This window comes from Sinohyriopsis cumingii, chromosome 1, assembly GCF_028554795.1.
Source record: "Sinohyriopsis cumingii isolate HCF-2022 chromosome 1, ASM2855479v2, whole genome shotgun sequence".
Taxonomy (NCBI): domain Eukaryota; kingdom Metazoa; phylum Mollusca; class Bivalvia; order Unionida; family Unionidae; genus Sinohyriopsis; species Sinohyriopsis cumingii.
This window is the reverse complement of record NC_142961.1, coordinates 8,974,856-9,046,944: the sequence shown is the minus strand read 5'-3', so window position 1 is coordinate 9,046,944 and position 72,089 is coordinate 8,974,856. Positions and strand designations below refer to the sequence as shown.

At 39.2% G+C, this 72,089-nt stretch overlaps 2 protein-coding genes across 2 annotated transcripts; one reads left to right on the top strand and one right to left on the bottom strand.

Annotated features, from left to right (window-relative positions):
* Window positions 1-26,109: 26,109 nt before the first annotated feature.
* LOC149806394 (uncharacterized) lies at window positions 26,110-30,365 on the top strand. The gene is made up of 3 exons (XM_089973607.1): window positions 26,110-26,363; window positions 27,781-27,905; window positions 28,416-30,365. The coding sequence occupies exons 1-3, from the start codon at window positions 26,336-26,338 to the stop codon at window positions 29,166-29,168; spliced, it is 906 nt and encodes a 301-aa protein (XP_089829733.1). The 5' UTR covers window positions 26,110-26,335; the 3' UTR covers window positions 29,169-30,365.
* Window positions 30,366-38,881: 8,516 nt separating this feature from the next.
* Window positions 38,882-42,338, bottom strand: LOC149806393 (uncharacterized). The gene is made up of 3 exons (XM_089973520.1): window positions 42,085-42,338; window positions 41,384-41,508; window positions 38,882-40,877 (listed from the first exon to the last, which is right to left on the bottom strand). The coding sequence occupies exons 1-3, from the start codon at window positions 42,110-42,112 to the stop codon at window positions 40,080-40,082; spliced, it is 951 nt and encodes a 316-aa protein (XP_089829646.1). The 5' UTR covers window positions 42,113-42,338; the 3' UTR covers window positions 38,882-40,079.
* Between the last annotated feature and the right edge of the window lie 29,751 nt (window positions 42,339-72,089).

Genomic DNA, 72,089 nt, shown 5'->3' with positions numbered 1-72,089 from the left:
CGACATGGATATAAATAAATTCAAAAATTTCTTTGGACGAGCTCAGACTACACCGTATGGATTTGTTACAGTCAATCTATGTGATCCACGAACCAGATATCGAGTCGGCCTAGATAGAATCTTTTAACGGTGAAATCTTAAAAATCCCATTTAAACACGACAGCAGCAGGGAGGGCGCCCACCTTAGGTCGGTCGACAAAAAACATAATCAATAAATAAAAAAAAATCATGAACATATTATTATGCAGCTATATCTTCGAACGAAATGTTTATTTTCGGATTGGGGGTCAATAACGATGTAACTCTTTCAGGAAGCCTCTATTCGGTAAATAGAAGCCTTCTCCGGATTAGATTTCTGTGGAAAGTTTATTTTTTGTCGGCACCCCTAGGTCTGTTCGCCCTCCCTGCTGCTGAAGAAAAGAAAGAAAAGAAGAGAAAGAGTGTAGGACAGAAAATAAGAAGTTGGTGGAGAAATAGAAGAAATTAGAAGAAGAAACCCAAGGGCCCTTTTCAGGGCCACCCACATTTCTCGAAAAAAGATTGACTTTCCATTGCCTACCCCATTTTTTTTTTTTTTTTAAAATAGAGTGACCCAAGACTTTTTTTCCATTGTTCAATTCCCCTTGAGGCTAAACAGTCCCGCCCTGTTTGTTCCCATATTCCCATGTTCAATTCCCTTGAGACTAAACAGTCCCACGATTTTTCGTCCATGTTAAATTTCCCTTGAGGCTAAACAGTCCCAGGGTGGTTAATATTAAATTTCCATTGAGACTAAACAGTCCCGGGGGGGGTGTGTGTGTCAGTAATGCTAATTCCCATTGAGGCTGAATCGTCCCCTTTCACTACTTATGAGTGTAATATAGTAATAGATCAAATGCATTTAGTTTATATAGTGAATTTGTAATTGTTTTAAACGCATTTCTATTTTTGAGGCAGATGCAAACAAGTTATTGATATATGACGACATTGGAACTCCTATATGTAATATATTGGTACCTTCGAAGCAAAAAATATAGTTAACACGAATTTAGAGTATCTTAAACCAGGGTAAGTTTACATTGTCATCATTCTGTGTTTCTGTCCATGCGTAACAAGGGTCATTAAGAGAAAAGAGTTTATAAACAATAAACCAATATATAGATCATGTTTAGTCGTGAATTTTAATCAACTAAAAAAATGAGTAGGTTAAAATTTTATTTACTTTTCTTATTATAACAAAATATCCAAAAATTATGACTGTTTCAGCTTTTGATTATACATATATGTTTGGTCACAAACAATTATTTGAATTCGATGTGAAATTTGGCTTGAAATCTATGTTACCTTAATAAAGTCCAGAATCCAGATAAAGATCACTTTGTTCAAACTGGTTACATATTTTTGTATTTTATTTTGTAATAATTGATATATTGTGAGAGTTGTAGAATGAAAGACTTTATGATGGTTTGTACCTCGCATCTCGAAGCAAGTTAGTTTTTAGATAATGTTTGTACTTATCACTGCTCTAGATTCCGTATGTGTTCAATAGAGTCGCTAAACATTTCCATCACAGACCCTAGCTTAGCATTAGAATAAAAAATAATAAAAGAGATAAAAACAACAGTGTGGTAATAACAAAAATGCGAAATCGAAACTTTTGAAAATTAAATTTGCACAAACTCCGCTTGATTAATATTAATATATTGCAGTCATTATATGTAAAATAATGTTGTACTGTGTGATTGTGTGATGTTAAACAGATGTTCATCTAAAACTTGGGTGGTCCTTAGTTCTGTAACCCAGTTTCGTCACGTTCGAGACATCAACGCGAACTAAATGCTCCACTTGTATCCGTCAATACGTTACGTTTGTGCCTGTAGACTACTTACACGTAGGCATGTTAATGGTGTACATGGCTAAAACATTAATCATTCGTACATTTCCCTTTCAGTCAGCCATTTAGTTTTAATTTGTCGGTATGACACTAATATTTCTGACAAGATTTTACGATCGTAAATTTGATTTAAAACTTTTTATAAGATACACTATCCTTTTTAATTGGATTTTTTAAAAAAATGTATTTTTATTTTAAAGACACTTCATTTAAAAATAAATTCCATTCCCAATTTCGCATTATCCCGAAGTTGTTGTGTACAGTAATAAGAGCTATAACTGAGATTAAATTACAGGTAACTACTAATAAGGTCCCAAACGAAATTAATTATTTGACCCAGACTTGACATTGGTCATGATCTTATGATCGGACCAAAATGTAACACACCAATTATATAGGCACCATAGTCATTATCAGTGTGTTAGTATTCAAAATTTACAGAGAAAAGAAAACCAAAGCATATATGCCTTTTGTTAAGATTGTATGGACATCATGCACTTGCGACTTTTTTCGGTCCTCTAAAGGCAATAGCTGGCAGAACGATTGTACATTTACACGTTTTGTTCTCGTTTTACATAGATCAATAATTTATTACTAATATTTGAATATTGGAAATCACAGTCAACATATAGCGCTGCCGCGAAATTATTCCATTTTTATTTGTGTATGTAACAACGTGTCTTCTAGATTGCATGGTTCTTGAATGTCCTGTTACACGCACACGGGTATTTACTTGACCGAGCGGTTGTCAAACCCTGGCGCGATTCTCGCTAGAAGTCATAAATTTCCCCGACTTTCCAAAGACTTCCATACAACTTCAGTTGTAAATCAGAAAGCCCGACGTGTCCATTCTATACCTAAATTTTCCTCTAATTAATGCACGACCACAGATAAACCAAACTGCCAACTATCTATCAACCGTACATCTGCGTGTTTTGGCTTCATTATGTTTCCGTACCACCAACCGTTCACGCCTTAGAACATATATGAGTACTCCCTAACAATGGGAACTATTTTAACTCCGCCACCTTAGGCCAGTCAATGTATGCTTTCGAGGCACATTTCGCCGATATAACTGCACCATATTCGCCCACATGGCGACATAACGGTGTCTGTCAAGTCCCTTTTTATTTATGCCCTTGTGTAATTTACCGGTTTAATACCGTAAGTACTGTCCTTGCAGTCACGCTACCAATGTATACCACTAGATTTTAATATGTACTATTTTACGACAGGGACATTCATTCGGTTTTGGTCGGAATTCACTACTAGTGAACCAGGACATCATGGAAACACACTAACACTTCACCCCGTGACGTTTGCTCCTATTAATTAGCTCATTAGTTCGGGCCAGGAATATGTCCATGGCGCCGAATTCCAATAATCAAACAAGTAATCACACAAATCTAAGAATTACTTAAAACGGGGCACTACAACCAAGTGCACATACTCTAAATTTACTACAGTCCTTTTAGCAATGTTGTTAAGAAATGATTTCAAGAAATGAATAATTTCTTCCTATTGATAATTTCGACAACAAACTTCACGCCCGGCTACGGTAGGGAAAACATTTGGTTTACTCACGTCTTATCCTTCATCATGCCGTACAAGTGTCTAATTTCATCATCATAGAATTACTCAAAAACATTTCGGGACATCATGTTATTTCGCTTTGTGCACATTTAACAGTAGATCGTTTATAATCCAAGTCCCGACATTAATCTGAAATGACATAAACATAAAAGATTTGAATAATCTGGACAAAGTTTAAATAAAACTCATTAGTTTAATGCCGTAGTTGCCAGAAGTGTAACTAACACACTTACACTGAAGGAGCCGAGCATGCCCTGTTCGCGCAAACTTTATTAAGTCCAACGAGTAGTTAATATGGAGCAAATGTCAATATTTTATTTTATGTAAAGAAGAATCTATATCCTCTTGAAATTGCCATACTGTAACAAATCGATTAACCAGTTTGTCGTCTGATAATGTCAAATGATGTTATGCAAGAGTGAGATCACATGATTACTGTATTTGTCAACGAGCGAGAGTTCCAAAATATGTGGTGTCTGTGTGTGGTTGTGATTTGGATTTTTAACACAGCTTTAAAAACAATTCGGTCATATCGCTACGATGTCTGCAGTGTCGCATTTTATAGTGATGTCTAGCACTGGGGCATCATGCTGCGGACATGTAGCATGATGTCCCACCCAGACACATTATCCTGACATCAGGTCGACCAGTCTTAGCACTAACCTCTTAATGCTGAGCGCCAAGCGAGGCAGCTGCATGTACCATTTTTATAAGTCTTTGGTATGACTCGGCTGGGGGATCGAACCCACGACCTCCCGCATCTGAAGCAGACGCTGTAACAACCTAGGCCACCGGATTTTTTTTTAAAGCTAATTTACACTTTGTGCAACATATACATCAAGTTCCCAACATTAGGACAAGTATATAGCATCGTCAAAATTTTTTTTCAGTATTACCACACTATCAGAGAAACTCCCCTTGCATAACCTAAAATCTACATGGCCTCTGTTTATCGGTCGTTTTCCGTAGCCATCTGATTTGAACTGGAAATTAAGTGCATTTTAATATAGGACACAGAACAACAAATAGATGTATATAATATCTTGAAGGGCGGTTCTTTTAAATTGAAACATACTGTACTGCAGCACTCCGTTATGCGTGTTTGTGTGTGTCTGTATATATATTTCGCCTATAACCCATTCGGCAGCTCAAGTCTTCCGTCTCTTCTTCAGCCTTGGTATGGAATGGGCGGATAACGGTAATTAAAAAGGCAAACACCAGACAAGGATTCGCTGCAAAATTGTAACTAATATTGTTATAGTGGGGATGGGTAAGACATTTGTACATGTCCTTCACATGGTCTTTATCACTAGTAATAACTCATACTAGCCAGCGAAACAGTATATGGAAGAACCGGAAGTGGAGCTTTGTTTACAATCCAGCCTCTCAAAAAATGCTGGAAAACCTACGACAATCACTTTACCTTGAGTTCTTCTTTGAAGATACTTAGATTAACTTATGATTTATCAGGATTTGGGCACAGTAGAAAGTTCAGTACTGAGAAACAATCGTAGAGACGATGTAGGGTAAAATAGCTGTGATGCATGCATAAATACGTAAACCAAATTGTTTGTTTGTAGCCTTAGATAAACATTTGACCACCAAAGGCATCCGACGACGACGGACAGTTCTCAAAGAAGATAACCCATGTTCAAGCCTAACTCAAAATAAACGTAAACTAAATTGCAGATTCAGTTTATTTGTGAATTTATAAACACAAGGCTCGAGCTCATAGGCTCGTGTCTTTTTCTTTGAAAATGGCAGGTTGTTTGTGTGTCAAAATAGGAAATTATCCAGTAATATCAGAAGTTATGTTGCACATTTTACCGACACATGGTATAGGATTCAGGATACTAATTCAGCTCCCATTATATGCCTATTTAAACATCATGATGTTAAAAATTCAATAACTTAATATTTCTGAATGTTCGTAATCTAACTCATATTTAGCATTATATACATATTCTTGATGCAAGCATTTTTGTAGAGAAAGTCATGTGAGCAGAGTCATTTTATGGATCTACATGTGTTTCAAATTAAGTATCAAGAAATCGGATGCTAATTTCAGTAATGAATCTTACAACCTCAAGTCTGTAATAGTAGTGAAATTCTATCAATAAAATATTGTCTCTATTTTTGCAGTTACAGCTAGGATAAACTCTGAAAAGATTCTTTTCACTAACATTTTACTATTATTATTATCATTATTATTATAATTAACCAATCCTTGCCGCCTAACGCATATATACTATATTTTATGTTTACTTATTTCTAGACTGGTTCCTATTATTCCATGTCATTAGCATTTCAGTCCTATAAACGTCTCCGAGTGTCCAATGTGTTACCTCCCTTACACCATGGGGTTGAAAAATGTCGTACATGTAAGTTGAGGCGTTCTCCAGATCTAAAAATATTTATTGTGTCTATTGTGCTAAATGCAGTTAGCACTGATACGAGAAGTTTTAATAAAATTAGAACTAGCACAAGCCTACTACCAGTACTTTACGTGGTGCGGCAAACTGGCTGCAGCTCAAGGAAAACCTGCTTAACACTATGGGCCTACACTAAGATAACAGGGAATGATACCGCATTTAATACTCAACTATGGTATTTCTTCTATATTCTGGCTATGGCACAACCGTTTATTTTGAATCCAAAATTTGAAATTTTGAAATAATATTTTACAATTTTCATAGCGTCCAATAACTGCGCACTGATAAGCAAACGAATCTCATATCTTCCTCACAATAATATGTACGGCAAGACGTTTAAAGTTATTTAAAAAGCAAAACTGTATCAAATACATACACGTATCTCTCTATGACCGCCTATTTTTCAATGAGATCATGCTACAATTAAAAAAGTTTCACTCGGTTGCAATATTAAAGACATCATCAGTTAAACACATTGCTGTGGTAATAACGAATTGTCTTTCACTGCACGAATTAGCAGCCTAGTTGGCTTAGACCCAGTACAAGCGGGACAAAAGTTATATTACCAAACCGGAACACCAAACAGTAACCATCTCATGATAAACCAGTAGCAAAAATGTATGATTTTCTTTCTATCTGAGGTATATTGTTTGGATTTAATATGTTTACAGCAATGTTACATCTGAATTACTCAATAATATCTACTGAACTTAATTTAATGATAGTGAACGGTGATACCATTCGGAAATCTGCTAAATCTAATGTTATAAAAAGCCGCATATATTATGTAATTTTCTCATTCTTGCAACAGTTAGCACCGACTATGGAAACTTTTCATGGCATTTAAAAACATATTTCACCACCAAGGAAATCGTGTTCTTTGTTAATTTTTCCACTGAATATGTTTACTTTTCTTGAATGCATTTTGTAGTGCGAAAACGGTAAGGCCGAAGTGAGAAGTTGGTAAAACATTTATATTAGGGAACCATTCAAAGTATAGGTTTGAGCAGATGAAAGTTATATAAAAAAAGATCTGCTTGTAGGGTGGAAGGGGTAGCGGAAGAAAGTGGTAGAGCAGCAGGGGGGGCGAACAGACCAACCTTTTTTTTAAAAATAACACTTCCATGGAATAATAAATAAAATAAACCCTTATTGTGATAAAATAACCCTTATTTTTAGTAAATAAAGACCCGCTGACGGGTTCACCGGAGAAACGCTCTGCGTTTCCAGAGGAATCTTCGATTGAGAAACGCTCTGCGTTTCCCCGAGCGCGTTAACGCGCCAAGAAAACATTTCCCGGAAACTCGGAGAGTTTCTCACGTTAACTATACAATGTATCAAGGCCGATACGGTATCGTGTTCTGGGATCGTGTAAATTTATTGTCACAAATCCGTGCGGGATTCTTTGAGCGCGACTAAAGAAATTCTTAAACTTATTAATATCCATATCACCGCTACACCAGGTTTGATGAATATTTCTCAGCGTGTGAACATCAACTCCATTAAACACAGCAAGAAGATTACAGTTATCCCTAATTACCTTTGGTATTTGTGTGTAACGCTGCGTAACATATATCACATCAGTGTTTTTATGACGACCCCGGGAAAATATTCTTGCAGGATTTTTTTGCTTGTCCAGCATCACATCATCGTACACCACTAGGTTATTTATTTCCCCGTCGAGGTCTTCAACGCTGGGAGCTTCTTCGATATCAGTGATAAATTCAACTACGCCGTCGCCGTCTTCACTCAGCGCGCTTGCACTCTCATTAAAATCTTTTATAACATCATAGCATCGCTGATCATCTACAGATGGTGCTACCAAATACAGCTTATCCCACTTCATCCACTTCATTATTAAGTTCAACAACAGCTGTGTTTTACCTGATCCAGATGGTCCAATGATAATCATCCGGATAGAATTTGGTAGCACTGAATTATGCTTAACTGGCTCCTTTCTTCGCGTCGCAGAAAAATCTGTAATTTCCATTTGTATATAAGGAATAATAATTATGGATCTATATTGTGTGAAGTGTAAGGCACGAACCTCCACAAACGATATAACAACCATTACAACAAAAAATAACAGGCAAGCACTTTCTGGTACTTGCGCGAAATGTGGCACAAAAAAATTTAGATTTCAAAAAAAAAGCCTGACAAAGTCAGCGGAGGTGACATCGCAGCCACCCTCGGACGACTTCCAGGTACCCCTTGGAGTAAATATCCCGGAGAAAAACATCTCCCAGGATACAATTACTGTGGCCCAGGGACCCGACTAGATATTAGACTTGACAGTCAAGATCAACCAAAACCTGGAGAGTATCCGATAAACGCTATTGACGCAGCGTGTCACATGCATGATATTGCTTATCGAAGTAAAGATCTGCAAGACAGGCATATCGCGGATGTGAAATTAATTCACGCATTAAGCGCCATAAAAAATAAATCATTTAAGGAGTCACTCGCTAATTGGTTAATAAGATCAGCGATGAAATCTAAATTAGTAATCGGGGCTGGATAATTAAATAAAAATGCAAGCGATTTATTATTCCCCAATCGGATACTGGAGAGGTAACTCAGCAATTAATAAACTCGCCAACGCGGCATCAGTAACACGCGAGGTTGCCAAAAATTGGCTGTCAAAACAAGCAGTATGGCAAATCTACCTACCGCCACCTCGACAAATCAACTTTGCACATTTTGATGTTAGTACTCCCAATGAAGTTCATCAGGCTGACATACTATTCCTGCCTCATGATACTGTCCGCGGAAAAACATACAAATATGCGCTAACAGTAGTTGATGTTGCTAGTAGATACAAGGAAGCAGAACCGTTAGCGACTAAAACAGCGTCCGAAGTCGCCTCTGCGTTTAAACGAATTTATCAACGAGGACCTCTAGGCTGGCCACGATTATTACAAGTTGATCCTGGCAAGGAATTTCAGGGCGCGGTGTCATCGTTGACAAAGCAGCATAACGTTACCGTGCGACGAGGACACACTGAAATTCATCGGGATCAGGCAATTGTTGAGCGATTTAATAGAACACTCGCTGAGAGATTATTCGGATACCAGTACGCGAGGGAATTCATTTACGATACGAGATCTCGTGAATGGGTTGCAAGACTGCCAAACGTGATAGCTGCACTGAATAATGAAATTACCAGAGCAATCAATATGAAACCTGTAAATGCAATTACAAAAAAATATGTAACTCAGCAGCAGCAGAATGTTTCAGTTCAGCCACTTCTGGGTAATGTTACCGTTAGGTATTTATACGAACCCGGTGAACTAGAAGGAGGAAAAAAAAGAGCAACCGATCCCACGTGGAGTGTTACTACACATAAGATATCCAGCGTGACCAGATCAACTGGGAGAAACGCAATCTACAGATTAGATTCGACAGCTCCTCAGCGTGGGTTTACACGCGAGCAACTTCAGGTGATTCCCGCGGATACACAATTACCACCCCGATCACTAAAGTGATCCGCGAAAGTGATCCGCGAAAGTGATTCGCACTTAAATAACTGCAGCAGCACCTCTGCGTCGGTTACACTCAAGACAGGTCAACATTACATTTTTACGTGTGTGACCACGACTGCTATCTATTCTATCTACAGTAAATTGTCTTGGGTCGTTTTTCGGATACTGCCATAATAATAAACAATTACAACTCGCGCAGTGATTATTCTGACGCTCACGTAACGACAACACAAATTCAACATCTAAGTTAAATTCTCTATTATTTTTTTTGTCGCTTTGTCGGTAACTGTCTAATTTTTTTCTTATTTGATCTTTTTGCGTCAACTTAACAACGGCTGACTTCGTTGACGTATCTAATACAATTCTTCGCAACTGAGCCGTCTTTCTTACCCTGGACACAGCCAAGTAAACTAAATTTGACCATTCGATGCGGTCATCAACGATCCAAACAGTTGTATCGGAAATAGTTAATCCTTGTGCAGAATGAATCGTCATAGCATATCCTAATACCCACGGTGATTTGTTCATCGCTAATGCATCTTCGACCGCATCAACGTTAACTGTTACTATATCATTCAATACTAAATTTTGTTTCTCTGGCTGTGACTGAGTCCCACGTGTTGGAATATTAACTTCGATATTTTGCAATCGTGTGTCATCTGGTCTATAACACAACGGCACTTCCCGCGTTGGAAATTTCTGCCGATGTAACTGAAATAGTCGCCGCTGAATCGTATCCCTGACTGATTTTCTACTTGCGACAATTAAATCATCTGGTTTCCACTCGGTTAAAAATTTATTGAACGAAGTCCTAGGAATTACTTTGCGCATTATTCCACACTGGACTTCATTGGTTTGCAGTCTAATCAACTTTTTAAATTTTTTTAACGTGTCATCAATCGCTCTAATGTCATCACACATTTCCTCGTAATAATCAACAAACGTTCTCAACCATTCATGAGGAGATTCGCCGACAAATGGTGGTGGTTGACCGTGATCGCCGCACATAATCACTGCGGTATTTTTCGTTAACAGCCACGTTAAGAATGGTTGTAATATATCCAATGACACAGTGTCTATTTCATCCCATATGACCACTCCGGGGATATACTTCGTTCCCATTCGCGTAGGAGTCCACGCGCCGCCACTGTATTTGAAAAAACCGTGATACGTACAAGCCTTTACACCGCGCTGTGTCATTTCTCTGGCAAGTCTGTGTGTTGGTGTTAGCACAATCATGTCAACGCCGCGAAATAATTCGATTGCACGAGTTGTTTTACCGCAGCCTCCCGGCCCGTTTAGATAAACTATTCTGTGTCTAGCAATTGGATCATACACAGAAGGCAACGATAAAGGTAACAAAGATACGGGTAAAGATTTACGATATTCATCTTTGATTTCAACATCAGCTGATTCACAGTACTCGTGTAATTCTTCCTTTTTTACTCGCCAAGTTGCCCACTCATACGATATTGGTAAATCTAACGCGATTAATTCTTCCCGGGTAATATAAAACGAATCAGTCGCAACCCTTACCGCGTTAGGAACTCTGTTGACCATCGACAATAAATTTATGGAAACATAAGCTAACATAGAAGATCTCAAATGGGTGTATTGGGCTGAATCACCGTCAAGGTAAGTAACAACTGTCCCCAATCGTTTTCCTGACATCTCTCCGGATAGTATTATATCTTCGCGAAAACAGAACGTATCTTTCGCAGTAGTATCAGCGATAATGAACTTTAATTCTTCCTCGTCCATAATCAAGCGGCTGTGATGTCGTTTGTGATCAAACGCTCCTCCCTGAGTAAATTTACCTATTAATCTTCGGCCGAGATCTTTACAGATGCGCTCATCGCGTTTCCACGCTAGTTCGTGCAATTCTTCTTCGGACGCATCTTCGTAAGTTAATTTTAAGTCATCGGGAATCGGGCCGCGTTGTGGAGTTGGTAGCCAAACCGAAGTTTGTTTTACGTAGCAAATAATGGCTTCACTGACAACAACGGATATTAAGATTTTTTTGTCAACCATAAACCGCAACAACGGGAACGGCGCCCATTTCTTTTCAGAAAAATGTCTGCCAAACCAAGCGTAATTAATAGGATGTAGCCGCGCCGCAAATTCGAATGTTTCCACGCGAGCAAATCCGGTCAAGTCGAAGTCAGGTAATGGTCCGTTAATAGCTACCCGTGTCATTAAATTTGTGGGGTGTCCAAATCGCTTAAAGTATTCAGCGCATTCACCACCACCAAGAAAACTTCCGGGATAACACGCGATCATATCCACTGATACCATATCGTCGACGTTAAACGGCTTATTCCATAAACCTCCGTGTCCGTATTCAACGCAACTCAGTTGGACATCTTCACGGAACGAGTTTGGAGTTGGTTTCCAATTATTTTTTTGTCGTGCCGTGTGTGCGACAACACTTGGAATAGTAAAACAGCAAGTTAGCAATTTTTTGTCGGCGTCATCAGTTGGATATCTTTCCGCGAGCGCGCTCATCTCCGCGTGTAACTCCGCGGTTCTATATATTTCTCCGTTTGGTTTCACGAACTGGTCATAATCACCAACTTCAGAACTTTTAAATAACCACATAGAAACAGGATCGGTTTTACTCATTTGATAAATACAATCAAACATATCTCCGGAATAATACCTTACGACGCGATCTCGCGGAAATATTTTAACTGAGTCCGTCCAGGCGTGGCTGTTATGGTCAATAATTGTTATCGAAGCTCCGCGGGAATTGTATTTACTTTTATATAATTGTTCACCGGTTAGTGATAATACCGTTATAGGAAATTTTAATGATTTTTCCAACTCGGCAACGTCATTAATTGACGCGCCTGTATCTTTGACTCGATTACCCCATTCGGTTATTTTTTTTTGTCTGATCGTTGTTAGACCATTTCCCCGTGCTGCGTTTTTAAAATGTTCCGTTACCCGCTCGGCCACACAATTTAATACCGTTGATGTTCTCATCGGGGTAGTCTGTTTATATCTCCGGCTGTGACGGGATATATTCCGTAAACGACCGCCGACGCCGGGTAAGACCGAGCGTAATACGGCGTATCGATTCCTGTTAATATTCCCGGTCTAGAATTCCCGCCTAGCACCACAGTTCTTCCCCTGGCGTCAAGTACAGGCTCCCTCTTGTCGCGAATAATCCACTGGGTTTCACCGGATTCATCAATAATCTTGGTGATAAATTTTATTTGTATGATATACCGCACCGTACCGAGACGCCCAATGATAATTCTCGCAATAGCATCTGTCATAACGCCGTTAACAACACCCCGAGCAGAGATAAATCGGTGCGTAGACCAAACGTGGGATGCCCCTTCTTCACGAAACTCTCTCTTAGCTGTTCTAATTTGGTTATTTAACACCCGATTGGGTCTTGGTCGCATACGAATTAATGTCCGCAACCAGTCAAAATCAAAAAGTCGCTGTGCGTTATTCATTCTATATATTTAAGGCCAAAATAGCATCTAATTAAAAATTATCGTAATTGTATAATGCCTGAAAACTATTGTAGTTGGAGAATACTAAAAACAAATCAAATCTGTAAAAAAAAGTGCCGCGGAGAGTTTTGTGCGAATCACAATCAAAGCATCAAAAGAGGATCTTCCGGTTGCGTATCTTGCGTGATTTGCGGTGTTGCAGTCAGAGGAAAAACGGAATTGTGTTTGAGTCACGGAGGGAGAAGTTTTCGAGAACTTGCAAGATATTACTTGCGTAAACACAATCGCGTACTCACAGTACAACAATATATAGCAAACAGACAAATCAATCATTTAGACAAACAAATTACCTTTTATATAGCATGGAATTCAGAAAACATCCCTTGTACGACAACTACGAATCCTCCGCCGATGGAACAATCAGAAACTGCGTCCGAGGCAAGCCACTTGGGACTGTGTCCAACACCGGGTATTGTAAGTTAACAGTCTGCAAAGACGGTAAACAAAAAACTTATTACGCCCACAGGTTTGTTGTTGAGTGTCATCACGGATTAATTCCTGCGGGAAAGGTTATAGATCATATTAACCGAAATAAAACAGATAACCGTGTAACAAACTTGCGAATTGTTACTCAGCAAGAAAATAATATTAATAAACCATCATCGCGACAAACCCCTCCTCGACGGGTCATCGCTGTCACCGACGATGATGAAATAGAATTTCCATCAATGAATTCCGCGGCTAAATATTTTGATATAAACCGTGCGTCGATTCACAGAAATATTACCGGGGTGGTAAAAACTGTTTACGTACCGAAATATCGCACACGAGTAACTTTTCGTGAACCTGAGTCTGAAGACTTCAAGTCCGACTCCGACTCCGACGAAGACTCAAAATAAGATTTTAAGGATTATACTTCAGTGATATACTTAATTTAAACAAAAAAAATACTAGTATATAATGAATGATAATCGCGTTGATGAACTTTGCGTCGAACTTGACGCAGTTGCTAAACTTCACTCAAATGAAATTTTCAACTCGGTTTGGTTGCGCGAACAGTACGATGATGTAGTAGATTCCCGCGCACAAGGATTTAAAACTCATAAAAATGAGTACCGAATAATAAAAACACTTGATACGCAGTTGCGATCTGATATTATTATTGGTCGCGATTTAAAATTGTTTATCGCGGTAGCAAAAAAAATTAAATTTATTCTCGCGGAAATAGGAAAAGTGTTCGACAAGGAGAAGACCGGAAAGGGTCTTTCATCGCAACTTGATAAACTACTCGAAGAATCCACTTTGTAAATTTATCCTTGGAAATCTCCGATTGAGGAATCAAAGATTCCCGAGGAGTTTCTGACTGTCGGGGGATAATTACTGGTAATTGTCACCGTAATCGTTATCATAATTACCAAATAATTGTTACCGTAACTGCGATAACAATTTCCGAAATAAAAAATCTGAGATAAAAATCAAAGATTTTCATTTTATTTTTTTTTGCCGGATTTTTTCTGCGGGGTTATTATTATTATGGTAAAAATTACTCTCTCTGAGGACCAAATACAAAAAATAAAACTCGCGCGAGAAATAACCCCGATTCGCGATATTGCACGGCAGTATCATATTGGGTATGGCAGAATTTATGATATTTGGCGACAGGACAATCCTGCCTCGGTTCGAAACAAAGTTTCATCCAAGGATCTCATAATTCGCCAACTGCAACAACGACTCGACGCGATTCCGAAAGACTTATCTGGGGACAATCAAAGAATTTCTCAGGACAATCAAAGATTGTCTCAAGATAATCAAAGAATTTCTCAAGACAATCAAAGACTGACTCAAGACAATCAAAAACTCGTCTCGGAAATTCAAAGAATTTCTCAAGACAATCAAAGAATGTCCCAAGACAGTCAAAAATTGTTAAATCGATCAAAAGAGACCTTAGCGAAATGGGAAGCAGCAAAAAAAAAGATTACGGAGAAAAATCAAAGACTGTCTCAAGACAATCAAAGACTCGTCTCGGAAATTCAAAGATTGTCCAAACTCGCAAGTAGCAAAACCGTCAACGATATACTGTCACGGGTCAACCTGAAGTAAATCGTGTAATTGCGCCCGTGTCAGACACGAGTGAGCGTAATTGAGAATCTGACATCGATCACACACAATACTAGTAATAGGCTCCCGAGAAATGCTTTGCATTTTCAGTTGCTGTAATTGATTTTCTGTCAGTAAAAAATCTTCATTACCGTGATTACCTATTCGGATGGAAATCCGAGGAGTTTCCATAGGAATCTCTGATTGAGGAATCTCTGATTGAGGAATCTCTGATTCCAGAGAATCCCTTTGGGTTTCCAGAGAAACGCTCTGCGTTTTCAAAGGACTTCCGTGATTAAAGACCTGTCTGATTGCTTGTTCGAGAATTTCCTTATCGTAAATAAATACTCGTTTGTGATAATACATTATATATTTTTTACTTACCCAATTGGAAATTACCAGTATTGAAAATCGTTCACGATTTCACTAATAGGTGTACCGAGATTGTTTCACCGCGCAGGTCCAACAAATTTCCCCGTTGGTCAGCAAGTTTGAAATTTATTGTTGACAACCACGGATTATTACACCGCAGATAAACGGGATTGATTGGTTCTTGCACAATCAGAAACCCCGGCGGATCTTTTGGCGTAAACGTATACAGGATAAACCCCTGTGTCGCCGCAGTATTATCGTCGGAAACGTTTCCAGCGCTGTAACTGCCGTCGATGACGTCGCAGACGAGATTTACCGCGACGACATCAGTGATATTTACGATCCCGGGTGAGATATGCCGGCCATCGGATGCTCTGCTGTTATCGTGCTTGAGAATAACCGGCTCTGGTTTTATTTTTGCGTGCGCGGCAAGAATATCTTTGAAAGATTCCTCGATGAGATCCTGGACTGATTTTCGTAGCTCGGGTGCGTTATATCCGGGAAACTTAAAATCTGAAATCTTATTTATGTCAATGCGAAACTGAATTGCAAAATCTGCTCTGATGTTTTGTCTGAGAACATCATCGGAAACATCTTTGTAATCCAGTACAAGCTGAATTATTTTTTGATTTATAGTTTCTGTCGCGGATGCGAGTTTGTTTAGTTTTTCTACGGTTGCAATAATTTTATCACGAGAAACACTCTGCGTGAGAGAAGTCAAGGCGCCAGCGATGTTTACATCGCCAGTTAAATCAGAAATATAATCTCGAAAGTGTTCTCGCAACAGTTCTAGCTGTTGGCTGTGTGCGCGCGTGATCGGAATAAATAATTCAGATTCTATCTCAGCAAACAGGTAATAAAAATTTACCCCCGCGAGTAGAACTTCAACCCGCCAAGGATTGGTCGTTAAAGTACCAGCTCGTGCCGCTAATTGATCCGCGAGAAGAAAATAATAACTGTTCTCGAGATCGTGCAATTCTTGTTTATCAGTTTCAAAATCCGACTTGGACGGTGGTAGAATTGGTTTAATCTTGGGGGGTTTTTGTGGCCACCCTAGTACGGACCTAATTGAGCTGTTATAAATATCAACTGAGTATCCCGGAGTTGAGATTTCGATAACCGTAGACAGTGTTGGTTCGTGAGCGGTCAGAGATATTTTGGATTCCTTACCGGTGATTCGTTTTATTTGGCGTTGTATCTCCGCGTTAATTTCCTCGATTTGATAACTCCCAGTGGGCAGTGTAATTTTATCCCACTCGGGAACATCATTAGGTTTGTTTTTCCACGAAAACACAAACGAATTATTCGGCTGCTGACCGAAAAATGATGCCGACCTGATATTGGGCCAGCTGTGATACACACTGAGCTTCGCCAACGCGATTTCATTTACACGAATTGGAGTTCGAAAATTAATACCGAATTGGGGGTTTGTCGACGATACTGAAATCATCGTTGTTTTTATCGGTGTTGTGTTTGTAACTATTTGTTGAAGTAATTCCTGTGGCGTTGTCATTATTTATTTGTTTAGTTTTCAAATAATCATTGTACGCATCTGACATTAGTTGGAATTCAGAATCTGATATTGACGCGGCGTCGCACGATTGCGCGTTTAACGATGATGATATCAGCGATGATAATTTCTGATATGCGGTCGCGGCTGCATTTAATTTTATCATGTAATCGTGTAATTTTGTGGCCACGCAAGAAGATATTTTTTTTGCTATGATGCTGAAAACTCCCGCCGCAGTAGTTGTCGTACAAACAGAGATTGTGACCGCGGCTGTCACCGGAGCAATCGCTGATAGTATTACTCCCGCGGATACAACAACGGCAGATACTGAATAAACCGCGATATCTAACACTGTTATGCAGCGCTTGTATTTTTTTACCTTGGCGGTGGTTACTTCGATGACAGTTTTTAACTCAGATTGCCACTCACGGACTTGATTATATCGATATTGTTGAGCATTCGGAAATGTTAACATTTCTGGAAATCCTTCCCACGCTGACATTATTTAAAATCGCTGGTAATTTTCAATTACCGGGGAGGTATTGCAGCGACGAATTCCAAACAAAACCAGTAATTGACTGTGGCTAATCCTTGTGGATTTTCAGGTTGTAGCGTAAAAATTTCTTCGGTTGTTTTGTTTATCACCACAGACGCAACTCGGGAAAACTTGTTAGTTAAGTCATGCCTGGTAGATATCTTAAATTCTACAGCAGAGATTATTGTCAGTCTGTATATTCCAGTGACTGTTGCAGTATACGTAATAGTCTTGTTTTGTTGTGACCAAGTTGCGAATCCTGATAATACCGTAAATACGATGTTGGTGATACGCTCGGGAGTAACTTCAGCGGGGACCTTAATCAAACTGGTTTTGTTAACGATCTCAGGAATTCCCGATACTATATTGTTTTGTTTTTGTCTGATATCGTTGATATCTGTCTTAATATCAGCGAGTTTCACATCGACGACTGGAGGAGTCCCAAAGAATTTATCCGTGGATTCACTAGTTTTTTGAAAGTTTCTTTGGAGTCTTTTAAACCCGCCTATGTGAACATCATACTCTATCCGCAACGTAGTTAGTTTACCGTCGATGATGTCCACATACTGTTTGTTTGACGCATCTTGGTCAGATTCAGGATTCGCTAACGCAGTTATTTTGTTGCCGCCGAGGCTGAGTTCTCCGGTCATTGCATCACCGGTCTTTTTCACACATCTATCAACACCTTTATCAATATTGTCTTTGATGTTTGCGACTGATATATTCGAATCCTTGATGTGGCCGTCATCACTAAATGCAACGAAGTTATCTTTGGTAGCTCCAAGAACTTTGCGAATTATGTCATTGACCTTAATATTGCTCGTTCGCAGTTTCCCTTGCCGGTCCTGAAAAACAGCAACCTCATCTTTGTCAACTCCGGCTAGATCCAAAAGATTATCGATTTCATCTCGGGTCGCATATTTTGAGAGATCAACATCTGTGCTTGATTTAATTCTTCGCGTGGAAGATCTTCCGTAAATATCAACCATTATTCTTATTGATGTTTTTTAAATGCGCGAGAAGTCCTTTGGACTTCCAGAAATGCCTAGCATTGGAAACACTAGTGTGAAAATGCTAAACATTTCTTGATGCGGTGTATTCGTGCACTACTCGATGAGGAGACTTTGCTGGATTTCTTGAGATTGTATCAAGAACACTCAGAACCTCGTTTCCACAAATGGGCGGATCAATTAATGTTTGTGTTGGTAGCGTCGACTGCCACACTGGAATTGAAAATCCGGAAACATACGTGAGGAACTCAACTGGCGGTGCTAATCCGTACGAATCGAAATAGATAATTCCTCGTGGATCGATCGCGTAAGCAACCCAGTGAGTTCCAGGACCAGCCTTGTTGTCGAGATTAATAATACCAGTTTCTGGGAGTCGCGCGCGTGTCGGTAATTGATCTCGCATAAATACCCCCCGGAAATGTTTTATACGCAATTTTTTAACAGCATCGAGTAAATCAAAATTAGAAGCTGGAAGCTTCAACGCTGGAAGCGTCAACGGCGTTAGATTTTTTTTGGATACCATGATGCGGGAGTTCCCGGTAGTCTTAGTCCGCTTCCCTTTTTTTTCTTATACCCGTGTCCGGTTGCTTTCTTTAGTGCCATTCCAGCTGCGGTTCCAACTGCACCTAACGCTGCTGCCTTTGCCGCTGCGCCGAGTAATCCTGGAATTGCAGCAGCTAGTATTGGGATAAGAGGAAATATTCCGCCGGTTTTAGTCATGTCTTTGATAGCTGCAGCAGAAAAATCAAGTCGGACACCGGTTTTTGCTGTTAACGCCTTATTAAAATGTTTAAGCTGAGTATTAGTCAACGACAGCTTGTTTGGACCACCACCAAGTTGATCTCGTTTTAATGTTATTGATGTCCCGCACGCGATTGCGTTCTTCGATTGCAATTTCTTTGTTTGACCGGAAGTCAAGGTGACATTAACGTGACTGTACGACATTATATTTCAGAAACTAATTTAATTGTTGTATATTTTTGGAAAACATCATATATTTTCTACTGGAGCGTCAATAACTCTCATTCGTCCGCCAACACCTTCAAGCAGCATTGCCTTATCGGAGAGTATAACCGCGACAGCTCTAAAACCACCAGGAATTGCAGGTACGGCTGGAGGTCCAGCCACTGCAGCAACTGGAGGGGGAAACTCACCAACGTTAGCCTTGAAGTGTATATCAACGACAGATTGTTTGGTTAGATCAAGATGTTCCAGCGAAAAGTAATAAATCGGATACAGCGTTGTAAAATCCAACTGTGATATTTGCAACCCGGTATCAATATTTTGATCACGTCCCATAAATGTCATTAGACGATGATACGCACGCGCGACCTGATTATTTGCGTAATCTATTAATATATCCTCGGATGGTTCCTGATGCCCGTTTATTCGCAGCGAAACCCCAGAAACAGCGAGTTTATCAAATATCATATGCGATCGTGCTTGACTATTTACTCTCGCGTTAGCCTGAAGTGCTATAAAAATATGTCGCGGTGCTGACACACCCTGCTGTGATGAGATATGCCAAGTAAACTGTCCAGCACCGGCACCTTGAATAGAATCTGTTGTTGTTGTCAACCATGATATCAGTGATTTACCGCCTGTGTCCATAAAAGAGAGTAACCGTTGCTCTTCAGCGAGTGATGGAGACATTACTGGCATCCACAACGCAAGCTTTAATAATATTACTTTACCGGCAGCGACAGCGGGATCTTCGTCTCGCCAAACAGCGTCGTTGTCGTCACCCTTTCGTACGAGTATAACTGCGTGCTTAGCTCCAAAAATAACCTTTCTGACATTTCTGCAGAACCCAAAGATGTGAGACAGCGGAATTACACATGAGAATCTCCTGCGTACATCTAACAACATTAATTGACGTGTCTTAAATCCTAAATTATAATTAGGGTTGGGAAAATATAAATCTTCCACGTCGGCATCAGCAGCAGGAGCAGCGCGGTCAACTGGTCTTCTCAAAATGCTAGGTCTACCATCTGGTTCATCGTAATTATCCTTAGCAAACATCATAGTCGGACCAGCCGATCTGGTGTAATCATCTGAGTATCGTGCTAATTCGACGATTGTTGTAGCAACGTCAACATTATCCTGAATCGTTTCAATTTCTTTCCCATCAATGCTGTATGAGGCACTTCTGAATAGTGCCATGATACCGTTGTTAACAAACCCAACTTGAATATTAGCGTCGTATGGTGTATCAGCAGGAACATCTGTTACAAGTTCCCCCGTGACTTCAAGAAATGCTTCAGCGGGCAAGAAATATCTACTTGTATCCTGAACTTGTAATTCAATTCGCCCTCGCTGATTGGGATTTCTTGCTTCGTAAGAATAATACTGATAATCGCGCACGGATTCATCTTTGAGTGTTGGTGCTTCCATATCGAACGCGGGATCAGATACGCGTTTAAACATTTTATATAAAATTATCGTCTTCTAAAACGAAATCCGCTTCCTGATATCAGGCTCGTATTTATTTGTTCGGGTATTTGGGTTACAAGCTCTGCAAGCTTTTGATTGGCGGCCTGATTTATTACTTTACTGACATCCGCGGGCATAAGTTCAGTACTGGCCAGTTTCACTGGTGGTGGTAATTTAATAGTTTTTGGTCTGCGAATTAATCGTGTCAATCTGTCTTTGATTGATTGAAATGCCTTCCCGGCGAGATCACCAACACCTCCAAGGGCTTTATCTTTGACAACATCAATAGCTTTCATCGACAATTGTTTTGCAATTGGAATCGCTTTAGGGGCTATTCTTGAAAACAAACCAGTAATTGTATCACCGAGACCATCTCCGTAAGTTACTCTGTAGATAGGTAATCGCGAGTTCACTACGCGGATTGGTAACACGCTAGCGTGTCCGGGTTGAGAATTGTGCACGATCATTTTATTTAATTATTGTTTCTCTAACTAAATTTACTAGTCGCTGTGGTAACCATCCGCGAGTTCATCAATGAGTCCCCGGTAAATGCCAATATCCATAATGCCACGCTGAAATAGTCTCTGACAGATATCTGCGGCTTCATTTATGATCTCGTGAGAGTTGTTTCCGGCGCGTTTTCCTCCGATGAGAACTTCTAACCGTGATACGTCATTGACGACGTTATCAGGACAGATATTATAACCGTGACCGGTGTAACCTTTTCCCATTTTCTTTAGGTTTTCTTTTATTTTATCAATTTCATTAGCTACAAAATTTCTTGTATTGGTTTTGTCTAATAAAGCAGCTTTAGCACCACTACTCTTCTTTTTTTTTATCTCTTTTATTTCCTCGTTTAAAATTTTTAATTCATCATTTAATTCGATTAGTCGCTCTTCTAGTATTTTTTTTTCTGACGTATCGGGTTGCGGAATGGGTGACGAAACAGGAGTGGTAAAATCATCATCATCGGGAGCCCCCATTTGTTCACGCGATAAAAATTCAGGCACTGGATCAGGCAGTGTCATTGCGGGGTCTATTTTTAGAGCTGGTGGTTTCTTCTCCTGCAGTTTCAACTGTTTTTTCATTTCCTTTTCCTGTATTTTTTTCTTCTTTTCTTCCTCCTTTTCCTGCATTTTCATTTCCATTTCCTGTATTTTTGCCTGCCTTTCCTTTTCCTTTGCCTTCATTTGTTGCTCTCTTAGTTCCTTATTAACCCCAATTACGCCAGTTTTTATAAAATTATAGGTATCATCAGTGCTAGATATTCGAGAAATACCTCGGTTTACTTTGTAAACATAATCCCTCCAATCAGCCTGGGTTATACCCGAGGCAGCTCCTGGTTTTAGAAATTCTTGCCGGTTAGGATAATTTAAGACAATCCAAGCAGAAAACTCCTTAAGTTCATCCACGTTAGTAAGTGGAATATTTTTTATTTCAGTAATACCATCTTCGGTAAATTTATTAATAAACGTTTCCTTAGCAACTGTCACTACTCCGGCGGCACCTGGATCAACTACAACACCTGCATCTGCCTGTTGCTGTTTAAGTTCTTCTATTGCTTGAAGTAACCCTCGTTTTGTTTTGGTAGGGTCAGCAGGATCAGTTTTTCCTACAATTGCAGTTTTAACTTCACCAGTAGCTGCTGTAATAGGCTTAAATAATTCCTCCGCAGATGTTGCAAACTCAACTCGAGATTCTTGCCTTGCTTTTAATTTTTCTCTGACGGAATCACGAACGGGAAGAAATTTTTTAATTGCTTCGAGTCGTTCTCGTGCTAGTCTAGTTGTACGAGATTCGCCAATATTTGCCATTATTTATTTGTCCACGATTTAATTTCCTGGCGCGTTAACGCGCTCAACTTGAAAACTCTTCGAGTTTCTGAACTCTTTCCCGCACGGATTTTTCACCATTATTTAATTTTTTTCAATTACAGTTCGACGATGGCGGCGAAGCATTTCTCGGGGAAACGCAGAGCGTTTCTCAATCGAAGATTCCTCTGGAAACGCAGAGCGTTTCTCCGGTGAACCCGTCAGCGGGTCTTTATTTACTAAAAATAAGGGTTATTTTATCACAATAAGGGTTTATTTTATTTATTATTCCACGGAAGTGTTATTTTTAAAAAAAAGGTTGGTCTGTTCGCCCTCCCTGCTGCTGGTAGCAAACAGATTCATACAATAGTTTCTTATGTTTAACCAAAATTCTTGTTGTCTTGTATATCGCCTTCAGTGCATAACAATTTTGTTCGTTACGCAAGGTGTCCACACTCTTAAACTCTGTCAAAGTTAAAAAATGAATCGATACTTACGTTGTATACAAGGCGCAAGTATGTATTTTAATCGACATGTACGCATCTATTGATCTTTCGTTAATTGTATTATAAAGAAATATCAATAATTATCATGATGGAATTCTGTAAAGCTATCAAATTTCACGCTTATGCTTCGCATTTGGTTTGTCATATCTTATCTGTATTCATAATCTGAAAAAAATTCAGTAACTTGAATTCAATCGTGTCTGCCTCGAGACCAGAACTTGATATATGAATAGCTTGTGATATTGAAAACAAAAACTTATCGATTTATATTGTTCTATATCGAGGTGGTACATGTATAAGTGGCATTTAGCCAAAGCCGGCTGGTGAACCTCTGACATAAGGTTAGAGGACCCCATCTGAACGACTGTCAGCTGGGTAGAGACCAAACGGTTGAGGATCCAGCCTATCCACAGCGTCGGACAAACAACAAAGGACAAAACGTGGTTGTTAGACATGTCAGGACTACCCACCCTCCTCTCTGAGACCGGCGGAAAACATTTTTTAAAATAGATTTACATTAGTTGGTGTCCGCATTAACTTTTTTTCATACAAACAGCTCTTACGCAATCTTTCTGTATTAATATAAGGCAAAATCGAACTTTCGTTTTAGAGATTGAGTTGTCAAGTAGTGCATCATAAAGAGGAAGAAGGCTCTGAATATGAAACTCAGAATTTCCGTTAATTCAAAAAGCTTTCGAATGTCTGCGTGGCATCATTTTGCAAGGTTAATGATTCCATTTCCTTCGAGATTTAGTACTGCATCACCTCACATACGTGCATATTTATACTTTTAAACGAGTAGATCCTTTTTGTTTGGTCCTGGTTCGACTCAGACATATATAAGAGTGTTTTGTTTATATGTCATCATGCATTTTAAATTTTATGGATCGTGGCCAGCTAACAAAAAGGTCGGATATCAAAAACAGGCCGCAGCTCATTGCTGTTATCTCCAAGACTGTTATCAGCGGGGCCAAAACGAGTGTTGACAAGAGACCAAGTTCCCAGCGATAATGTCGCCAGTGCGGTGTGAGCATTATCCATCACATTAATTACCCTCTTCTGCTGTTTTTGTAGATCACGCCGCTATTCAACCAAATGACAGTAAGGGGGGAGGGGGTGTAACCTCGCAGATCTTTTGAAGACGCAAATCTTGTGGGTTTTTGGACTTCTGAATATAGTGACATTATAATTCCTCTATAAGCAGCTTGATATAAAATGTAATGGATCTGGAAGGGGTGGGGCCGTGATCGGCGTTTGGGGGTGGCAAGTGGGGCGACCGACCCAGCCCCGCTCTTGAGGGGGTCTCGTGCTTAAGGCCTAAGGTCGTCCTTATGAGTTTGTCAAGCTATATTCTCCGCCAAATCGAGAAAGTTGATCTAGTCTAGACATAATCAGTGTTTGCAGTAGCGTACAATCAAGATGCCGATACTCTGGCCCGGCACGGTCATGGTCGGTCCTAGGATCCGCGTACTCCTAACGCCGCCTCTGGGTGGGGCATTCACTTCCCCTAAGGAGAGGCACCTCTAACCTGTCGCCATGGTTTACCGGCAGGATGAAGACAATGCCAAAGAAAATGTCAGCTTTCCTAATGTATTCAGATCTGGAAATGACACGACGTTTAACACGCCTATATATACAATTATGATACAACCTGTTTACCGTTTCAGTGACTTTTTTCTTTCTGGCCGATTACTGTGATTGTGTAGAGCCTCTTTCCAAGTATAACTCTTTTCTGTCGGCTAGTCGAGTGAAACATGATTCTAGAAACCCTAAAAGAAAGGTTATCATTATAGGCGTTTAAGCCAAATATGACGCCGTCATTGTAGTTGCAGTCGTGCTGTGAGCACACAAGGTAGAACTTTTGTATCTTGTCCCAAAAGAGCAATCGTAATTAATCCTTGCTTCTTGCATTTTGGGTTAGGATGTTCTGCCACCACTACTGCTTGATGTTCAACCACCATATGAACCTGTACATGTAAACCTCATATAGGCGTCGATACTCTCGCACCAGTTGCTTTATTCCTTGTTAATGAAATAAACGTTTTATGCAAAATATACCAACATTCCTTATTTTACATTGATTTCGTGATGATCTTGCGGGACCAGTAATTCGTGTGATTTGTTAATGTTGGGTCGCTTCCCCATGGCCCTATTTTTCCTGAAGTTAAATATATCGCGAATACTAATTTCAAAATCCAAATAGGATTAGAGTGTCTGATAATCCAGATGCTTGCTTTGATGTTGAGACCCACACACCAATTAGTGTTTACAACTCAAAACATACAAGCAAAGCTATTTGAAAAATTTTCACGTGAGACATTTATCTGAACAACTGACTAATGAATACTGTCTTTATGTAACTTTCGACTCCGTTTACACGGATTGACAACGTTGCCTACGTTCGATTAGGAAGATTCCAAGAGAAGCAACATAATTAGAAAAGAGATCTTTCGTATTTATTGACGAGGGTCAAGCTTTTTTACATATCGTCGTTGAGCACTTTGATTTTGTGAATGTTGAATTCAAAGCACCCCAATGCCGGCAACTTAGTATATCTGGAGTAACGACAAGAAATTATTCGCGGCAATTGAATACGAATGCGAGATGCGCCAGATATAGGATATATGAAAGAAAAGATAGTACCTCTGAGTTCGATATGGCCTTATAACCACTTGTACCTTACCTAAGATGTGTAAGTAGTAGATATGGACGCATTTTATCAATTGCCACTGTGATAATCAATTTGAAAAATAACCTAGTTTTAAAACAAACGGTAATGAATATCAATTGATACCGGAATAAAAACCATTGGTCCACATGAAGAAGGGTGGAAATCCCCATTTTTTCCAATTAAATAAATATAGGCACCTACCCAAAACAAAACCTGAACAAGATTTTTTAAAAATGTATATGCGCATGTCTTGCGCAGTCTCATTTAAATATAATACACGTTCCAGATAATGCATACTGTAGGCAATTGATTTTTAGTAGTCGGTCGATCTGCCAAGGGAATAAACTGCACTTCGGGCATTTGAAACTTGCCTGAAGGAGTAAGGAAGGAGTTATTATTTTTGAAACAGTTGAGAGACAGGGGACTTTTAGAGATCAAGCAGACGGTATCGAGACCACTGATGAGATAGTTCTAATCCTGTCTAAGAACGAGGCACTAAGAATCTTGTTTGAGATGTAAAGTCTTCTGGATCTTGTAACAACTATGGAATCTGACGTATCCGAGAAAGAAGGTATACATCTTTAGGTTAAGTTATGGTCACTATCGAGTCAGCTTGTTTCTTAAACTTTCATCCATCTTTTTTATCGTTATTTTAATCTGTTGTTTGTATATCAGTCTGATATTACTTACGTCTACAGTCCTCAGGTTAGTAGCAATATGACCATTGACATCTTGCATCACCAGAACATTTTCCCAAACGCATGAAAGTACTTCTGTTTGATTTAGTTTAGACATGTGTAGGATAGTTAAAATATTGGTATTCCTATGAAAAGGCCATTGAGGCGACTTGATTAGTGTCAATTTATATGATTATTTCTTGAATTATCAGTTGATACAATTACGGTATGAAAAGTATTTACATTGTCTGACAACACATTTATTTGTGTTCTATGTTGTTGTAAATAATGTTACAAAGAAGGGGTATTTGCTTGACCGAGCAATTTCAGACCCTGGCGTGATTCCGCTAGAAGTCATACGTTTTCCCCAAACTTCCAAAGACTTCCACACAATTTATGTTGTGCGTTAGAAAGCCCAACGTGTTCATTTTATAAATAATGTTACTATAATCAATACAATACCACATATCTCACAACTTTGCATGGTTTCTCTTAATCAACTTTCCTTACTGTTAGCACTTCACGCCGTAAAATTATACAACTTCCCCTACCACAGGGAACTATTTTTACTACGCCACTTTAGGCCAGTCAAATCATTTCGCCTGTAAAATTGCATCACATTTGCCACCATGGAATACTAACGGTATCTGCCGACGACGAAACAGTCCCTTCTTGTTTATTCCATTGTATAATCTACCAGTCTCTAAACATAAATACTGCACCTGCAACCACACAGCCAATGCACACCACTTGATTTTAATAGGGTCTATGGAATTATAGGGACACTCATGTTGCTGTGATCTGAATTTACTTATAGTAAACTATGTCATCATGGAAACTCACTAACACTTCACTCCGTGACGCTTGCTCCTAGTAATTAGCTAATTATTTCTGGCTACGAAAAATTTCCATTGGACCGAATTCCAATAATCAAACAAGTAATCACAAAAATCGAAGAATTCATTAAAACGGAACGCTATAACGAAATGCGCTTACTCCAAATGTAATACAATTTGTTGTTAATTTGATTCAGGAAGTATCTGTAAAATACAGTTATCATTGGTTAGTGTATAACTTTGCATCCACGTCCCTGATACATACATTTGATCATTTTAGTGAAATAGATTTCCATTTGATAAACTTACCATATGATCCTAGGTCAAATATAAAAATCTAAATGGCCTGATATTTCTTCTTCTTCTTCTTAAATTATGTTTGTTTTGGAATACTAGGCGGTTTGCTTCAGAACAATACAGTCGCACTGTTTTAGTAGCAAGGCAAATTATTTTGAAATGCTTCTTTTTATTTAAGCGGATCTGCCGTTTCTATCTGTTGCATCAAGTTTGGAAGAAGACGCCGAAAAAGACGAAGTAGTTGATACACCACTCCCGCAGAAGTCTTGTCAAAACACTAGCCAGAACAAAATATCCTATTTAGTCAGTATTTCTTTCAACATAATGTCTAAACTGTACATTTGTCAAAATTATGGGAAGATGATGCCATCCTAGATACATTTTTTTCAATGTTGTACCACTTGTACACCAACTTTCTTTAATACAAAGAGGGGCTTGGAAGCGTTTACGATCTCTTTCGACTATCTAATAAATGCGTTTGTAACCATTATTTGTTGTTTAATATTTTTCAGGTACATCTATGTTTCATCAGTTTTCGATTACGAAATTTGAATCAATTTTTCTACGTATTAAGTCAAACTGATCTGCATGACTGTTTTCGAACTATGCATATTTTTCACATGATCGACATTTATTTTATATTGTATCTCGCTACAAAGAGCAAAGGGTAATATATTTACGCTATTAATCATCATCATTAAATACACATTGAAATACAAAACTATTTCGATAATATAAAAAGGGCAATACAACGTCTAATGCACTAACGTGTGTTCCACGATATTGATTAATGTCTGTCCACATAATTTTCAGAGGAACATAGAAGGATTAGAACTGAACGGAAATGTATCAAAACTGTCGAAGCAAATTCAGGAAGACCAAAGAGAACAAAGGAAAGAATCAAGACAAAATCAGGAAGAGGACAAAGACGAGAATCATCGTATTATGGAGCAGTTACAAGAAATGCAGAAAGAATACAAACAAGGAATGCAGAGGATCCAAGAGCAGTATGAAGAAAATCAAGAAAGAATGCAGAAGCTTCTACAGCTGTCTGAAGACAATCAGAGGGATATGAAGCAAAAATTGACAGAGAGAGACAACGATGTAAACAAAATGTGTGATGAGCTTCAAAAGTTAGCAGCGAAGTTGGAGGAAAGTAGGAATATTGGTGGTCAAGAACTTCCAATCTCAGATGCTGAATTAGTCCAATTGAGAGATTCCCATGAAAAGTTGGAGTCCAAATGCAAAGAGATGATTACTAATTATGAGACAGCTATGGAAAACAATAAAGCAAAAATAGGAAAGCTGCAACTTAAAGCAAGAACATTAGAAAGGACAATAAAAGAAGCTGAGTCAAGAGAAACGGAGAACGAATTTGAAAAGAAAAAGCTCCAGAAGAAGCTCAACAACGTGACTCAAAAGTTGGAACGTCAGCAGAATGAGATGAGGCAGCTGTTACTGTGGAAAGACAAAGCTCAGATGTACTTTGCAAATGCAAAAAGATCCCAAACTGATCCGGATATCAAAGTGAAAATTGTCAACAATCTAGCAATGAAACAAAATTAAGGAAATGCAACCCAATACAATATTACCCGCAAAGGAAACAAATAAAGACTCTCTGTCTCTCTCTCTCTCTCTCTGTATATATATATATATATATATATATATATATATATATATATATATGCTGAAAAATGGCTGTTTAATTGAAGTTTGTTTAAAGACTTTACTCATCTTGTGTCACTTTGTATTATAGCAGCAACATTATCAGAACCCTTCAGTAAGTATTATGTCACTTTGTATTATAGCAGCAAAATTTTCAGAACCCTACGGTCCGTCTTGTGTCACTTTGTATTATAGCAGCAAAATTTATAGAACCCTACAGTCCGTCTTGTGTCACTTCGTATTATAGCATCAAAATTTCCAGAACCCTACAGTCCGTCTTGTGTCACTTTTCAAAACCTGTCCGTCCAGGGAAGGTATAAAGTCCTATTGCGAATCTCAGACGTTATTTTTGAAACTGCATAAAAAGCTGCGTTTTTTCTTTTTTGGTAGTTTCGATATTTAATTATGCGTCACATTTTAGTGTGCACAAAATACTTTCAACGGACAATGTTCATATTAAGTTTTGTCTTGTAATGTCTTCCTATGTGAAAATTTAAAGGTCATATGAACCGACCTTTTGTGAACTGTGTGGGATCCCCATTTTTAATACACAAAACAGTATATTGAAAGAATTATATACTATATTGGGTAAAGTCTAAACAGATCATAGATTTCCTTTCTTAATTTTATTAAAATTGTTGGGATTGTACATGGGGCTTGTTTAAATCATTTTTGTCAAAGTCAGAGTACCGGAATGTTACCCTAGCTGAATGCAATACCTTTATGTCGACTTCTGCAAAACTCACGTTGTGTAAAGTGAAGTCCTATTTTAAGTTTGAACAATATATTTCTTAATTGTATACATAAGTCTGCTACGTTCAGACAGCGTGTTTCATCAAAAAACCAGGAACGATCTTATTAGATATGGTGCTAATAGGACTGAACAACTACTTAGCATGTGGTAATTGTGTCCCCGAAGATTAGTATCATGAATTATTTGTCTGTCAAGTTGATGATTGTCCGATGATCTAATCAAGAAGCCAATACACACAATATTATTGGAGCGGACCAAATGTATTTGAATCTATTGGCTTTATCAAGAACATAAATGTCATCTGTTACTTTGGGATGTATTTATATTAAACTTTTAAATACAGATCAATTCTTGTTATAAATTCTACACGGGATATATATATTTGTCTACATATGTGTATCAGTGTTTCTACCTATATCTAATTATCTATCTTGTTTGTCTTTCACTTTATGTTGTACCATTGCGTTCCACTTTGTTGATATTTTGTGATGTAGAATTTGCATCATGGGCTTGTAGCATATATTTTCATTATTGGTTATTGTTCTTATCATCGTCATCTTCACAAATCAGTGTATATCTTATACTAAGTGGCGAAATAAACTCAGTCAGTTGAGCGCTCGACTATCAGGTAAGTCGCATGCCTTAGCCTTTTAATTGACTGGTTCTTTCAAATACCTCTGAGCTAGGTGCGTTGTTTCAGTGAATAAAGAACCGAACTGAATATGATGAACATTTCACGTAGTAGATAATGACATGGGATTCCAAATTCGTATAAATAGAGCTATAAATATATGATACACCTCATACTTAGATGACCAGATATGCGAAGACCTATGCCAGGTAGAATCCTCGCGTTCAAAGCTTGTTCGATGTCACAAGTATGTCAAGAATGGCTCTTTGCCAAAATGTACAAATGAACAAAAGAATATATACAATCCACAAGCAAACATATAGTATCCATGCTTGCGTGTCTATTATATGAGTCAGTTGTCGTTGCGTTTTCATCACAATAAAGCACGTCGTTTTAAAAAGACCGCTGATTTTAGTCATGACTAGACATTTTAACCAGCTCATATCTATGATCAAAAAAAACTTCCATTATTTTCTTATCATACATTAATAATAATAATAATAATAATAATAATAATACCAATAAACAACTTCTTTTCTCAATAAGTTTTAATAAATAAGGTTGAAACAATACATCTTTCTAATGGGAACACGAAGCAACCAACCGTATACCAGGTTCAAATGCATGACTTACTTGTAACGATTTAGATGCTTTGTGACAACGATAATGTCAGTAACAATGAGAACTATAATTGATAATATATGTTACCGGCTAATGACACAGGTGCTACATCATGAAATGTCAAACGAACCGAACGTTATGGTGTTCCACCAAGTGAAAAATACAATATATTGAGGTATGTGACTCAGTGCTAATCAAATGCTATGTGATGAGTATACATATAACTTCATCCTATTTAAATACATTTTAGGATATCAATTTCTATTTGATGATTGCAGGTTATGTCTACGTAAATTACTGGCCCCATACAATTGAAATGTGTAAGCGAAACCTCAAGCTCGAAATCTGAAGCCTTGAATGTATTATAACTTTGATTAAAACGAAATTAGATTAACAGAACTGTCAGGATCTTCTAAACTTCGATTCCGCTATTAATCTGCTAAATTTCTATTACGTATAATAATTGGAGTATGATATTTTAAAGGTATCCTCGACTTTCTTGCTTTACAAGTTAGAAAAATAGAGGGACTAGTCAGAAAACAAGCCATTTTTATTAGATTTAACGTGAAACATTAAAAGCACTCTAATTCAATCGCAGGTTGACATTCTCGCAAGACTAAAATTATTTCGACAGTTAAAAAGGAATCTATGAATGTTTACTTCATGACCGAAATACTTAATCTATATTATTTGAGAGATAAATACCGTACATTAAGGATCCACTTCACCTGTTTCACGTGCGAGTAGGAGTCATGATCTGTTGGCATGATATGCCGTTATATCTAGAAACATCTGAATTTACCCGCCATTGGATTGTCAGTAACGTATGAAAGTATTCTGTCAGCTCCGTGAGACCAGCAACGTATACAGGAAGTACGTGGGTCTGTTATAAAGCTTCATCTTTCACCTACAGAGCTCTGATGTCAACTTCATCCTTTCATTGAAATTCCGGTATCAGTGCATACAAGATATCATAACTACCCGGGGCATATGTTGGTGCTCTACTGTCCCGGTACTACAAAGTTTCGCGCATGAGGATAACGTGGCTAATCTATGAAACACTTGGTCCATCTCAAGACAACATAATGACCTCAATGTTTCTTAATAATGTTAAATCTTTCATTGTTCGATTTGTTAGCAGCACATTTGCTTGATAGACTTTGACAAAATAGTTACGTTATGCTTCAAAAGCAATGTTAATATTTTGTTCAAAATATTCAAGAACGTGACCAGCATCAAACACAACGCTAGTCTTTGTTATATTTGTGTAAGCAAATACCTTTAACCTTATATCCCTGCATTTTTCATCTGTGGAGGAATTCTGTCTTTAGTCTATTATTTTTTTTCTTTCGAAACCATTGAGGACGTAAAGAGTATTTCCATTTTCACCATCTCTTTACATTTGTAGATGATACAGAGCCAACGTTAACTTACAGTCGCATTTCCTCTCTTTTCTTCTTTCTGACTCAGCTTTCTACAAAGAAAATGTTGCTAGTTCTATTGAATATTCCACGAATCTACAAACATATTGACCCATTTAACAATCCTTTTTTCTGTCTTTGTTATAAATAAATCAACTGTGAGGTCATCGCTGACAAAATATATAATCTAGTTGTTGTTCCAATGATTTCTACCTCCTAATCTGGATCATTTGTAAGAGTGTCTTGATGAAACGTTTGCTGTCATAAATCGGACAAATTACGAGTTTTCAACAGTATGCATGATATATCTTTACCTTATATGCCGAACCTCTACACATGGTCATAGTCATGTTCTCTCACTTTGATCTCAGGCTTAGTTTGCTCTTAATTCAACATAGACTTGTATGCAATCGTACCAAAGGCATCGCAAAATACTCGAATGTAATCTGTAGCTTTGCAAACTAGTTTATATTTCTTGTGGATTGATTTGATTTATAAATAAAACTTGCTTAAATATATTTAGCTGTTGTTATTATTAAGGACCTGTCAGATTGTTGATTACAAATGTGTAGCTACTCTACCATGATACTTTCACAATTACAATAAATAACATATGAAACGTTTTAATTGGTTGCGATAGTTTTGAATTTTACAAATGGGCCCTTTTGAGACATTATTTATTTATATCGAACTGCCTATTCCATAGTACGATCGTTTCTGTTCTGTATCCTTTTCTGATGAATAGAAAACTCAAGCACTTTTAATTAAAGTTTTGTTTTCATTACTCTAAAATTTGTTTATATGGGAAAATAACGGCTTTAAAAAATCTTTTATCCCAACGTAATGGACCTTTCATCTTTATAGTCAATAAGTACACTACATTGAAATGTAATGAGCATGTCTATATGTTTTTATATGTTCAAGTTGCTCTAGCAGATATAAGTTTAAATATATTTAATATAGCTTATCTCCGATTTCTCTGGCACATATCTTCTGACTACTCCTAACAATATTTCATACTTGTTTACATACATATCATATTCATCTTGATTTTCATATTGTCCTCTATTTTAACCTGAAATCTGTCAAATCAATTGCTGTATTTATCCATACAGACTTTTAATGACCCATTGATTGTAAATAGATATAAGTAGTTACCAAAGGCGACGTACAGTATCAATTCAGAATACAGTTCTCGACAAATACGATCATGTTTATGTTACACTTCATCGCCTTTAATGGCATTAGCCCACTTGGAGATCATAGGTATTTTGAAGAAATTATATATATTGTACTTGAAATAGTCCACTGTGTGTGCAAGTACAATGTTCTAATCAAGATGATTCAGATTGCAGTAGTTCTCACAAGAGTTTTGAAAATGATCAGTATTATATTATTCTGCATACAAAGTTCTGCTCGTTTTACTGTCATATTTCTACTTTCGATTACTTGCTTTGTCCTTATAATGCGTTCTTAAAGTTTATGCCTTTAGGAAATCAATAGCTGGAAGCATGTCGCCAACCACGTTGTACAAGACAAGTCTGTTTAGTCATCGTCTGCTTTGTATCGAGGCAGTTACCGGTTCTCGCACGTCCCCGTCACACAACCAACAGGTCTCGCTTAAGTATCACAAAATACGAATCTTGAAGCTTGATGCGTCATCCTTATAAGTCGGTCTATATCGCAGGTATGGTTTGGGCCAAAAACAATTGGTCCATATTTTAATTTTGACATTAATACCATAGATTTCGTTTTACGGCAACTTTGAGGGCAGTGTTTAAGGTTTCATTACAACGCTACGAATGCATTTGTTTTGGGGGGTTATTTTGCACTGTGTGAACTCAGTTACATATCCTTAGGTAATGTGCAATATAGGTTTGGACCATTTGAAGAAAGTGATATCCTAAAATGTATTGAAATAGGATGACGTTATATGTATACTCATCACATAGCATTTGATTAGCACTGAATCACATACCTCAGCTTCTGGCCCATTCTTCGAGAGATTATTCATCGAGAGATTGTTAGGGAATTTACTAGAGTCAAGCGATTGTCCTCAGCTCTGATTTTTCAATACCATAGGCAGCCTTCTGTTTGGAGACGAACCTTAAAGTGCAAAGGAATGGTCATTTATGTATCACATAAACATGGGACGAAACACAGTGAACTGTACTAACAAGAATCAACGGTCAATGATTCGGATTGATCACCATCAACAAGAATTTGCATGTGTTATATGCATTCTTAGTCACTGAAGAATTTCTCCGTTAATGTCATAAGGCTGTAATGCTAGAGCAATATGTGATGATTTATCGTAAATGAAGGTCTTTGAGAAGTCAAGGATTATAATGTCTGTCTGAATATTTTGCCAAGCCATATAAATGAGTTTTGTAATGGAAAAATGAACATAAACTATACTTTAATGTTGTTAATACCTTTTTTGTAACTAAATGTTTTAAAACATGCTTACAGATGATATGTTCATGGAATTTGCACATGACAAAAGTTAAAGTCATTAGTTTGATAATTTTGTGAAAAGGTGAACATTTCTTTATCTAATAATGAGGTAATTATTTCAATCCAATCCAAAAAATGCGATGATCAAATGACCTTGAAAAAGAAATGCTAGACCATATGTTAAATATGTCAGGTGTATTTTCAAGATCATATTTAGTATGTGATATGGGCCAATAGTTTTGCTGCTTTTTCTCAACCTTTTGTACAACAATAATTAAGGGAGGCATGGCATGTTTCTATACTTTTGTTAAGGGAGGCAGAGTAGTGTAACTATCTTCGTCAAATAAAGATTTAAATTGGTTAGTTAAGATCTGGACTTTTGCCTTCCCGTCATTTATTATGTAATATATACTTTGTACATGGAGTAATACCAAAACAATCCTGGTGTTTGAATTTGGTAAGTTACAAAAACGTTTCGCATTATATGTATCGCATACGTTGATGTATTGTGAAATTAACAAATATTATATCATCTTTCCTAAATTCTTTTTAGACTGCCGTTGAAAAACTTTGAATAGATGCCACTGGGAACTTCCAAGGCTTGCAAGACTGCGCTCGCGGTATGTGGGTCAATGTGTAACTTGACTGCAATTTCCTCCACATACAGTTCCAACCACACGAAGCCCGTGCCCACAGTCATAAGATATGTGTGGAGCAACATGTGCGGTCCATATCGAACTAATTTCTGACCGATCAAAATCTTTTCCGAGTTTGTAGGCATGCTTAAAAAGGCAGACGGGACAGATTAGCCGAAAAGGATAAGGTGGCATTTGTCTACAATGCTGTTAATAGCAGTGCACAATATTTCATAGATATTGATGAAGGCGAGTCCTGCCTGGATAAAATCGATATTGAAACCATCGGCGTTGCACTCTATAGCGATGATTATACCATTTTCCACAGCGATGCCGATGATGAAGACAAGGTTGCGCCCCCAAAGCTTGCCCTTTCAATGTCACTTTTTGCGAATTTGCTGTTGGCAGAAAGCAAATTGCATAATTTAATGCAGTGGGACATGAACACCCTGGCCTTTCAGGTCGCGACTCTGACGTCCTTCAAAGCGCAGTCAGCTGCCAGTTTTCCTAGCAAATCAGAGCCTAGAATTATATTACAGCGCCCGGGGCACTTATTCGTTGCCTTCCAGGATCTGACATGGCTAAGTTATTGAGAGCGCAACGTGTCACTGAGGTAACACTATAACATAGAAGGAAAAACGACTAGTGTCCCTCTCCAAAAGCCAGTTCTAAAGATTGCCTACTAAAGGCACTCAGTTGAGTCTCCCTCTGACTCTTTTCTGGCGTGTCCCAATCATTTTATCACCCGACAAAACTAAGCACCTCAAAACGTGGCATACACATTAATCTTTCCTTAAAAAGCATGCACTAAGATATGATGCCCCTGCTCGCCCATACTATTCCGGATTTGACAAGGCAGTAGCGTGCAGGCGGTTGGCAAAGCTGGTGGATGTGCTCTCAACTGAGTCCTTGACGCCACTAGTTTACTCTTGGAGATAACAGCAATGAACTGCTACCTACTTTCAATAGCCGGGCATTTTTGGTCAATAAAAGAAAAAACTCAAGATGAAATCTGCGTCTATCTGAAGCAAAGCCAAACACAATAGCAGACCATATCGACGGTGCTACATGACAGGGCTAAGGCTCCGAAAAACCGTTAAAGCTTAATCATTGATCTTATTCCGACCGCATCGCAAACATTCGATGCGGATTCAATAGCAAAGCAGCGCCATCAAGAACGCCTGCCGGACATCCTATATGTCTTTCCCTACTGTTTCATTTGAATATTGATTTATTTTGATATGATAGAGAGAGTGGAGACCATATGTAACTAACAAAATTACTGTATTTGTATTGCACACAAAGGTTGTATAAAAAACGACCAGAATTTTTTAATTATTTTTAAATATTATTATGTGAATCTATTTGCTCTCGCTCTCTTCCATCACCATTTCCATCTCCCTTACATGTGATTTATTAAATAATCTTCATTTTCCAAAATTCAATTTCAGTATCATACTGTATCATACCGTATCACTACGTAATATTATGCTATATGCCAAAAATTGTCCACAATTCCCAGACCTTTTATGCTCACCTTTTCATGATGGAAAATCTCTGTTCACCTTATTTTGCAAGATTAACACGAAACAGGCATTTACTGTGAAACAATCAATGTTTGACAAAATCACAGTAGGCAGGCGACTAGTGGTCACTCCTGTATACCTCTTACAAAACGTTATTGTCTGTTCGGAAATGTACTTGCAATTTCTTTCTAAATTAGACGAAACAAAATTTATTTAATAAAAATAAAGGGTAATGTAATTTTGAATTTTCAATTCGAAAGTCTAACTTAGGTGTTTGAAATTCGTGACTCAAAAGATGAAAACAATATCAAAGGTGTGCCATTAGGACTGTGGACTTAACGACAGCAAGGAGGCATTATGCAAGTCCCTTGAAAACATACAGAAACATCGTCATCTAAGAATACTGCAGACATTACTACTGCTAACACAAATCCTTGTATCTCATAAAATCCCAAAAGTAGCGTTTATATTCTTTTTCCGGACCCTACCACTGACCATGGGTTGTTGAAATGCAATATATTGTATTTTTCACTTGGTGGAGCACCATGACGTTCCGTTCGTTTGACATTTCATGATGTAGCACCTGTATCATTAGCCGGTAGCATATATTATCAATTATAGTTCTCATTGTTACTGACATTGTCGTTGTCACAAAGCATCTAAATCGTTGCAAGTAAGACATGCATTTGAACCTGTTATGCGGTTGGTTGCTTCTTGTTCCCATTAGAAAGATATATTGCTTCAATCTTATTTATTAGAACTTATTAAGAAAAGAAGTTGTTTATTGGTATTATTATTATTATTATTATTATTATTATTAATAATGTCTGAAAAGAAATTAATGGAAGTTTCTTTTGATCATAGATATAAGGTGGTTAAAATGTTTAGTCATGACTGAAATCAGCGGTCTTTTTAAAACGACGTGCTTTATTGTGATGAAAACGCAACGACAACTGACTCATATAATAGACACGCAAACATGGATACTATATGTTTGCTTGTGGATTGTATATATTCTTTTGTTCATTTGTACATTTTGGCAAAGAGCCATTCTTGACATACTTGTGACATCGAACAAGCTTTGAACGCGAGGATTCTACCTGGCATAGGTCTTCGCATATCTGGTCATCTAAGTATGAGGTGTATCATATATTTATAGCTCTATTTATACGAATTTGGAATCCCATGTCATTATCTACTACGTGAAATGTTCATCATATTCAGTTCGGTTCTTTATTCACTGAAACAACGCACCTAGCTCAGAGGTATTTGAAAGAACCAGTCAATTAAAAGGCTAAGGCATGCGACTTACCTGATAGTCGAGCGCTCAACTGACTGAGTTTATTTCGCCACTTAGTACAAGATATACACTGATTTGTGAAGATGACGATGATAAGAACAATAACCAATAATGAAAATATATGCTACAAGCCCATGATGCAAATTCTACATCACAAAATATCAACAAAGTGGAACGCAATGGTACAACATAAAGTGAAAGACAAACAAGATAGATAATTAGATATAGGTAGAAACACTGATACACATATGTAGACAAATACATATATACCGTGTAGAATTTATAACAAGAATTGATCTGTATTTAAAAGTTTAATATAAATACATCCCAAAGTAACAGATGACATTTGTGTTCTTGATAAAGCCAATAGATTCAAATACATTTGGTCCGCTCCAATAATATTGTGTGTATTGGCTTCTTGATTAGATCATCGGACAATCATCAACTTGACAGACAAATAATTCATGATACTAATCTTCGGGGACACAATTACCACATGCTAAGTAGTTGTTCAGTCCTATTAGCACCATATCTAATAATATCGTTCCTGGTTTTTTGATGAAACACGCTGTCTGAACGTAGCAGACTTATGTATACAATTAAGAAATATATTGTTCAAACTTAAAATAGGACTTCACTTTACACAACGTGAGTTTTGCAGAAGTCGACATAAAGGTATTGCATTCAGCTAGGGTAACATTCCGGTACTCTGACTTTGACAAAAATGATTTAAACAAGCCCAATGTACAATCCCAACAATTTTAATAAAATTAAGAAAGGAAATCTATGATCTGTTTACACTGTTACCCAATATAGTATATAATTCTTTCAATATACTGTTTTGTGTATTAAAAATGGGGATCCCACACAGTTCACAAAAGGTCGGTTCATATGACCTTTAAATTTTCACATAGGAAGACATTACAAGACAAAACTTAATATGAACATTGTCCGTTGAAAGTATTTTGTGCACACTAAAATGTGACGCATAATTAAATATCGAAACTATCAAAAAAGAAAAAACGCAGCTTTTTATGCAGTTTCAAAAATAACGTCTGAGATTCGCAATAGGACTTTATACCTTCCCTGGACGGACAGGTTTTGAAAAGTGACACAAGACGTACTGTAGGGTTCTGGAAATTTTGATGCTATAATACGAAGTGACACAAGACGGACTGTAGGGTTCTATAAATTTTGCTGCTATAATACAAAGTGACACAAGACGGACCGTAGGGTTCTGAAAATTTTGCTGCTATAATACAAAGTGACATAATACTTACTGAAGGGTTCTGATAATGTTGCTGCTATAATACAAAGTGACACAAGATGAGTAAAGTCTTTAAACAAACTTCAATTAAACAGCCATTTTTCAGCATATATATATATATATATATATATATATATATATATATATATATATACATAGAGAGAGAGAGAGAGAGAGAGAGACAGACAGACAGAGAGTCTTTATTTGTTTCCTTTGCGGGTAATATTGTATTGGGTTGCATTTCCTTGATTTTGTTTCATTGCTAGATTGTTGACAATTTTCACTTTGATATCCGGATCAGTTTGGGATCTTTTTGCATTTGCAAAGTACATCTGAGCTTTGTCTTTCCACAGTAACAGCTGCTTCATCTCATTCTGCTGACGTTCCAACTTTTGAGTCACGTTGTTGAGCTTCTTCTGGAGCTTTTTCTTTTCAAATTCGTTCTCCGTTTCTCTTGACTCAGCTTCTTTTATTGTCCTTTCTAATGTTCTTACTTTAAGTTGCAGCTTTCCTATTTTTGCTTTATTGTTTTCCATAGCTGTCTCATAATTAGTAATCATCTCTTTGCATTTGGACTCCAACTTTTCATGGGAATCTCTCAATTGGACTAATTCAGCATCTGAGATTGGAAGTTCTTGACCACCAATATTCCTACTTTCCTCCAACTTCGCTGCTAACTTTTGAAGCTCATCACACATTTTGTTTACATCGTTGTCTCTCTCTGTCAATTTTTGCTTCATATCCCTCTGATTGTCTTCAGACAGCTGTAGAAGCTTCTGCATTCTTTCTTGATTTTCTTCATACTGCTCTTGGATCCTCTGCATTCCTTGTTTGTATTCTTTCTGCATTTCCTGTAACTGCTCCATAATACGATGATTCTCGTCTTTGTCCTCTTCCTGATTTTGTCTTGATTCTTTCCTTTGTTCTCTTTGGTCTTCCTGAATTTGCTTCGACAGTTTTGATACATTTCCGTTCAGTTCTAATCCTTCTATGTTCCTCTGAAAATTATGTGGACAGACATTAATCAATATCGTGGAACACACGTTAGTGCATTAGACGTTGTATTGCCCTTTTATATTATCGAAATAGTTTTGTATTTCAATGTGTATTTAATGATGATGATTAATAGCGTAAATATATTACCCAATGCTCTTTGTAGCGAGATACAATATAAAATAAATGTCGATCATGTGAAAAATATGCACAGTTCGAAAACAGTCATGCAGATCAGTTTGACTTAATACGTAGAAAAATTGATTCAAATTTCGTAATCGAAAACTGATGAAACATAGATGTACCTGAAAAATATTAAACAAATAATGGTTACAAACGCATTTATTAGATAGTCGAAAGGGATCGTAAACGCTTCCAAACCCCTCTTTGTATTAAAGAAAGATGGTGTACAAGTGGTACAACATTGAAAAAAATGTATCTAGGATGGCATCATCTTCCCATAATTTTGACAAATGTACAGTTTAGACATTATGAAGAAAGAAATACTGACTAAATAGGATATTTTGTTCTGGCTAGTGTTTTGACAAGACTTCTGCGGGAGTGGTGTATCAACTACTTCGTCTTTTTCGGCGTCTTCTTCCAAACTTGATGCAACAGATAGAAACGGCAGATCCGCTTAAATAAAAAGAAGCATTTCAAAATAATTTGCCTTATAAAATGAACACGTTGGGCTTTCTAATGCACAACATAAATTGTGTGGAAGTCTTTGGAAGTTTGGGGAAAACGTATGACTTCTAGCGGAATCACGCCAGGGTCTGAAATTGCTCGGTCAAGCAAATACCCCTTCTTTGTAACATTATTGACAACAACATAGAACACAAATAAATGTGTTGTCAGACAATGTAAATACTTTTCATACCGTAATTGTATCAACTGATAATTCAAGAAATAATCATATAAATTGACACTAATCAAGTCGCCTCAATGGCCTTTTCATAGGAATACCAATATTTTAACTATCCTACACATGTCTAAACTAAATCAAACAGAAGTACTTTCATGCGTTTGGGAAAATGTTCTGGTGATGCAAGATGTCAATGGTCATATTGCTACTAACCTGAGGACTGTAGACGTAAGTAATATCAGACTGATATACAAACAACAGATTAAAATAACGATAAAAAAGATGGATGAAAGTTTAAGAAACAAGCTGACTCGATAGTGACCATAACTTAACCTAAAGATGTATACCTTCTTTCTCGGATACGTCAGATTCCATAGTTGTTACAAGATCCAGAAGACTTTACATCTCAGACAAGATTCTTAGTGCCTCGTTCTTAGACAGGATTAGAACTATCTCATCAGTGGTCTCGATACCGTCTGCTTGATCTCTAAAAGTCCCCTGTCTCTCAACTGTTTCAAAAATAATAACTCCTTCCTTGCTCCTTCAGGCAAGTTTCAAATGCCCGAAGTGCAGTTTATTCCCTTGGCAGATCGACCGACTACTAAAAATCAATTGCCTACAGTATGCATTATCTGGAACGTGTATTATATTTAAATGAGACTGCGCTAGACATGCGCATATACATTTTTAAAAAATCTTGTTCAGGTTTTGTTTTGGGTAGGTGCCTATATTTATTTAATTGGAAAAAATGGGGATTTCCACCCTTCTTCATGTGGACCAATGGTTTTTATTCCGGTATCAATTGATATTCATTACCGTTTGTTTTAAAACTAGGTTATTTTTCAAAATTGATTATCACAGTGGCAATTGATAAAATGCGTCCATATCTACTACTTACACATCTTAGGTAAGGTACAAGTGGTTATAAGGCCATATCGAACTCAGAGGTACTATCTTTTCTTTCATATATCCTATATCTGGCGCATCTCGCATTCGTATTCAATTGCCGCGAATAATTTCTTGTCGTTACTCCAGATATACTAAGTTGCCGGCATTGGGGTGCTTTGAATTCAACATTCACAAAATCAAAGTGCTCAACGACGATATGTAAAAAAGCTTGACCCTCGTCAATAAATACGAAAGATCTCTTTTCTAATTATGTTGCTTCTCTTGGAATCTTCCTAATCGAACGTAGGCAACGTTGTCAATCCGTGTAAACGGAGTCGAAAGTTACATAAAGACAGTATTCATTAGTCAGTTGTTCAGATAAATGTCTCACGTGAAAATTTTTCAAATAGCTTTGCTTGTATGTTTTGAGTTGTAAACACTAATTGGTGTGTGGGTCTCAACATCAAAGCAAGCATCTGGATTATCAGACACTCTAATCCTATTTGGATTTTGAAATTAGTATTCGCGATATATTTAACTTCAGGAAAAATAGGGCCATGGGGAAGCGACCCAACATTAACAAATCACACGAATTACTGGTCCCGCAAGACCATCACGAAATCAATGTAAAATAAGGAATATTGGTATATTTTGCATAAAACGTTTATTTCATTAACAAGGAATAAAGCAACTGGTGCGAGAGTATCGACGCCTATATGAGGTTTACATGTACAGGTTCATATGGTGGTTGAACATCGAGCAGTAGTGGTGGCAGAGCATCCTAACCCAAAATGCAAGAAGCAAGGATTAATTACGATTGCTCTTTTGGGACAAGATACAAAAGTTCTACCTTGTGTGCTCACAGCACGACTGCAACTACAATGACGGCGTCATATTTGGCTTAAACGCCTATAATGATAACCTTTCTTTTAGGGTTTCTAGAATCATGTTTCACTCGACTAGCCGACAGAAAAGAGTTATACTTGGAAAGAGGCTCTACACAATCACAGTAATCGGCCAGAAAGAAAAAAGTCACTGAAACGGTAAACAGGTTGTATCATAATTGTATCTATAGGCGTGTTAAACGCCGTGTCATTTCCAGATCTGAATACATTAGGAAAGCTGACATTTTCTTTGGCATTGTCTTCATCCTGCCGGTAAACCATGGCGACAGGTTAGAGGTGCCTCTCCTTAGGGGAAGTGAATGCCCCACCCAGAGGCGGCGTTAGGAGTACGCGGATCCTAGGACCGACCATGACCGTGCCGGGCCAGAGTATCGGCATCTTGATTGTACGCTACTGCAAACACTGATTATGTCTAGACTAGATCAACTTTCTCGATTTGGCGGAGAATATAGCTTGACAAACTCATAAGGACGACCTTAGGCCTTAAGCACGAGACCCCCTCAAGAGCGGGGCTGGGTCGGTCGCCCCACTTGCCACCCCCAAACGCCGATCACGGCCCCACCCCTTCCAGATCCATTACATTTTATATCAAGCTGCTTATAGAGGAATTATAATGTCACTATATTCAGAAGTCCAAAAACCCACAAGATTTGCGTCTTCAAAAGATCTGCGAGGTTACACCCCCTCCCCCCTTACTGTCATTTGGTTGAATAGCGGCGTGATCTACAAAAACAGCAGAAGAGGGTAATTAATGTGATGGATAATGCTCACACCGCACTGGCGACATTATCGCTGGGAACTTGGTCTCTTGTCAACACTCGTTTTGGCCCCGCTGATAACAGTCTTGGAGATAACAGCAATGAGCTGCGGCCTGTTTTTGATATCCGACCTTTTTGTTAGCTGGCCACGATCCATAAAATTTAAAATGCATGATGACATATAAACAAAACACTCTTATATATGTCTGAGTCGAACCAGGACCAAACAAAAAGGATCTACTCGTTTAAAAGTATAAATATGCACGTATGTGAGGTGATGCAGTACTAAATCTCGAAGGAAATGGAATCATTAACCTTGCAAAATGATGCCACGCAGACATTCGAAAGCTTTTTGAATTAACGGAAATTCTGAGTTTCATATTCAGAGCCTTCTTCCTCTTTATGATGCACTACTTGACAACTCAATCTCTAAAACGAAAGTTCGATTTTGCCTTATATTAATACAGAAAGATTGCGTAAGAGCTGTTTGTATGAAAAAAAGTTAATGCGGACACCAACTAATGTAAATCTATTTTAAAAAATGTTTTCCGCCGGTCTCAGAGAGGAGGGTGGGTAGTCCTGACATGTCTAACAACCACGTTTTGTCCTTTGTTGTTTGTCCGACGCTGTGGATAGGCTGGATCCTCAACCGTTTGGTCTCTACCCAGCTGACAGTCGTTCAGATGGGGTCCTCTAACCTTATGTCAGAGGTTCACCAGCCGGCTTTGGCTAAATGCCACTTATACATGTACCACCTCGATATAGAACAATATAAATCGATAAGTTTTTGTTTTCAATATCACAAGCTATTCATATATCAAGTTCTGGTCTCGAGGCAGACACGATTGAATTCAAGTTACTGAATTTTTTTCAGATTATGAATACAGATAAGATATGACAAACCAAATGCGAAGCATAAGCGTGAAATTTGATAGCTTTACAGAATTCCATCATGATAATTATTGATATTTCTTTATAATACAATTAACGAAAGATCAATAGATGCGTACATGTCGATTAAAATACATACTTGCGCCTTGTATACAACGTAAGTATCGATTCATTTTTTAACTTTGACAGAGTTTAAGAGTGTGGACACCTTGCGTAACGAACAAAATTGTTATGCACTCAAGGCGATATACAAGACAACAAGAATTTTGGTTAAACATAAGAAACTATTGTATGAATCTGTTTGCTACCACTTTCTTCCGCTACCCCTTCCACCCTACAAGCAGATCTTTTTTTATATAACTTTCATCTGCTCAAACCTATACTTTGAATGGTTCCCTAATATAAATGTTTTACCAACTTCTCACTTCGGCCTTACCGTTTTCGCACTACAAAATGCATTCAAGAAAAGTAAACATATTCAGTGGAAAAATTAACAAAGAACACGATTTCCTTGGTGGTGAAATATGTTTTTAAATGCCATGAAAAGTTTCCATAGTCGGTGCTAACTGTTGCAAGAATGAGAAAATTACATAATATATGCGGCTTTTTATAACATTAGATTTAGCAGATTTCCGAATGGTATCACCATTCACTATCATTAAATTAAGTTCAGTAGATATTATTGAGTAATTCAGATGTAACATTGCTGTAAACATATTAAATCCAAACAATATACCTCAGATAGAAAGAAAATCATACATTTTTACTACTGGTTTATCATGAGATGGTTACTGTTTGGTGTTCCGGTTTGGTAATATAACTTTTGTCCCGCTTGTACTGGGTCTAAGCCAACTAGGCTGCTAATTCGTGCAGTGAAAGACAATTCGTTATTACCACAGCAATGTGTTTTACTGATGATGTCTTTAATATTGCAACCGAGTGAAACTTTCTTAATTGTAGCATGATCTCATTGAAAAATAGGCGGTCATAGAGAGATACGTGTATGTATTTGATACAGTTTTGCTTTTTAAATAACTTTAAACATCTTGCCGTACATATTATTGTGAGGAAGATATGAGATTCGTTTGCTTATCAGTGCGCAGTTATTGGACGCTATGAAAATTGTAAAATATTATTTCAAAATTTCAAATTTTGGATTCAAAATAAACGGTTGTGCCATAGCCAGAATATAGAAGAAATACCATAGTTGAGTATTAAATGCGGTATCATTCCCTGTTATCTTAGTGTAGGCCCATAGTGTTAAGCAGGTTTTCCTTGAGCTGCAGCCAGTTTGCCGCACCACGTAAAGTACTGGTAGTAGGCTTGTGCTAGTTCTAATTTTATTAAAACTTCTCGTATCAGTGCTAACTGCATTTAGCACAATAGACACAATAAATATTTTTAGATCTGGAGAACGCCTTAACTTACATGTACGACATTTTTCAACCCCATGGTGTAAGGGAGGTAACACATTGGACACTCGGAGACGTTTATAGGACTGAAATGCTAATGACATGGAATAATAGGAACCAGTCTAGAAATAAGTAAACATAAAATATAGTATATATGCGTTAGGCGGCAAGGATTGGTTAATTATAATAATAATGATAATAATAATAGTAAAATGTTAGTGAAAAGAATCTTTTCAGAGTTTATCCTAGCTGTAACTGCAAAAATAGAGACAATATTTTATTGATAGAATTTCACTACTATTACAGACTTGAGGTTGTAAGATTCATTACTGAAATTAGCATCCGATTTCTTGATACTTAATTTGAAACACATGTAGATCCATAAAATGACTCTGCTCACATGACTTTCTCTACAAAAATGCTTGCATCAAGAATATGTATATAATGCTAAATATGAGTTAGATTACGAACATTCAGAAATATTAAGTTATTGAATTTTTAACATCATGATGTTTAAATAGGCATATAATGGGAGCTGAATTAGTATCCTGAATCCTATACCATGTGTCGGTAAAATGTGCAACATAACTTCTGATATTACTGGATAATTTCCTATTTTGACACACACACAACCTGCCATTTTCAAAGAAAAAGACACGAGCCTATGAGCTCGAGCCTTGTGTTTATAAATTCACAAATAAACTGAATCTGCAATTTAGTTTACGTTTATTTTGAGTTAGGCTTGAACATGGGTTATCTTCTTTGAGAACTGTCCGTCGTCGTCGGATGCCTTTGGTGGTCAAATGTTTATCTAAGGCTACAAACAAACAATTTGGTTTACGTATTTATGCATGCATCACAGCTATTTTACCCTACATCGTCTCTACGATTGTTTCTCAGTACTGAACTTTCTACTGTGCCCAAATCCTGATAAATCATAAGTTAATCTAAGTATCTTCAAAGAAGAACTCAAGGTAAAGTGATTGTCGTAGGTTTTCCAGCATTTTTTGAGAGGCTGGATTGTAAACAAAGCTCCACTTCCGGTTCTTCCATATACTGTTTCGCTGGCTAGTATGAGTTATTACTAGTGATACAGACCATGTGAAGGACATGTATAAATGTCTTACCCATCCCCACTATAACAATATTAGTTACAATTTTGCAGCGAAACCTTGTCTGGTGTTTGCCTTTTTAATTACCGTTATCCGCCCATTCCATACCAAGGCTGAAGAAGAGACGGAAGACTTGAGCTGCCGAATGGGTTATAGGCGAAATATATATACAGACACACACAAACACGCATAACGGAGTGCTGCAGTACAGTATGTTTCAATTTAAAAGAATCGCCCTTCAAGATATTATATACATCTATTTGTTGTTCTGTGTCCTATATTAAAATGCACTTAATTTCCAGTTCAAATCAGATGGCTACGGAAAACGACCGATAAACAGAGGCCATGTAGATTTTAGGTTATGCAAGGGGAGTTTCTCTGATAGTGTGGTAATACTGAACAAAAATTTTGACGATGCTATATACTTGTCCTAATGTTGGGAACTTGATGTATATGTTGCACAAAGTGTAAATTAGCTTTAAAAAAAAATCCGGTGGCCTAGGTTGTTACAGCGTCTGCTTCAGATGCGGGAGGTCGTGGGTTCGATCCCCCAGCCGAGTCATACCAAAGACTTATAAAAATGGTACATGCAGCTGCCTCGCTTGGCGCTCAGCATTAAGAGGTTAGTGCTAAGACTGGTCGACCTGATGTCAGGATAATGTGTCTGGGTGGGACATCATGCTACATGTCCGCATCATGATGCCCCAGTGCTAGACATCACTATAAAATGCCACACTGCAGACATCGTAGCGATATGACCGAATTGTTTTTAAAGCTGTGTTAAAAATCCAAATCACAACCACACACAGACACCACATATTTTGGAACTCTCGCTCGTTGACAAATACAGTAATCATGTGATCTCACTCTTGCATAACATCATTTGACATTATCAGACGACAAACTGGTTAATCGATTTGTTACAGTATGGCAATTTCAAGAGGATATAGATTCTTCTTTACATAAAATAAAATATTGACATTTGCTCCATATTAACTACTCGTTGGACTTAATAAAGTTTGCGCGAACAGGGCATGCTCGGCAGTAGTGAAGGGGGATCTTATAGGGTCTATGGGATTTATCATTAAAAACACCCTTGGGAACATATAGGGTCTATGTAAATTTAACACGGAGAAAAATCGTGGGAACATATAGGGTCTATGGGAATTAACATGGCCAAAAACCCTGGGACAATATAGGGTCTATGGGAATTAACATGGCCAAAAACCCTGGGACAATATAGGGTCTATGGGAATTAACATGGCCAAAAACCCTGGGACAATATAGGGTCTATGGGAATTAACATGGCCAAAAACCCTGGGACAATATAGGGTCTATGTAAATTTAACATGGCCAAAAAACCCTTGGGACTGTATAGGGTCTATGTAAAATTGAAACAGGGAGGGTCTCTATTTTTTTTAAAAAAATAAAATAAAAAAGGGGTAGGCAATGGAAAGGCTATCTCTTTTCGAGAAATATGGCTGGCCCTGAAAAGGGCCTTTCGGTTTTCTTCTTCTTCTTCTAATTTCTTCTTTTTCTCCACCAAGTTCTTATTTTATCTCCTACACTCTTCTTCCCTTTCTTTTTTTTCTTCTCCTCCTCTTCTTTCTTCTTCTCTTCCTCCTCTTCTTTCTTCCTCTTTTCATTTTCTTCTTCTTTTTCAATTTTTTCGTTCCATTTGCGTATTCTTATTCTTTCCTCTTCATCCTCCTTCTCCTCCTTTATCTCTTTCATGACACCACTAATCTTGTCCTTTGCTTTTCTTAAGTTATTAACTTCCATCTTTACACGATGGTGACTATAGGAATAATGGTCTTCAACGAGTCTTATTAGCATCTGTTCCATTATTCCTAAGTTGTCTAAAACGTCTTGCAAGGTTTGTATTTTGTCCATTTGGTTTGACGCCATCTTCTTTTTATTCTTTGCAGAATGGTTTGAACAACGAACACTGTGGGTTCTTATAGTGAAAGCGCGGACGTGAAGGAAAACATCCCCCTAATAACATAAAATTGATCTTACCTAGATCATGACCGAACATCGCGCGTACGTGAAGGAAAACATCCCCCTACTTTCTCATTTCATATAATATAACCACAACTATACTCTCTACATACGCTAAGAATCAATAAATAAACCCATAATCTACTATTCACACAAACTTACTTCAGCATTTACAAACACAAACACACAAACTTACTTCAACATTTACAAACACATACACTTCCACTATTAATAAAGAGTTAGTGTTTATATTCACACTACTCTACCTACGCACATTGGCAAATTAATAGTTATTTCTTTTCTAGAGTATTGGATAGCCCTGAAAAGGGCTGTTTTTTTTAAACTCCAGATGCAACTATCTAATGATTGCACCTTCCTGGCCTGGCGCCACACACGCATCTTCTTCCCCAGTCTCCTTTCACCTTTCTTCTGGGGAGCGAAGAGGGAGGATGATTCGCTTCATCACCCCAATCCTCTGTCTCGGGAATATTGAACGACATCCTCTCTTCTCTTTTCTTTTCCTCCTCTTCCCTCTGTCTTCTCTCCTCCTCTTCCTTCTTTATTCTTTCTTCTTCTATTATAGCCTCCGCAGCCAGTTCATTGACCAGGCGCCTTACATATTCCAGATGTATCTGGAGTTCAAGAAGTTTGCTTATTCTGCTACTATTCATTCTTGTGTTGATCAATCAACAAGGGTAGCTAGACTGCCCAGCGAGTTTCAATTTATAGTGAAAGCGTGGACGTGAAGGAAAACATCCCCCTAAAAACATCAAATTCATCTTACCTAGATCATGACCCAAAACAACAACGCGCGGACCTAAAAGAAACACTCACTCACTTTTTATGCTACCCATCACTATTTTAAATTTTTTTATAAATCACTTCAATAGACTATCCACATACGCAAAGCAATCCAATCTAACCCCAAATATACACCTCAAACACCAAAAAAACATGATTTTAATCTACTATCCACACCAACTTACTTGAGCACTTACAAACACAAACACACAAAAACATACCCTCACATTTTGTGAAAAAGAGTTAGTGTTTATATTCACACTACTCTACCTACACACTTTGGCAAATAGATAGTTATTTCTTTTCTAGAGTATTGGGTAGCCCTGAAAAGGGCTGGTTTTTTTTTTGTTTGCTATGGCATTCTTTTTTAGTTTCTAAGAATGCGATGTCCTCTGAGGATAGACTTTCTGGCGATAGGTCTGCTTCTTCGGAAAGAGTAGAAGAACTCTTTGGTGTCGATACGACAATCGACAAAACCTCTGTCAGCTTCAGGTTGCTGCTGTTGTTGTTGTCGCAACGTTCAGTGAGTGTCATGAGAGGGATAGTAAGAAATGAAAGAGCATCAATCCAACATTCTTATAGCTAAACAAAAGACAAAGGCATTTTTTTCAAAACACAACATTTTTTATTCAAAAATCACTTAACACTAAACAAAATCTCTAACATTTTTAACAATAATCCAACACTATAACATCAAACAATTTTTTTTCAAATCACAAACATTTTTTCTCAATGGACAACCTACTTTGAACAGGGCTGACAACTTTGTGAATGAAATTGTGATTTCCACTGTTGGAAATCATTAGGCCATTGATGGACACTACGTTTCCTAGCTTGAGACAAAAGATAAGCATAATGGTCACAAAACCATCGATCTACTTTCACATCGTTTCTAGAAGAAGAACGAGGATCAAAATGAGTCACTAAATGTTCTAAGGAATAGCCCAGGCTGCGATGATGCAGAAAATACACACAGTACTGTCCACACACCAAGGAATCTGTACCTTGTAATTTCACATTATTGAATCGGGTAGTCTGAGCATTTCTTCTCATAAAGTCGATGATATCGTCTTCCAAAGGGGGCAATCCGTACGAATCGAAATATTCCACACATCCTTCTTGAGGAAAGTAGACGGCTACCCAGTGGGTTCCTGGGAGATGACTGTCGTCCGTGTTGATCACGTAAGCTTGATGGTCTTTAGGTTTGCGATGAGGGAGTTCATCTTTAGCACAGACGACAGGATTCCAAGAAGCCGTATATGAACTGTGGTTCAAAAGGTAATAAAGTTCCCAGGTATCCATTGTTTTGTGTTTTTTTTTTCTTCTTCTTCTTCACAGATAATAATAAGTCGTCAATTCGATCCTGACTTTTTGCTTGAAAATGTCTGACGAATAAACGGTTATTCGTTCTGTTTCCTCACTCTGATTCAGGAGAGCTTCGATACGATGGATCTCTTGTGTGGTTAATGGTGGACAAGAATGTTCACGCAAGTCTTTATACCACTGGTGCAACACGTCTTTGTTCGAGATGAGACTCCAATCTTCGTCCAGATACTCGTCCAATTTTTCTTCTTAACTCACCATCATGCATTTATCGTGTTGAATTTGACTGGGATGATCGTTTTGACATCCATAGCAATTTTTCTTGATCAATTCCGTCATTTTGTCGACCAAGTGTTTGGCAAAACAGGAGACTAAATGGGCTTCTTGTTCTGGCCATCTTGACTTCATCATGATCACTTCTTCTTCTTTTTCTATGGTCTCCTCACATTCCATCTCCAAAGTTTCTCCACTAGGTAAAGAGGGATAACAGTCTTCCATGGTTTCTAGTAATCTAGAATGACTTCTCTCAAACTGTTGATTTCTATGGTATTATCGAATTCTGCATACAGAATGACGTTCAACGTTGGATTATCTTCAGCACCGGACTCTTTGATTGCAAACTGAATTTCCACACGAATCTGGCCGGATTTTATAGGGTGGAAATGTCCCTCGTCGCTGCCTTGGTCTGGAGTGAAATCGAAAGCCCACAAAGCGTAGCCTCCTGCATAATCTTCGTACGTAATGCCGTGACTGGTGTTGGTTCCTAACTGGCCGGTGGCTTCGTACAGGGACAAGTACGACCTCAAGTAATTCTTCTTTTTAAAGTCAGGTTCGAAAGGTCGGGTACACAAGGTCTTGCCATCGCGACTGACTTCGATCTTGGACACGTCAAAGTGTTTAAAGTAGAAAGGATTTTTAGCGATAGCTCCGTTGAAGGCTTCATTCTCGACGATACCAATGATTAAACGTTTGGGTAACTGTCCTTGGAACAAATGATCTTCGATCATGGATCGCTGTCCCTTGGGAATGGTGAAAGTTTTCACTTCCACGCGTCGTATGGGATACTTGGCGGTCGTTCTGCTCAACGTCTGACTGATGTCGTTTCCCACTTTAGGTAACACTTCCACACGGCGTACTCTGGCTTCTTGGATTTTGGTTTTGTAATCGTCAGCATTAGCCAATAAATGGAAAGCGGTTAGGGTTAGGGTTAGGGTTAGGGTTAGGGTTAACCCTAACCCTAACCCTGCCCTCATGAAGGCTTCTTTAGGGTTTTGTTTGTTTGTCGATGATGACATTTTGGAGAAATTCTTTGCCTTGCGTCAGTGCCGCATCTTTCAAGGCGTGCAATCCGCGTGTCACCATCGGTTTCAACACCGGGGCCACCGAACGAAAGGCCGATTTTAACATATCTCCTAAGCCGTGTCCTCGCTGTCGAGCAACCCCTCGGTACACTGGATACATGACTTAAGAGTCGTGAGAAAACCGTTTTCGAAAATGGAGTTTCACCGTGACTTTTCCTTTGGTGAATGGAATATTTTGTCCCAGATCTCCTTTTATAGCAATGTTGACCGTGTCCAAATACGACTTGCTGACAGGCAAATAATGAGGATGGACAAATTCGCGGTGGACGTGGTAAGTGTTTCCACCTTCCTGGTCACTGGTCGTGGCACTATCCACTTTGAAAGGAATGACACGCAGTAACGGTACGGAGGTGTGTCCCACCACGTTATACTCCACCACATCGGAGTACACGAACATCAAATTCAGTCCTTGATTCAGTTATACAGGGAATCGAAAATACTTGTAAAATTCCATATTGCTGTTGATCTTCGGATTAAAATTTGGAGCCATTTTTGTGTCTCCACCTAAAATATCAAACAAGTCACGATTGAAACTGATGGACATCGTTTGGGTATCCGGAAATTTCATCAGTAAGCGACAAGCCACTTTATGGTACTCCAGGGTGACACGTTTAGTTAGTTTGTTCAGGGCTTTGCCAAAGGCGAACTCGAACCTGTCCGCAATAGTGTCCACCAAATGTTGGCCACTAAAATAAAACCCTGCTGGAATTTTCACGGTGTAGATTTTGAAGGCTGGATTGCTGGCTGGTTTTGTGATCCCTGAAAACCCGATGTCAGTCATGGTTTCTTGTAATTGTTGGTTCAGGATTTCGACGTCAAAAGTGTTTTGCTTTTCGGTGATGTTTTGGATTTGTGTAGGGTGAATAATTTCTACTAAAGCCACTTCCCAATGGGCTTCGTGATCTAAGGGGATGGCTTGAGGTAATTAATGTAACAGCACAACGTGTTGTGGGGAAACACCTCCATGGAACTGTCACTGGGTAAGGTTAAGTAAAATTGGTTTTCGTGACTCATAATTCCAGAGTTCTGTGGCTCTCCGAGGGGTTACTGGACGTCAGAGGCGTGTCTCCGTCTAAAATGGGGTTCTGATTGTGGTTGGAGTGGTGACTGACACTGGCACTGGACACAAGGTTTCCGTGGTTCCCGTTGGAAGAGAATTTCAGGGAGGGATTAGGAAGTAGGTAACCGATGCAACTGCTCAATAAAATGGTCCACAATTGTTTGTCTCCTTGTTGCAAACTCAAATTGGCAATGGCTGCCCCGATGACACAATACACCACGAAGATTTGGCAGAAAAAGACGATTTGTGTTTTAGGCACACGTTCTCCACACCACACCCACAAGGGTTGTTTTTGTAAATCTTGCACAGAAGAACTAGGGGAAGAAGGACTGGTCGACGTAGCTGCGTCGGATGTATGAAAGGGCATGATGGTCACTTCTTCTTTTTATAGTCGATGACCTGCGAAGCGTCGATCCAAGAATCAAAACTGGGTGGATATCCTTTCCAACGTACTTTGACTTCTTTGACACGTCGTTTGCCCACTTTACGGGTTCTGCGTTCGAGAATGCTTTCGATGTCGTACACGTCGTCTTCTTTTTTGGCGACACGTTGTAACTCGGGCAAATAAAACGTTCCTTTGAGTACTTCTCCGTTCATGTCTTCCAATTTATAGACGGCAGGATGACGGCCATGCACTCGTCCAGTGACGCGAAACAATTCGGTCGTCCAGTTAGGTAAGTAACCTTTGTCGAAAGTGCGTTTGGTTTTGCCAATGCGCACCCAATCTCCTACGGTCAACTCTCCACTTTTCTTGGGGACAGCCCTCGTCGGGGACGTACCAAACAGGCGCTCAAACACCAGCACTTCGTTGTCGGGAGTCACGTCTTGCGGGGCACGTCCGATGCTTCGATGGTAAGATTGGTTGTACGCTTGCACCAGGTGCGGTAAGATGTCGATGTACTTCAGAGTGTGGTGATGCGTAAAATATTTCCACATGCGTTCTTTCAAAGTGCGTTGAAAACGTTCCACGATGCTGGCTTTGGTTTCGGGATTCTCGGTGGTAAAAAAATGAATGTCACGTTTCTTTAATTCTTTTTGGAAAGCTTGGTTCAGAAATTCGGTGCCTTTGTCCGTTTGCCATCGAAGAGGGTGACGACCGCTTTGTTTCAACACCCGTTGCAGGGCTCGCACTAACTCGCTGCTCGATTTGGAAGTCAAGGGCACGACCCAGGCAAATTTGGAAAAGACGTCGATGACACAAAACAAATATTTGTAGCCACGATTGTAGCTGGCCAAATGAGAGACATCGGCTAAATCGGCTTGCCATTGATGATCGATGCCTTCCACTCGGGTGCGACTTCTGGCAAACTTGCGTCGAATGGGTTTGTGTAAAGTGTAGGTAGCTTGTTCTTGTAACCATCGTTGCACTTGAGGTAAACGGAGACTTTTCAGTCGCGTTTTGGCAGCACGATACAATTTTTGAACTCCTGCGTAACCTGCAGGATGGTAGGGATCGTAGTAAATGCTGGCTAAGACTTTTTCCATTTTTTTATTTTGTGTTGGTGTGTTAATAAGTCACCCACTCTTCGGTGATGCTACTTTGGGTGGGTCGAAAGGGTGGTTTGGAAACGGATTTACGTGTCCGATGGGCTACGGGAGTAGAAGTCGAAGGTAGTGGTGGTGGTGGTGGAGGTGGCAATGGAATGGCTTTGGTTTTCTTTTCTTTTCTCGCTTCTGGTTTCCCTTCTTTCTTTTTCACTTCTGTCGAAGGAGGCGTGGACATCATCTTTTTAACCCAAGCTTTCATTTCTTCTCGTTGGGGTGTGGGAGACGGGGTCAACAAGGATGCCGCAATCTTACTCGAAATGGGAGCTGCTGACGGTGTTTGAAACACTTCGCGCATCTCTTCTTCCTCAGGTCTTTGTGGGGTAGCATCTCTAGTGACCCTTGGGGATGGTAGTGGTGGTGGTGGTGGTGGTAATGATGATGATGGTGCTGGACTTTTCATCAAGGTCTTAAAATCTTTTAGAGTGGGTAAAGCTGTTTCGTCTAAAGCTTTCTGGTGAAAGAGTTGCAGTCGTTGCAAGAGTTGACCGTACTTTTGCGATTTTTCTGTTTCGGACAAATCTTGGCGATCCATCAAGGATTGCAATTCGTGTTGTAACTGGGACATCTCGCTCAAATTGGGATTGGGAGGTAAATGCGGGGTGCGCTGTTCTTGCCACCGATGGTATTCCATCCATCGTTTGTAAGGCACTAAAGCTAGTTTTCGTCCTTCCATGGGGTTGTCAGGGGTCGATTCTGAGATCTTGGGACTTCCGAGGGCCTTTTTATCTTGCTCCCACCAGTCCTCCCAACATGGTTCCCAAGACTCCTTTCAGTATGGGGCCTAACAAGAGAGGTAGAATGCCTCCACGTTGGACCAACATCTTCTTTTTTTGACGAATGGGAATTTTCTTTTGAACCATTTTCCGAAGAACGTGACGATGTTTGCCTAAGCATTGTTTCTGGTGTTTGGACAAAGGGATCGTGCCTTTCAAAACGTTCAAACAACATTCGCACACGGTATCGATGACCTCTTTGGAGGCCGTTTGAATGAGTTTTTTTCGTAGGGGTGGAGAAGCTTTGGACAGGACAGATAACATGTCCCCATGTTTGGCTAAACGTGGTGGTAGTCCTTTCCTTTTCTTTCCTTGGGGTTTTCTGGAGGGTGACATCTTTGCTTGTGGGTTCCGGGACATTCACCAAACAGACACTAACGTCGATGACTTAACACACACCCTTTTATCTTTTTTTTGGGACTATCGCTTTGTCATAAAGGTGACAATGTTTTTCCCTTTGTTGACGCCTCTTTTTCTTGGAACGACTGTGTCTTTTCTTAGGGTAACGTCGATGCTTGGCTAAGCGCTTTGTCGGATGACGCGTCTGCCTTTGTCTCTTTCTTTTGTGGCTTCTTGGAGGTGACATCTTTTACAAGTTCACTGATACCCCGACTTGGTCACAGGTCTTTTTATACTGAAACGCGTCGCCACTGATTGTCTTTACGTCGTATCAGTTTGAGGACAGGCATGACACGTCGTGCAGGGGTACGCAACGGACTAAATCGAGCCAGTTCTTGCTTGGACAAATCCAGTAAACTTTGTAACATGCCCGATCTTTCATGGACTTTGATTTTGGGAGAAGGTACTTTGTGAGCAGCAGCCACTGCAGCTAAATTGGAGGGACCTGCCACTGGGGAAGTTCTTTTTGGGGTCATCAACGGAGAAGTTCTTGGTGCGATGGGCTTTACTTTGTTGAAACAAATTTTGGGTGATGTAAATGACACTGGCATTACGGTGATGCCCTTTGCGCGTGAACCACAATTTAATTTCTTCTTCGTCTTCTCCTAACATGTCGTCGAAAATGACCAAATGGGTTTGACGGGAGTCAGAGACGATGCCGTCGTCTTCTTTAGGAATGCCTTCCACAAACACGATGGAATCGCCTTGACTTTCTCGCAAGAGACTGTACGCCGATTGCCACTCTTTGTAACACCACACGATCCGTTGAGGGGGCCGATCGATCAAATGATGTTTATGTTCGATCAAACGTTTGACGAATTCGGTTTTGCCTGAACCGCTAGGTCCAGCAATGAGCATGTTTAAGGGATGGCGAAGATACAAAGCCTCCCAACTGGCACGATCTAAGTGTTCGTCGATGACTTTGACAGTAGAGGAAGAGGGAGCAGAGACAGTAGAGGTAGCCATGGTGTGAGAAATGTCACTTGTGACACGAAAACAAACAAGACAAGAGTTTATATACTTTTTCAGAACACGTTTATTGAATGTTTTTTTTTTTTTCAAACATGAATACGAAAGACAAAAATAGATAAAAGCCAAAGGCTTAAGTACAACAATAAAAGGCACATGATAACGATGAACGTGGAATAAACACAAGTGTCTGTACAACAATCACATGTTTTGGGTAATGTTCTAACCAGTTCTATAGTAGGGGGTAAGGTCACACAAGTGTCCTCCCGAAAGGGTCTTTCAGGCCTGTCCACGACAGTCCTGTCCTGGGTGACGGGTTCTTCTGGCACCGTCACTAACACGGGTTGAAAAGTAACTTTTTTCCTTGAACAACTCTCGTGCATACTGGGCCACTTCTTGGGTCCAAGCCTCAAAACCCCATTCTTTCCAGGCACGGACATCTGTCCAATGGGGATGTAAGTCACAAGCTACACACACATCGTCATACACGTCTTGGGTAGCTAAGAGTTGACGAATCTTTTTTTCCTGTTGAGGTCGAAAAGTATCCAGATGAAAACGCAAGGCTTTGAGCAAAACGAGTTTTTCGTGACCATTTAAGGCCATTGAGGTGGTAAGTACTGATCGTAAAGAGTCCACAAAGAATCGGCTGGTAAACGAAATCCCAGAAAACAAGTCACTAAGACACACACCACTTGTCGTCCCAAATTGAATGGATACAGTTGTTGTAATAATTGATGGTAATGATCCACGGTTTGAATATGGTCATTGAGTTCCTTCCACGGAATCTGTTGGATGACATACGACATAAGTCGTGGCATAACAGCCTGTTTTTATAGTCTCTTTGTTTCGAAAAGAATACACGTACTTTCTAGCCAGAGATCTTCGTTCTCCAGTTGGGAATGTAAATCTTGCATACTGTAACCGAAACGTTAGAGTTCGATTAGAAGTTTCCTCTTCCGCTAAGTAGATTCCACGTAACAAATGTTGGTAATCCTTTACCTTGTCTTCCTCAATGGGTTGCTCTAGGTGAATCTCGAAGTAACCAAAATGATCAACACGTGAATCATCGGGGGCCTGGAAGTATTGAACAAGGTCTGACCACTGAAACAATTTCTGACGAATCAGTTCTCTTATACCATTCAGGTACCAGTGGTTAAAGATCTGGTGACGTAACGGATGCAGTTGTTCTTTACGTTTCACTTGTATTTTCACCAGCTCTCGGTAAATGCGTTCTCTCAACTCCACAGGCAAAGCACGAATGTTCTCTAGCAAAGTATCCATGAATAGGTCATACTAAATCCTCTTTGGTCTGACACAAGAAATGTACTCTTTGCACAAACATGGTTTCACTTCAGTGTCGAATTTAAATCGTTGAGTCACTAATCTACACATTACAATTCGTTCAGAAGTTTCCTCTTTCACTAAGTTGACATTGTGTTCAAGATGTTGGTAATTCGTTAACTCTTCCTCTGGAATTCGATGCAGTACGTTTACAATGATGTAACTACAATCGTCCATACCAAACCAATCCTTTTTAAAACTAGAGGATCGCGATCAATGTCTGTCCGATGGAACACTTTCAATTGAATCAATCCTTGTATAGCCTTCAGGTACCAGTGGTTCAAACACCGGTGACGTAACGGATGCAATTGTTCTTTACGTTTCACTTGTATTTTGACCAGCTCTCGGTAAATGCGTTCTCTCAACTCCACAGGCAAAGCACGAATGTTCTCTTGTAAAGTATCCATGAACAGATTATTATGGTAAGAAGTTACTTCAATGTCTCGGTCCCACTAAGGGTAAGTAATGACAATTCGGTGACCATCATGCATGTTCTACGTAGGCCGAATCTTGCGGTTCCCAGTGGTGAAGTGACACACCGCAACTGAAGCACTTGACTTTATCTCCTTCGCCCAAGTAGAAAAATCCGGCTCTGGCTAATTCTTCGGGGGTCGGTCCTCCCAGATACTTAGGCCATTTTCCTTTGAACGATTGAAGACGATTTTCAAAGTCGCAGTATTCCGACAAACGCACAGGAAACGAATATTCGTCTTTCACAGGTTCGTTTCGATGAGGGTTGGGTGACAGGAACAGGAGTTTGCTCAGGGCTGGATGACATCCGTAGGGAGGTAAACGTGAAGGTGAACATTCCCCTTTAAAACGAAACCCAGTAAAATGTCCAAGAGGACGAGCGGCATCGCTTTCGCATCCCACAGGTTTGACACGCACAGCATCACTTTCCATGACAAGGGCAGTGAGAACAAAGTTCCCATGATGCTTTACGGCATCGCTCAGGTCACAACGTACAGCATCGTAGCCATCGCAAGGCTCACAATCGCACTCGTCTGCAAACTCCGTTACGCAATTACAATGGTAACCACATGGACAATCGCAGTTTCCTTCCGGACATTTTCCGTCGCAATGCCTGGGTCTTATCCATCCAGTATTAGTCACACTAGAGGAAGATACAACTTTTTTACAATCCCCAAACTGGAACGATGTCTCTTTCAAAGTATTCATCTTGTTCGCTCGGTCTTGGTAGTCACAATGAACTATCGATCTTGACCATAGGCCCCTTTTTATACTAGTCGCAATGCAGTCTCCAGCTTGTACATCTTTCCTTTTTTACATTTTTTATGTCTTGTTTCGGAAGGTACCGTCTCTAAGGTACCGTCAACATTGTACCGTAGTGTGATGGGTGGAAAGGCCATAGAAAGGTAAGGGCAGTGCGGAGACCATCGAGTATGTTCCAGAATAGCTGAATCTTTATAGATACATAGATCCATTCGTAACTTCAGTCCGCAAGCGAAACACTGTACCTCGTATCCCAATCCTGACTCAGGTCCCAAGTAGACAAATCCTGTTCTAGCTAAAACATGCGAAGAAGGTAATCCTTCCCTATCCGTAGGCCATTTCTGAAACGTGTCCAATCGACGGGCACAATCACAATAGTCAGGTAAGAAGACTGGAAAATGGTAGGGTTTGAACTTGGAGTTCTCATCGGGTTTCTCACTCGATTCTTGCTGTGGCGAAGTCATCTTTCTGGTGGGTGGATATCCTCTTACAACCAATGTTTTATACCAACGTGTCCATACGGTAAGGTGAAATGATTGGGAAGTCGAACTCGCTTCTGGTACACGATTTGATAAACTTTTTCCAAAGGTCGACTGACGATGTGGTGAGTGGGTAAACGTACAATCTTGTTCGGTTGGTGAGTGGTCACTTTAAAGTTTCCATCCTCTTCCGATTGCAAGGCTTCTTTCAATACCCCAAAGTTGACCACTCGACTGGTACGATAATTCAGAGTCAGTCCTTTCACTTTGCATGTCGTGTGCACTTCTCCTTGTTTGTCCCGGTATTCGTAGCCGTAATTTTTGGGACCGCCACTGACGAAACTTAGAATCTTGTCGTCGGGATGCTCGTCTGTCCAGGCTCCTAAACGGTCTCCTTCGATGTTAGGGTGATGTTGAATCGGGTGATGGATGTAAATGCAACTGTCCGTGTCAAAGTACAGGACGCGTTCTTCTAACAGTTCTAAAGCTTCGTACAATTTTAAGCGAGCATGGGCTGTCACGTAAGCCGCAATGATGACATTTCCAAAAGGGTCGTCTTGTACAAAGTCCAGATCTTCTTCGTAATTGACCAAGATTAAATTCTCTCGAACGACGTCCACGTGTTTCATGTATTTGGTTTTGTCGTGAATCATCTGGAAGTAGCGGGAAGGTTCTGTCAAATATTCCGTCTTGGGTAAACACGGTCGTTGTGCCATTTTACCCCACAAGCAATTTAACATCACTTTGGCAAACGATCGCCTGCCTTCATTTTTCTCGATGTGGTCTAAAGTGATGCCTTCTTGTTCGTAGTATTTCTCTTTGAATTGTATTTGGTCTTCGGGAGTGTGACACCAGGAAGGATAGCCGCTGGCTTCTTGCTTCAGTTTCAAAAAGGCATCCACGTAGTCGGCGAAAATGCCTTTCTGAGTAGGGTCACCCTTGTGGTATTGTTGTGTCTCGGGAAAGTGGCAAATTTCGTACACTTCTAACAGTTGGTATCCCATGTCCATAGCTTTGAACAATTCTACGCTGACCCAGGTTCCCGTCAAGGCCCGTTCTTCCTGGCTGTGCTGACAAGGTTGGTCTTGGTTGCACGTTTCGGCACAAGTACGGCACAAGGGAAACATCAGTTTGCCTTGACAATGGTGAGGTAAGACGGGATGGTATAGGTTCGTGGGAGGCAAAACTTTACACTTGATCAAGCCTTCGTATTGTCGAATGTTTTTCAGGTCGATGTGTTCCGTTAACAATTGCGGGTGCCCTACAGGAAAGCGACAATATTTGCACACGTAGGGATACAGCGAACACACGTCCAAGTATTTGATTTCTTCTCCTTTCTCTTCGTCGGCTTGGTACAGCAAACAGGTGGCATTGGTCCTTCCTCCGTACAAACTATCCCTCGGGTTCAGCGGGTCCATGAACTGGTAACTTTCCACGAGGCGTTTAAACTCGGGATCGGTTTTCATACGGTCATCATACTCGTGTTCCCACATTTCCCCCACTTGGTATCCTTGCTGTTCCAACTTTAGGCGTCGCTGACAAGTGTCCTGGTACAAGTCTTCCATGGTTCGTTGCAAAAACTGATTTTTAGTGCCACGGTCAGGGTAACAGACGGGACATCCGTGAAATAAGCAACCGTTAAACTCGTACACGATCTTTGGGTTTTCTAAGTCCCAGCCATCGACCGAATACGTTCCGATGGTCTTTTCGCCCCCTCCGTTGCGGGCATGCTGAATCCACTTGTCTTCCTTGTCGCACAAGTAATGTAACCAACGTAGGGCTTTGACCGAGTATTGACGTTTGACATAGTGGGTCGTTTGAGGACTGATGACAGCCACGGTGTTTTCAGGCATGAATCGTTGGCGGTACACTAAAGAACACGCTTTGGCAATGGTGCAAGCTTCTTTCAAAGGATCGACCCCTCCGTGTTCCATGAACAGTTCTCGAAATTTTCCACAGCAACGCCGTAAAATGTCCACGTCGGAACGACAATACTTTAGCATTTCTTCCTGAAAGTCGAAAGGGTCCGAAGCGTGAGCCTGGTACCAAGCGTAGAAAGCTTCTCGTTGTTCGGTACGCATGTTGTCGGGGTCGTAATAGTGAGCCTCGGGCAAATGGGGTAGAACGGCGTGTTGATTGGCTTCCGTATTGAAAAAGTGTGGAAAGTACCCTTTAACCATTTCTGTCATTCCAAACGTTTTAGGCATTCGACTCAAAGGCATGGCCAAATAGCTCATCGAATCTTTAAACTGTACTTGTCCCACTTGCATGAAAATGATTTTGGCTCCGTTCAAAGTCACTTTAGGACGCTCGGTGCCTTGTTCCGTATAGTACCTCAAAAGAAACTGTCCATCGTATCCGGAGAAATTGTGAGCCATCACCGTGGCATGACGATGACAATCTCGGTAACGTTCGATGTCCTCTTGGCTCCACGTCTTGTCGACGGGGTCTAAGACCCATTGGGCAAAATCGGCTAACGTGTTTGGTCCCCGAAAGATTTTTTCACGCCCTCCAGGAATCTTGCTGCAGAGAGGGCAATGACTGAAGATAGGTTCTTGAATGCACTTCTCGCACGCTCGATGAGCCACGCAGAAATTAGGAATGTGAATGCCAGTCTCTTGCATGCATTCGAAATCGAAAAAGATGAAATTGCCTTTCTTCTTGTGACCGTCCTCTTTCTCTGGTGGGGGTTGGTATTTTTGCACGTAACATTGGTGTTCCAAGTCCACGATGTGGTGACAAATGTGACATTTTTTCTTTCCTGAACATACGTGTGCCTTGGTATTATTGATACGTATGACTTGTTCACACGTAGGGCACAATCTCAGGAGTTGACAAGCACATTTCTTCTGTGAACCTTGCGTTTTCAGATGTTGTTGGTAACAGGTAGGGCTGACAAACGTACGCAGACAAGTTGAACAAGGCACTGGTTCTTCGCTCAGACAGGGTGAAGAGGCCAAACATCCTGAGCATTTCGATCCACAATGCTTATGTTGCTCTCGATTATTATAACCATGGTCACATTTCTGACAGTAAAAACCGTATCCCAGGAATCCGGTGATACTGGTAATGGTATCGAAATGGTCATCGTGATGATAAACGTGAATGTATTTTCCGTCCTTAAAATCTTGCCGTCGAAACAACAAAGACCCGCGCACTTCTTGAGGGTACACTTTCAAGGTGTATCGTGGAGCTAGGGCATCTTGCAATTTTTGCATCTCAGGAATGCCACAGGGTGTGTCTTTGGACATGCCAGCTTGTCGTAACAGGAGTTCTGCTTCACTTCGTTGTTTGGCTCGGTCCGATTGTCGAATGTTCTCCCAGTCTCTTTTCCATTCTACCGTGTCGTTCTTGTTGGCATAGGTTCGTCCCACCACGATGGCACGGGCTAAACACATCTGGTCATGAGGATTGTGAATTTGGACAAGGCTACGCTTAATGCTGCGAAGGTCGTTCACCAATAACATCTTTTTGCGTCCGGTCCCTTGAGGAGGAGAGACGTGGGTCATGTCCAATGTGGCTTTTCCATCGGTGATGTCAAACTGGTCATTAGATTGTTGCACGTGTTGAATCTTGTCCATGACTTTGGAAGCGGTCAATTCTGCAGGGGTGCTAAACTCGATCCAAACAGGGGATTTCAAACCGTCGTGTTGTATGGAAAGTCTCAAGCGATCGTCTTCTTTGGGTTGACATTGTCGCTTGAGTGCAGTGAGCAGAGAATCCCACACTCCGGTGATGAACCCTTCTGCTTTCTCTAACGGTACTTCGGACTTGAAATCTTTAAACTTCACTGTGTATTTGTAAGCCGTGGTTCTAAATTTTCTAGAGGAGCGCTTTTCCGTCTCTCGAATGGAATAGTATTTTTCAGGGTTGACTAAGGGTGGTGAACTTGGTTTAGAGGGTTCTGATTCTGGTTCACTCACGTCCTCTTCAAAATCACTGGCATGAATTTGTACCAAGATTTCAGCCCTGGTACGAGGCGATAGATCACGTTTCTGCCTCTTACTTTCTTTTTCTTCTTCTTTCTTCTCGAATGAATTAGATCGTTTCATCTTGAAAGCAAAAAGTCAAATGACTCAAGTTCAAACACCATGAGCTACTTTATAGTCATAGCAGACCAGCGTATATAAAAGGGTGTGTGTCTTATCCTTTCACTATTCATTTCACTCTCAAGCCGAGCACAACGATGGAAGAGACTAACCAGATGGAACGTTTCGTCAGAGCTTTGCGAGGGGTCATTAGAAAATTCTCTTCAGACCACCCCACGGACTACTCTCCTTCCTTTAGAGATAAAAGTCAAGATACTTGCTATATCTGCCAGAAGAAAGGGCATTGGTCTTCAGAGTGTCCAGACCGTCAAAAAAGAACAAAAACAGGGACTAAAAAAGACAAAAGTCAAGATACCTGTTATTATTGGAAAGAAAAAGGACATTGGTCTCCAGATTGCCCAAAAAAGAAACAAGAGGAGTCAGAAGAAAAGAAGGATTCTTCAGAAGAAGAGAGGGATTCTTCAGAGGAAGAAGAAGAGGAAGAAAAAAGACAATTCTATTTACAAGAGGCAAAGAAACAGGAGAAGAAGAAAAGAAGAAGGGAAGAAAATGAGGAAAAGACGGTGAAGAAATTCAAAAAACAGAGAGACTAAACAAGGAGAAAGAAGAAGTCAATGAACTTTTTATTAAAGTGTTGTGTTGTGAATTGTGAATTGGATTGTAAAAAATGGATAAAAGAATAAATGAATGATATAAGGTAAGTGTCTTTGAGTTTTGATTTTAAAATAAGAACGTACACTCACGCACTCATACACAGACACGTACTATAAGGGTAAAATGGGTGGGGTTTTTTTTTGAGTTATTGGCAAATTGAAATTGTATTTCTTTTCGAGAAATGTGGGTGGCCCTGAAAAGGGCCTTTTTTGGTGTAGGGGTGAGTTTAAGCAATCAACTTTAACTGCCTTAAGCCTTTGCCACGGCCAAGGCCTACTTCTGGACTACGTAATGTTGATGATGATTGAGTTGAAATCACTAAGGGTGGTACGGTAGGCTTAGTCACAGGGTTGACGTGTTTAGCTCGGGAAGGTCGTATTCTCTTCGGTCGTAATAAAGAAGTCTGATACATTTGTTTCAGACTTCTTAACTCCGCTAAAATGTCCAACAGTACCGTGACCGTTTGATTTTCACCCTCTTGTTTCTTTGCTGCTACTTCTTGCTGTTGTTGCTGTTGTTTTTTTCTTACCTCTTCTTCTTGTTGCTGTTGCTGTAGGAGAAAAGCCTGTTCCGCTTCCTTTTGTCGTTGTATAAATTTCTCCAATTCTTCTTTCTGTCTCTGTCTAAAATTCTCCACTTGCGGTAATGAAGAAGGTAACGAAGGTTCCGGAACAAATTCTTGCGAGGAGAGAAAATCCACAAAATCCCAATTCACCTCTTCTGAAAGTAAGTCCGGGTTCCCTTGGGCGGTCTCCCCTGCTGGTGCACCCCATTGGATCGTTTTCTGAGTTTCCGTCATGTTGAATCACTGTCGCATAGATTGACTGCACACAAGCGCTAGCGAATCTATATAGACTACGTGACGTCACAGACTGCTCTCTTCGGATTGGATGCGGGCTGACTGAATTCTGTAACGCGTGTTCGGATTGGTGAATGAACTCAATCCGTTTCAATCCTTTCTGTCCCTATAAATAAGCGCAGTTCACTGCATTGATTCACCTATTGTCGGAGCCTCAACATGTGGACAGACGTTGAATCTTCAACCCTTGTGTCAACAATGATGTTCAGGACGGACATGCTCATGTATGTCCGATCCAAGTGGACCGTTGTCCACAGGACCACCAGCAGTTTGTGGATAAGAAGAGTCTACATAGAGAGACAAGGTTGCCTCAAGAGGACTCTGATGTATGGCCCTGCTGTAAGACGAAGTTTGAGGACAAGAAGATGTCGCAAATGCCTTTTATGTTAAGGGCATATTAACATAAACCAAAGGCCCTTTTCAGGGCCAGCCATATTTCTCGAAAAGAGATAGCCTTTCCATTGCCTACCCCTTTTTTTATTTTATTTTTTAAAAAAAATAGAGACCCTCCCTGTTTCAATTTTACATAGACCCTATACAGTCCCAAGGGTTTTTTGGCCATGTTAAATTTACATAGACCCTATATTGTCCCAGGGTTTTTGGCCATGTTAATTCCCATAGACCCTATATTGTCCCAGGGTTTTTGGCCATGTTAATTCCCATAGACCCTATATTGTCCCAGGGTTTTTGGCCATGTTAATTACCATAGACCCTATATGTTCCCACGATTTTTCTCCATGTTAAATTTACATAGACCCTATATGTTCCCAAGGGTGTTTTTAATGATAAATCCCATAGACCCTATAAGATCCCCCTTCACTACTCTCGGCTCCTTTAGTGTAAGTGTGTTAGTTACACTTCTGGCAACTACGGCATTAAACTAATGAGTTTTATTTAAACTTTGTCCAGATTATTCAAATCTTTTATGTTTCTGTCATTTCAGATTAATGTCGGGACTTGGATTATAAACGATCTACTGTTAAATGTGCACAAAACGAAATAACATGATGTCCCGAAATGTTTTTGAGTAATTCTATGATGATGAAATTAGACACTTGTACGGCATGATGAAGGATAAGACGTGAGTAAACCAAATGTTTTCCCTACCGTAGCCGGGCGTGAAGTTTGTTGTCGAAATTATCAATAGGAAGAAATTATTCATTTCTTGAAATCATTTCTTAACAACATTGCTAAAAGGACTGTAGTAAATTTAGAGTATGTGCACTTGGTTGTAGTGCCCCGTTTTAAGCAATTCTTAGATTTGTGTGATTACTTGTTTGATTATTGGAATTCGGCGCCATGGACATGTTCCTGGCCCGAACTAATGAGCTAATTAATAGGAGCAAACGTCACGGGGTGAAGTGTTAGTGTGTTTCCATGATGTCCTGGTTCACTAGTAGTGAATTCCGACCAAAACCGAATGAATGTCCCTGTCGTAAAATAGTACATATTAAAATCTAGTGGTATACATTGGTAGCGTGACTGCAAGGACAGTACTTACGGGATTAAACCGGTAAATTACACAAGGGCATAAATAAAAAGGGACTTGACAGACACCGTTGATGTCGCCATGTGGGCGAATATGGTGCAGTTATATCGGCGAAATGTGCATCGAAAGCATACATTGACTGGCCTAAGGTGGCGGAGTTAAAATAGTTCCCATTGTTAGGGAGTACTCATATATGTTCTAAGGCGTGAACGGTTGGTGGTACGGAAACATAATGAAGCCAAAACACGCAGATGTACGGTTGATAGATAGTTGGCAGTTTGGTTTATCTGTGGTCGTGCATTAATTAGAGGAAAATTTAGGTATAGAATGGACACGTCGGGCTTTCTGATTTACAACTGAGGTTGTATGGAAGTCTTTGGAAAGTCGGGGAAACTTATGACTTCTAGCGAGAATCGCGCCAGGGTTTGACAACCGCTCGGTCAAGTAAATACCCGTGTGCGTGTAACAGGACATTCAAGAACCATGCAATCTAGAAGACACGTTGTTACATACACAAATAAAAATGGAATAATTTCGCGGCAGCGCTATATGTTGACTGTGATTTCCAATATTCAAATATTAGTAATAAATTATTGATCTATGTAAAACGAGAACAAAACGTGTAAATGTACAATCGTTCTGCCAGCCATTGCCTTTAGAGGACCGAAAAAAGTCGCAAGTGCATGATGTCCATACAATCTTAACAAAAGGCATATATGCTTTGGTTTTCTTTTCTCTGTAAATTTTGAATACTAACACACTGATAATGACTATGGTGCCTATATAATTGGTGTGTTTCATTTTGGTCCGATCATAAGATCATGACCAATGTCAAGTCTGGGTCAAATAATTAATTTCGTTTGGGACCTTGTTAGTAGTTACCTGTAATTTAATCTCAGTTATAGCTCTTATTACTGTACACAACAACTTCGGGATAATGCGAAATTGGGAATGGAATTTATTTTTAAATGAAGTGTCTTTAAAATAAAAATACATTTTTTAAAAAAATCCAATTAACAAGGATAGTGTATCTTATAAAAAATTTTAAATCAAATTTACGATCGTAAAATCTTGTCAGAAATATTAGTGTCATACCGACAAATTAAAACTAAATGGCTGACTGAAAGGGAAATGTACGAATGATTAATGTTTTAGCCATGTACACCATTAACATGGCTACGTGTAAGTAGTCTACAGGCACAAACGTAACGTATTGACGGATACAAGTGGAGCGTTTAGTTCGCGTTGATGTCTCGAACGTGACGAAACTGGGTTATAGAACTAAGGATCACCCAAGTTTTAGATGAACATCTGTTTAACATCACACAATCACACAGTACAACATTATTTTACATATAATGACTGGAATGTATTAATATTAATCAAGCGGAGTTTGTGCAAATTTAATTTTCAAAAGTTTCGATTTCGCATTTTTGTTATTACCACACTGTTGTTTTTATCTCTCTTTTTTATTATTTTTTATTCTAATGCTAAGCTAGGGTCTGTGATGGAAATGTTTAGCGACTCTATTGAACACATACGGAATCTAGAACAGTGATAAGTACAAACATTATCTAAAAAACTAACTTGCTTCGAGATGCGAGGTACAAACCATCATAAAGTCTTTCATTCTACAACTCTCACAATATATCAATTATTACAAAATAAAATACAAAAATATGTAACCAGTTTGAACAAAGTGATCTTTATCTGGATTCTGGACTTTATTAAGGTAACATAGATTTCAAGCCAAATTTCACATCGAATTCAAATAATTGTTTGTGACCAAACATATATGTATAATCAAAAGCTGAAACAGTCATAATTTTTGGATATTTTGTTATAATAAGAAAAGTAAATAAAATTTTAACCTACTCATTTTTTTTAGTTGATTAAAATTCACGACTAAACATGATCTATATATTGGTTTATTGTTTATAAACTCTTTTCTCTTAATGACCCTTGTTACGCATGGACAGAAACACAGAATGATGACAATGTAAACTTACCCTGGTTTAAGATACTCTAAATTCGTGTTAACTATATTTTTTGCTTCGAAGGTACCAATATATTACATATAGGAGTTCCAATGTCGTCATATATCAATAACTTGTTTGCATCTGCCTCAAAAATAGAAATGCGTTTAAAACAATTACAAATTCACTATATAAACTAAATGCATTTGATCTATTACTATATTACACTCATAAGTAGTGAAAGGGGACGATTCAGCCTCAATGGGAATTAGCATTACAGACACACACCCCCCCGGGACTGTTTAGCCTCAATGGAAATTTAATATTAACCACCCTGGGACTGTTTAGCCTCAAGGGAAATTTAACATGGACGAAAAATCGTGGGACTGTTTAGCCTCAAGGGAATTGAACATGGGAATATGGGAACAAACAGGGTGGGACTGTTTAGCCTCAAGGGGAATTGAACAATGGGAAAAAAGTCTTGGGTCACTCTATTTTAAAAAAAAAAAAAAATGGGGTAGGCAATGGAAAGTCAATCTTTTATCGAGAAATGTGGGTGGCCCTGAAAAGGGCCCTTGGGTTTCTTCTTCTAATTTCTTCTATTTCTCCACCAACTTCTTTTTTTCTGTCCTACACTCTTTCTCTTCTTTTCTTTCTTTTCTTCAGCAGCAGGGAGGGCGAACAGACCTACGGGTGCCGACAAAAAATAAACTTTCCACAGAAATCTAATCCGGAGAAAGCTTCTATTTACCGAATAGAGGCTTCTTGAAAGAGTTACATCGTTATTGACCCCCAATCCGAAAATAAACATTTCGTTCGAAGATATAGCTGCATAATAATATGTTCATGATCTTTTTTTATTTATTGATTATGTTTTTTGTCCACCGACCTGAGGTGGGCGCCCTCCCTGCTGCTGTCGTGTTTAAATGGGATTTTTAAGATTTCACCGTTAAAAGATTCTATCTAGGCCGACTCGATATCTGGTTCGTGGATCACATAGATTGACTGTAACAAATCTATACGGTGTAGACTGAGCTCGTCCAAAGAAAATTTTGAATTTATTTATATCCATGTCGCCGCTGCACCATGTTTGATGAATGTTTCTCAGCGTATGCGTATCTACGCCGTTGAATATCGCTAACATGTTGCAATTATCTTTGATTACCTTAGGTATTTGAGTATATCTCTGAGTTACGTAAACAACGTCAGTGTTTTTATGTCGTCCACGAGAAAATATTCTTGCAGGATTAGATTGTTTATCTAGCATGACGTCGTCGTATACCACCAGATTGTTTATCGAACCATCTAGAGCGTCAACTGATGGTGCTTCTTCTACATCAGTGATAAAATCAATTATATTTTCACCGTTATTCAACAACGCCGCGTTCTCATTAAATTCTTTCAATACCTGATAGCATCGTTGATCATCTACGGATGGTGCAACTAAATATAGCTTATCCCATTTTAACCACCTCACAATCAGATTCAACAATAATTGTGTTTTACCCGACCCTGATAGTCCTATGATAATCATTCTAATCGAATTAGGTAAAGCAGCATGATGCTTCACCGGAACAGATTTCTTCGTAGCCGAAAAATCAATTACATTCATGGTATAATTATATCATGGATTTATATTGTGTGCGGTGTAGAACACGAACACCAACTGTGGATGTAGCGACTGTCGTTACAAAACATAATAGATCAGCCGTTACTGGTAAATGCGAAATATGTGGCACGAAAAAATTTAGATTCTCTTCATCGGGCGAAAAACCGATTAAAGTAAAAACGATTAAAAAAAAGAGAAACTACGGAGGTGATATTACCTCAGGATTATCGTCGTTACCAGGATTCTTTTGGTCCAAATACCCCAGAGAAAAACATCTACCAGGATATAACTACTGCGGACTAGGAACACGACTCGATATCAGATTGAATGATCAAGATCAACCGAATCCTGGTGAGGATCCTGCAAACGCAATCGATCGAGCGTGTTATATTCACGATCTTGAATATCGAAGCAAAGATCTACAACAGCGACATCTAGCTGACATCAAATTGCTTCATGCAG

Coding starts and splice junctions, on each gene's coding strand:
- LOC149806393 (XM_089973520.1), bottom strand. CDS start 42,112: ATGGAATCTGACGTATCCGAGAAAGAAG. Junction 41,509..42,084: donor TGACGTATCCGAGAAAGAAG/GTATACATCTTT, acceptor TTTTTATTTAAG/CGGATCTGCCGTTTCTATCT. Junction 40,878..41,383: donor AGAACAAAATATCCTATTTA/GTCAGTATTTCT, acceptor CATAATTTTCAG/AGGAACATAGAAGGATTAGA.
- LOC149806394 (XM_089973607.1), top strand. CDS start 26,336: ATGGAATCTGACGTATCCGAGAAAGAAG. Junction 26,364..27,780: donor TGACGTATCCGAGAAAGAAG/GTATACATCTTT, acceptor TTTTTATTTAAG/CGGATCTGCCGTTTCTATCT. Junction 27,906..28,415: donor AGAACAAAATATCCTATTTA/GTCAGTATTTCT, acceptor CATAATTTTCAG/AGGAACATAGAAGGATTAGA.